At 37.7% G+C, this 72,089-nt stretch overlaps 1 protein-coding gene and 1 long non-coding RNA gene across 2 annotated transcripts; both read right to left on the reverse strand.

Moving 5' to 3' along the window:
* Nucleotides 1–689: 689 nt before the first annotated feature.
* Nucleotides 690–3,078, reverse strand: LOC104110477 (GDSL esterase/lipase At5g08460-like). Its single transcript, XM_070184300.1, has 6 exons — nt 3,042–3,078; nt 2,844–2,959; nt 2,310–2,492; nt 1,941–2,180; nt 1,161–1,416; nt 690–1,066 (listed from the first exon to the last, which is right to left on the reverse strand). The coding sequence occupies exons 1-6, from the start codon at nt 3,076–3,078 to the stop codon at nt 834–836; spliced, it is 1,065 nt and encodes a 354-aa protein (XP_070040401.1). The 3' UTR covers nt 690–833.
* Nucleotides 3,079–41,652: 38,574 nt separating this feature from the next.
* On the reverse strand, nt 41,653–58,871 carry LOC104099843 (uncharacterized). The gene is made up of 3 exons (XR_011410675.1): nt 58,614–58,871; nt 50,052–50,112; nt 41,653–42,342 (listed from the first exon to the last, which is right to left on the reverse strand). It is a non-coding gene; the product is annotated as an uncharacterized lncRNA (long non-coding RNA).
* Between the last annotated feature and the right edge of the window lie 13,218 nt (nt 58,872–72,089).

The following is a 72,089-nucleotide window of genomic DNA, read 5'->3' on the forward strand; positions in this document are numbered from 1 at the left end:
GGATGCACGAAGTTTAAAAGATGAATATGGCTATGGTTTTTACAACATGGCAAGAGTATCAAGAAATGGGCAAAGAAAACTCTAATTTTGCTAAACGAAGTACTCAATTACCCTGTCCCTAAATATGTGAGGGTACAACAGTTTTGGTCATATAGGTGCCTTGCATTCTGTGCTAGATAGGGAGAGATTGTTTAACTTAGAATGTATAGCTTCAAAATTCAATAAATACATAATACATATCTTCAAAAATAGGGTTATCATTAAATCATAGTCAATTAATACATATTCTCATCTTAATCGATCCTTTAACCATTATAATTAGTATAATTTGGAGTAAACACTCAATACCGATAACTGTTTACCGTGCAAAGAATAAAATGGGAAATATACGTAAGAAACCAAACAAATATACGTAAGAAACCAAACATTTAAAAAGTTTTTAGACCAAATATTAGTTTTTGTGTGTGTATTTCAGTACTTCTATGAAGATAGTAAAAATTTGTAGATATGTTCTCCTATTGATGCAAAATTCAAATGAAGCACTTGTACTACTACTACTACTATTACAGAGTTTCTTTTAGTTTTGTTATCATAAATTCTAAACTAATAGTTCAAAGATTCAAGATGTTATCCTATTAGCAATCTGCCAGAACGAGTTTTGTCATTGCAGACATATCGCAGCTGCATTTCCTAGTTTTTGTGCTGTAACTGGACATGAATACTGAAATTTACAAGGCTCTCCGAGTTATAATCGCAAAAATGCAACACACAAAGAATGCTATATCAACTGTACAGTGCTAATAGGCACAGAACGAGAATGTGTATAGGTCCAATTATCTGATGCTTGGAGCCAACATGTCCTGCAAGTTCATTGGGTAGCACATAGGTGTGTGCAAGCCGGACCATACATTGTCAGCAAGGATAGCGTTCACAGCATCAGTCGGGTGAAATTGATCCCACCAGATATGATTTGAGGCGTTACTGAACGCTATTTCAGGGGAAATGCACAAGATCCAGCCTTTGTATTTGCCTAAACCACAGCAAGCCTCATCTGTCACACTGAAACCTATAGTGAAAAATGCAAAAAAAATTAGATTGCATACATCTAACTGCGACGCGTCCTGTCAAATGACTCAATACAGATTATAGAGACCGCTCACCATAACGGTCATGATTCTGAATGATGTCCATTGACCCTTCAAATGCATCACAGAATATGACAGTGGCACCAACAAGTTCCTCATTAAGTTCAGCGACGATATATCTAACAGCAAAGTTGAACTCCAGTATCATGTCGTTTATGGTTTCCACACACTGCCCATTCTTGCTATGGTATAGCCGTAAGTTGTAAGGAGCACAGCCTATTGGAGCCAGTTCCATTACAACCACTTTTCTGACATTTGCATTGTACAAGTTCTGTGCCACCAGTATATATATACATCAGATAAATTTATGAAGAAAAACTTCGAAAAGTATTGCGGACATATGATAGAAGAATCATATATCAATAAACCTTTTTTTGCATGTTGAACTAAATAGTCTTGGAAATAATGTAAAGCCATAGGGGAGACTGAAGCATGTAATGTATGAGAGGGAGAAGAGCAACGAGAGCAAATAGAGAAATTTGTTGCTGTTTCTTCTAAAATGTGAATGGCTTAAGTGACATTAAAAGCAGACAAAACCATACTCTTCTTTCAATATTACTAAATCGAGTACTGAATTTCCCCGTCCCTATATATGTCAATGTGTAGCTTTCTTGGTTATATTGGTGTGTTACAATCTGTGCTACATAGGGAGACATTGTTTGACTTAGAACTCTAACAACAAACTATTGTGTTATAGCTGCAAAATTCAATACACCTAAAAGAAAAAAGTCGACGATATTATAGTATGATCACAAAAGACGATAAAAGGTGTTAAGATCATATATAACACTGCACCTTAATTTCCTGCTTCATTGTCTGTGCCAAAAACTGGTTAAAGCTCCAGGGTAAGTAAACAGATTGAACATCAGATACATTCCGGAGATAGTAAAGAATGTAGTCGTTGGCCCCGATTGAAATGTAGAACACAGAAGTTGACATCAGATCAGCTGTTGCTTCCTCACCAATAGTCATTATAAACTGCTGAATAGTGTTAGTGGCCTGCTCTATTTGCTGTGCAAGTGAGATATGCTGACCCTGCACAAATATTACTCATCTAGTTTAAATACTAATCTAAGCATTAAAATCAACAACTCACCATAAAATTAATCATAGTTACAGTGTATATGATTATTAAAACAAAAAGTATATATAATGAAAATGTACCAATTCAGAGCCGCTTGAGAAAATAATGCCAGCACCAGCAGAAGCATAATTAACACCAAGAATCATGTCTTCAATTGAACCAGCCTGCCCTAGGTAACTTGGCACAAATGGTAATCCAAGACGCAATGCTGATATAATCAAATCAACAAAAAATGGAAAATTAGCAGTCTTAACCCAAAATTTCTTCAAAAAGATCAAGAATGTATCACTGAGATACCTTAGAAAAATTACAAACCAAGACTTTCCATAAACCATTTAATCAGGCAAAAAATTAACAGAAAAAGAACCATATACCATTTAATTGAAAGTCCAATCATTTCCCTCACTTACAGTTAATCAAACACACATCAATCTCAAATCTCACTAACCCAATTGAAAAATTCTCAACCTTTTCACAAAATCTTACTAACCCAATAGAAACATTCTCAACTTTTCAAGAAATCCCACTAACCCAATTGAAAAGAATCTCAACAAGTTTTATACAAAGAATAAAGTACCAAGAAATTGAAAAATAAAATTACTAAGATAATCGACAGGAATTCTTCCACTGCAGAAGCGTCCAGTAGGTTGATGTGTATTAGAATCACGTCCATAATGAAGCCTATCAGCACGAGCAAAAGTTCCAAGAAAATTGTTGGTACCACAATCAACTGACGAATCACCAATTACGAATAAAGCAGGAACAAGAAATTCCTTAGTAGGAGAAAAAGAGTTGTGGTATTGTACGTATACCTCCACCTTCATACATCGGGTGAGGCGACGGGGCCATTTTGTGTGAATATGATTATATAAGATCTCATCTTAAATCCTATAAATGTTGTTGATAGATTTTAATAAGTTTGCTATGGTTGAGACAATTATCTATATTATTCTATTGCCGCACTGGTTCATCATAATTATCTTGTATTTCTAAATTCTTTATTGATGTTTAGTTTTAATACTAGTACTAATCGACAGTACTAACGTCCCTTTTGCCGGGGGTGCTGCATCTTTAAATGGATGCAGGTGGTTCAACAGCAGGAGACATTGATCAGTGATAGCAGTGCCCCTTCTTCCCAGCTGACTTGGTGAGCCTCAATTCATCCCGGGGTCATGTATCTTTTGTACCTTGTGTATTCCGTTTGAGGTATAGCCGGGGCCTTATTCCCGGCATTATCATTGTACTCTTCTTTATCCATAGAGGCTCCGTAGACATAGTGTAGGTTGTGTATTGGTGCTGGGAAATACTAAATATGTTATGTTGTGGTTATATTACTTGTCCATTTAAGACATTAAAAGTGATGAAGCTATTGAAAATGAATTGGTATTGTAGACAGGAACACGTTTTCGTCTAATTAATGAAAATATGTATTATTTCCATTCGTGGATGAGATTGGATAGAATGAAATCTAACAGGCTTACTCGGTCGGGTTCACTCGGTTGAGCGCCGGTCGCGTTCCTCGTTTTTGGGGCGTGACAAACTTGGTATCAGAGCCTAAGGTTTTAAAGTGTCCTAGGATGTCTCGGAGCCGTGTCTAGTTGAGTCCTTCTTATCGGTGTGTTGTCGACCTCATCTATAAGTTGGAGGCTACTTGGACATTTAGGAATAATATCCTTCTTTGATATTCTGAATCGTGCGATAAAACTGGTTGTGAAACTGTTCTTCCTCCAACTTGTGCGTTGAGGTTCAAATTAAGTTTAAGTGCTTTTTTGGTTTATTCCAAGTGATGTTGTCATGTGACATGACGAATGGGTAAAGACCTGAATATTAAACAGATGGCACATGTATCATATTGAATGAATGGTATGACCATATGAGACAAGTATATAGTACCATGAGCATACTTTATACGAGGAGAGTGCTAGAAGTGATTACCCACCTCCAAAGATGCATTGACGTGATAAAATGAGACCTAGCTTAACTAGTACATGTGGATAGTGTGGGAACCATGTATATGATTCTAAGATGAAAACATGTTACATAGGTACGTGATATATGAAAGGCATGGCCTGGAGAGTAATGATAAATGTGTAGGTCTCTCACGGGAGACAAGAAGTTATGAAAGGGGAGTTGATTGAACCCACAATGAGAAGACCCTAGCACTATGAATGTAATAAAAAAATTCCCAGGAATGTGCGAAGTGGTGTTACACTCCAAAAAGTATATTGACACGAGGGATTTGGATCCCAAGCCTATGTGGATGAATAAGAGTAGAGAACGCATGAGTTTAATACCATGGTGACTTAAATCTCCCCAATAGCCAATCATATATAGGAGGACTAGAGATGTGAAACATGTCTCCCTCAAATCCGCCAAACAAAGGGATAGAGATAAGATAACCTGTGCCGAACCAGAGAAAAGCCTCCAAGCAGAGTGACCCGAATGATAAAGGAAAGATGAAAATTACTGCAGAATCTGAGTCCGAGTCTGATTCAGATAATAAGCCTCCACATGTCGACACGAGTGACGAAGATGAGGGTGAACCAATAGACCGAGCTGCTTGGGAGAAGAACTTTATTAGTGAAAAGGCATTCCGAGCTTATAATAAGATACTCGGTTTAAAGAAGTACATTCCAGAAAAGCCAATCAACATCGGAGCACTTAAGAAAAAGTACCCAGAGTTTCTGAAATCAATTCGAGAGGTGCAACAATGGGGACCTATCTTGAAGGTCCACGGCAAGGCCAACCTCACTATCGTCAGAGAGCTTTACGCCAATTGGCGTCACTCCAGGGGAAGCATTGTAAGAGTAGGAGGGGTGGATATTAATGTCTCAGCTGAAGCTCTGAATAATTTCTTAGGGGTGCCACACACACTAACAGATAGGTTTGACTCCATATGCAAAGCACCAGAGTATGCACACATTAGGTCGGTCCTATGCCCTACCAGGAAGGATGAAAATTGGAAGCATGGGAGTATGGAGTACCATTCTCTGGCCAAGGAATTCATGAGTGTGTTAGCACGTGTGGCTCTAAATTTCATATGCAACCGCCTGATGCCATGCCAATACAAAACTGATGTCCCTCGACACCGAGCACTAGTATTGTATGCTTTATTAGAGGGGATACCGCTCAACTTGGGAGCCATCATGCATGACCAAATGCAGCGCACCAGGATGAACTACAAGTGGAGGTTGTTCTTTACAAATACCCTATCGACTTTCTTGACAGAGATGGGAGTACTATGGGACAAGGAGAATGACGACATTGAGGCTAAAGCTCCAGGACCATATGATGTTACTCATGTACTAGAGACGAACAAGGGAAGGTCTTCTAAGCTTACCATTCAATAGTTGTTTGAGCAGATGCAAGCTGATATGCAAGAGAACATGGCTGAGTTGATAGCGACTCGTGTAGAGTTGAGTGCCACCAGAGATGAGTTGAGTCAGACTCGTGCGGATCTAAGCCGAGTCCAGACTGAGCAGGCCACGATAATGAGGGAGGTATCATTACTCCTCCGTGCTCTGGTTCAACGTGTAGATATAGACATTTCACAGCTGCTTGCATCGTCCACTGCTGGATCATCCACTTCTGCTCCTCCTATAGTCCCTAAGACTCCACACACCATGCCTACTGAGGCCGCCGTACCACCTGCTACAGACTCAACTCCAGTTGGTGATGATATGACTGTGACAACTCTCCCTATTCGTGAGGATGCTATTGCAAGGCCGGAGGGGGTCTTGATGAATGCCATGGATGCTGATGCTCTTCCACATACTGCAGATGAGCTTTCCACCTTGCCTTGAGGGAGTTTCTTCTCACCCTACTTTACTTTATTTATGTGCATTGGGGACAAAGCACAGTTTTAAGTGTGGGGTTGTTCATATTTTTGTGGATGAATGTACTTAACTGTTACAAATTTTGTTGATTTTGATATTGTTGAGGGATGTGATATTCACTGGATTAATGGCCTGTAATAGTTAGTAAATTCATCTATATGGAGTAACTCTCAGTCCATTGTTATGTGTAGTCATAGTAAGTAGCTTTATCAAAGACAAAAAAAAAAAAAACAAGTGGTGTAGTATTTTACAAAATAAATGCATATTTCTTCCTTTCATTGGTTCCACTCAAAAGTCACCCCACACTTAGTCCCTTCTTACTTCTTTTAGCGCTCATCTAACAATTAAAGTGCTTTAAGAGGTAAAAGGATCAAAACAATGTCAATTAAGAATAAAAAAGGTATAGGCTTGTAATGTGGGTACCAAATAAAAGTCAATAGTGATGCTTAATGCTTAATATCTCGTTGCTCTGTGAATACTTACATTGTTTGAGAGTCGGAATGTGATCGTCCTTAGTGAGTCATGTGCCATGTGTGGTGAGGTTTTTGTGTAGTTCATGTATTGTACTTGTGTCTAAAACTTGCCCGGTATGTGAGTTGAAGCGAAATTTGAGGTGATGCTTGGTTTGAAAAATGATTTTAGGCTTTCTTTGATCTTTTTGAGATTATTGCTTATCATAAATAAAATATATCCCTAGTTAACCATTTTGAGCCTATTGACTTTTATTTGGTACCCACATTACAAGCCTATACCCCTTTTTATTCTTAATTGACATTCTTTTGATTCTTTTACCTCTTAAAGCGCTTTAATTGTTAGATGAGCGCTAAAAGAAGTAAGAAGGGACTAAGTGTGGGGTGACTTTTGAGTGGAACCAATGAAAGGAAGAAAGATGCACTTGTTTTGTAAAATACTACACCACTAGCGGAAATTGAAAAAAAAAAGAAGTAAAAATAAAATAAAAAATTGTCTTGTTCTTGTTAGTGGGTATGAGCTAAAGTAGTGCTTAAAGAAAAAAGGACTGTTTTGGGGGTGATATTGTTTGTGAAATTGAAGTGGTGTTGAAGAAAATACGCTTAAAGTAATTTTGTGATGTATTAAAGAGCTTAGGAGGGTGAGTCACTGTTCCTTAAATATATCCTACCCGTCACTTAGCCCACATTACAACCATGAAAACGTCCTAATTGATTTTAGATAGAGCGAGCTTACATTAGTAGAGATTTACATTAAGGGCAAGCCTATGGTACCAATTGCATGCATGTGACTTCTTTGTGAGAGTGAGCGATTTTCTTTGATATATGTGAATCATTAAAATATATTTAATCATGAGATTCGAATGTGTGGATTGAACTTGCTCTCTTGTTCTTGTTGTGAGGGCACATGGTTTTCACGAGGGATAGGTAACGTTATTAGACTTCTCTATGATGTTGGGTGTTCAAGCCATGAGTACATTGTGACATTGAGTCGGTTTTTGAGGTTAGGATTGTTGTGAGCATGTTGTCTTTGTTTGAATATTTTTTAAAGAATGACATAAGTAAAGGGAAGTGTATGTGATGCATATTCTAGAGCTTAATTGTTGCAAATAACCATGGTCATAGGTGTAGTGTGCTTTGAATGATAAGAGCTTAATTTTGTTTCGTCTACTATAGTGATGGTTTATTCGAGGACGAACAAAGGTTTAAGTGTGGGGTGGTGATGTTGGGCATATTTCGATATGTGTTGATGTTACTTTACCCATGTTTTAACTGCTTTTTGATGCTATTTAATCTTTAAAATGCCCAACATAGTTTAATTATTGGCTTTATGACTAATTGAGTTGTGTGTGATGATTTAGGGTGTTTGGAGTGCAAAAATATGAAGAAAAGGTACTCTAGGTAGAGAAAGAGGGGTTGGATGCGTCGCATCCAATTTAGAAAAAAATCAGATTTCGTGCACCCTTAGCAGTGAAGTCGGCCCATAGCATCCGCCCTACCATGCGAAGCTGAGAAGTGGAGAACAAGGTGGATGCGACGCATCCACCCTAGCATCAATCCCTGAGGCTGATTTGGATTAGAAATAGGAGTACTTTGGCCACGACTTTTGTACGCAATATATAAGCCAAAAATGCCTCTTTTAGGTAATCTAACATATTGGAAAAGGGAAAAAAGCCACGACAAAGCTGGGGAACCACAGAATTCATCTTGACTTCTTATTTTTCCTTCTTTTATTGATTTTTATGCACTCTTGTGAAATTTTTGATGATTGCATGAACATGAATGGCTAGGAACCCTATTATTCTAGGGTCATGGGCAATACATGAATGCTGATGTTTGAAGTTTAATTTGACAAAGTTGATTTTATCATATTGGGTTGTTTATTTAATTCTATTTTTAATTAATTTGCTGAGTAGTTAAAAGTGAATTACTATCTACCAATCTAGAGTTGAACTCGAAAGTGGGAATTCTATATTACATATAGAACTAAATAGAGATAGTTCTTGAACCCGGACATCGGGGAACAGATTCACAATTAGGATAGAAATATACCTAATTGTTTTTCTCGGTTGAAATACAGGAAGTGTAAATGCATTCTTGTTAATCTTAATTCCATAGACATATAGGCATTAAGTTAGCTTGAATAGGCGAGTAAGAACTCGACAGATTCTTATGAATAATATCAACCCCGTCAATTAACAATCCAGATAAATCAATTAGTTATTTTAAGCTAAGAATGCAACATGATTGTTAGATAACCCGTGACCCTGGAATATTATCTTCTATTGATTATTATTCGAAATCATTTAAGTGTTGTGGTTGATCTCTAGTATTTCATTACTTGATAGTTTATAGGTGGTAAATTAGAAAATTATCTATTTTGTGAGAGATCGCTTGAATCGATAAGTTATTTGAGTTTGAGTTAGTCAAAAGTTAATCATAAGTCTTCGTGGGAACGATACTCTACTCACTACTATATTACTTGACGACCACGTATACTTGCGTGAGTGTGTTTGGTCGCAACAGGGCTTTTCACTTAGCAGGGTAAACGACATGATGTATTTGAATCAAAGTTTTACAAGGGGATATTTACACGAATAGCCGTCAATATTCATTGTTTAATTTTTCTAGTCATATACATAGTTTATATATTGATTATACATAATTATACACATATAATACATAAATTATGCATATATTATATCTCCACCAGCTATTTTTAGTTGAAGCGGTTGGGTGGACGGCTATTTGGGTTAATTCTTCTTTTACAAGTCTGAAAATATTTTTTCAAGCTTAAACATAAATAAATAAAAAATTAATATGAGTTTCCCTTTAAGAGGCATGCATTGTTTTTCTTGCATTAGTTTTCCCTTGTGTTTAAAGAAAAAATGACTATATGGTATATACAATGACATGATATTTACTTGTCTGTCTTAGCCTTGTGTCTACTACAAAATGCGAAATGCGACCCCTTTGGACTCTATAAACAACAACTCATTTTACCATCATTAACTATAAGGTATACAATGACATGATATTTACACAAGTAACTAGCCAGAATTACTGTTTAGTTTTTTATTTAAATGATTTGGTGAACGATTACGCTAGCAAAAACTACCACATGGGTGCAGGGGCGAAGATTGACCACCCTTCATCAAAAAATTATAATGCATATATAGGTAAAATATTAGGTTTTAAGGTATATAACATATATTGAACACCCTTCGTCAGGGATTTTGTTTTTACTTTTTTTAAGTTTGGACACCCTTGAAAACATTCTGGCTTCGTCACTACATGGCCGAAAGAACAAAGGAAACTGAGATGTATTTGTTTGTTGAGTAGGGCCCTTCTCTTATCATCACGTCATTATCGCTGATAATCCATTCTAGAAGAATTAACCCAAATAGTTACCCACCCAAATGTTTAAACTAAAAATAGTCGATTGAGGTATAATATATGCATAATTCATATACTATATGTGTATAATTATGTATAATCAATATATAAACTATGTATATAGCTAGAAAAAGTAAACAATGAATATGACCGGCTATTTGTGTAAAGATCCCATAATTCTATTTTCTCATCATGGATTTGTCAAAATAAGAAACTTTCCAAAGCTTTAGTAGTAGTCGAACTTGTAACATTACAGTTTTAAAGTGTGCCCTCTTAGCTATTGAATGGACTAGGTTAATACTCAACATCACTTGTAAATTGCATGTTATGTCAATCTCTGTAAATTGTATAGCCGCTATAAAAATAATAGCGAAAATACTATAAAATTTATATATTTTTTGAATATATATATATATATATATATATATATATATATATATATACATACTGTAAGGCCCCGAAAAAGTTTTCTAATGATTTAATATTTTAAAGTATGCCAACGGTATTTGTGAATAACGTGTTAGAGTATTAAAGGAGACCCATGGGATAGAACCACATTCTTTCGAAATGAAAAGTATATGTTTAACGTGTGTTGAAACATACTAAGGAGTTTTGTGAATAGAAAGAATTCGTGTGGAACAAGTAGGATGCATTAAGTGGAAAGGATATCTCAATTCGCACAAGATCCTACTTCAAACGTATTCTTCTGCCACACTATAACAACTTATGAGGTGATCTACCTATCAAATTAAATCTCCTTTAGTCTAGTTTCTAACGCTTCAAACCATTCGTCATTCGGACATTCCTACAAGAAGTTATGATCAAATACCCAAAGGCTGGACTGTAGCTCGCGGGGCTGGTGTAAGACTAGGCTTTAGCCTGGCGAGGCCAGGCCTGTCGCGCGTTAAGACCAGGCTTTAGCCTGGCGAAGCCAGGTCTGTAGCCCGGTCCAGAATTTTGAAGTATCCATTTTCATATATTTTAAACCCGACCCTATTTCTTTAGAATACCTACCTTGGACCATTTGAAACATATTTTCTGATATTTTGAGAGATAGAGAGAGAGTCCTAGAGGGAGAAGTGAATATTCATCAAAATTTCTCTCCAACTCTCACTTAAAACCTTGAAGATTATCAAGAGGGGCACCTAGGTCTTCTTCCTAAGAGGTAAGATTATACATCATAACCCTTAATTTCGAATTTTGTCATGTATTGAGTAATTAGCAAGATAAAGTTTGGGCATGAGAGTTGTTTATTTTACATGCATGTGTTATCAAAGGGTGTAGGAAGATTGATGAGCTAAGAATGGTAAATATTGTGTTGGGGGATGATGGAATCCTCCATAAAAGGACCTTGAAACCTTGATGCACACCTAGTGTTTGGTAATATGTTCAAATGAGCTAAAACCATGTTCATCTTCCTAATTATGGTTTACTTTTGTTATGTATCTAAATAGATTGAAGTTGCTAGAATTTTTGGAACGTCGTAGTAATTTAAGGAAAATCTCAGAACAAAGTATGTTGGCTAAACTCTTCTCTTAGAATTGAATCCCACGGTATTCATGTAAAGTATGTAAGTCCTGAGTGATTCATTATGAAACTGGCTATTCCGAGTAAGATTGGGTTGAAAGATATATAGTCAACAAGCATCCCAAATGCTTTATTCATGTTATGTTACCAATTGAGGATGTGCTAAAATATGGGTTGTGCATTAGTAATGTTTTGACTTTAAGTCAAGTTAAGATGAAGGCTAATATGCCAAATTTTGTGAAATATCTCTAGGTGCCTTAGATTCTAAATTGCTCACATGTGTACTATACTTCTTGATTTGAATTGTATTTGTTGTAGATGATGATAATGATATTTGAAATTGATAAGGTAAGCATGAAATACTTAATATGGCCACCGTGACTTGAATAAAGAATCTTGTGAATGGCCAAAAGAGCCAAGAAAATATTGTTGTTATTATTGGTTGAAAATACTAGTGGAGATTTATACAATGTGGAAGATGATGAGGTAAATACATCTGTACCTATGTTATTTTTGTGAATTATTCCCCTTATTTGGAATGATATTGATGTGATAAAATTATTCCTCTTAATTGGGATAAGATTGACTGATATAAAAGGGTTGATGTCTTGAATAAGACAGCCTAGCCGATCGGGTCGTGATCGGACACCATGTCACACCCATGGTGGTGATTGTGCTGGAAATTGTTATTGAAATTGAGATTTTGGTTGCTGTCTTCGAATAAGATAACTATCATATTACATTATAAATTGAGGATGTATTCCAAACTATGGATTGTATATCGACATGTTATAATTTCAAGTCGTGATTTATGTAAAAATTATTATGCCAAGTTGTGTAGAACTTGTGATTGTGATACACCTCCACCCTCATATATTGGGGTGATGCGGCATGCCCGCTTTGTGTGGGGATTATGGTATAGAGATTGTGATTGTGATATACCTTCACCCGCATATATTGGGGTAAGGCGGCATGACCGCTTTGTGTGGGGATTATAGTATAGAGATTGTGATCGTGATACACCTCCACCCGCATATATTGGGGTAAGGCGGCATGACCGCTTTGTGTGGGGATTATGGTATAGAGATTGTGATTGTGATACACCTCCACCCGCATATATATTGGGGTGAGGTGGCATGACCGCTTTGTGTAGGTATTTTGATTTTATGGGACTGCGCCTCCACCCGCATATATATTGGGGTGAGGTGACACGACCGCTTTGTGTATGGTTATGGTATTTTATGGCACCACCACCCGCATACATTGGGGTGAGGAGGCATAACCGCTTTGTGTAGGCTCTTAGTACTGTGGTTATACATCCACCCACATACATTGAGGTGAGGCGGCAGGGCCTCTTGATTAGAGTTGTGGTATTGTACGTGTACCTCCACCTGCATACATCGGGTAAGGCGGCGTGGCCATTTTGTGTGAATATGGTTATATAAGATCTCATCTTAAATCCTATAAATGTTGTTGATAACTTTTAATAAGTTTGCTATGGTTGAGACAATTATCTATATTATTCTATTGCCGCACTGGTTCATCTTAATTATCTTGTATTTCTAAATTCTTAATTGATGTTTAGTTTTAATACTAGTACTATTCGACAGTACTAACGTCCCTTTTGCTGGGGGCGCTGCATCTTTAAATGGATACAGGTGGTTCCACAGCAGGAGACATTGATCAGTGATAGCAGTGCACCTTCTTCCCAGCTGACTTGGTGAGCCCCAATTCATCCCGGGGTCATGTATCTTTTGTACCTTGTGTATTCCATTTGAGGTATAGCCGGGACCTTATTCTCGGCATTATCATTGTACTCTTCTTTATCCATAAAGGCTCCGTAGACATAGTGTGGGTTGTGTATTGGTGCTGGGAAATACAAAATATGTTATGTTGTGGTTATATTACTTGTCCATTTAAGACATTAAAAATGATGAAGCTATTGGAAATGAATTGGTATTGGAGACAGAAACACGTTTTCATCTAATTAATGAAAATATGTATTATTTCCATTCGTGGATGAGATTGGGTAGAATGAAATCTAACAGGCTTACTCGGTCGGGTTCACTCGGTTGAGCGCCGGTTGCGTTCCTCGGTTTTGGGGCATGACAAACTTGGTATCAGAGCCTAAGGTTTTAAAGTGTCCTAGGATGCCTCGGAGCCGTGTCTAGTTGAGTCCTTCTTATCGGTGTGTTGTCGATATCATCTATAAGTTGGAGGCTACTTGAACATTTAGGAATAATACCCTTCTTTGATATTCTGAATCGTGCGATAAAACTGGTTGTGAAACTGTTCTTCCTCCAACTTGTGTGTTGAGGTTCAAGGTAAGTTTAAATGCTTTTTTGGTTTATTCCAAGTAATGTTGTCATGTGACATGACAAATGGGTAAAGGCCTGAATATTAAACAGATGGCACATGTATCATATTGAATGAATGGTATGACCATATGAGACAAGCATATAGTACCATGAGCATACTTTATATGAGGAGAGTGCTAGAAGTGATTACCCACCTCCAAAGATGCATTGACGTGATAAATGAGACCTAGATTAACTAGTACATGTGGATAGTGTGGGAACCATGTATATGATTCTAAGATGTAAACATGTTACATAGGCACGTGATATTTGAAAGGCATGGCCTGAAGAGTAATGATAAATGTGTAGGTCTCTCACGGGAGACAAGAAGTTATGAAAGGGGAGTTGATTGAACCCATAATGAGAAGACCCTAGCACAATGAATGTAATAAAAAAAAATCCCAGGAATGTGCGAAGTGGTGTTACACTCCAAAAAGGATATTGACACGAGGGATTTGGATCCCAAGCCTATGTGGCTGAATAAGAGTAGAGAACGCATGAGGTTAATACCATGGTGACTTAAATCTCCCCAATAGCCAATCATATATAGGAGGACTAGAGATGTGAAACATGTCTCCCTCAAATTGCTAAATTCAAGACTTGTGTCAAAATGTGAATCATTCACCCCAAGTGGGGGAGGAAGGGCCATAGAGAGGCCACTTAAATACAATGAAACAAGAGTAAGACCGTCAAGTTATGATGTTTGAATATTTTGTAGATGACATGCATAGTATATTAAAGTGGTAAGGGGTAACGTGATTCTCTGAGAGGGTATGCAAATGATAAACCACTAGTACGAAAATAATGTAGAAGGTTAGGAAATGTAAATTCTTTATACGTGGAAATATACATGACAAGGTCAACGATACTAGAAACTAAGAGTAGGGTTTGCAAAAGGGTTTTATAATTTTAGAGAGTCATAGACAATGGAACCTAAGGAAGTACTACAAATCAAATGTGAAAGGCTTGCGAGTTCTTAGAATGAGTTAATCACGGATTTGCGACTTAGATTAAGTTCCAAGTCTTTGAGAAAGACAGAACGAGTGGGAGAGATAAATGTGATGTTATAATAACCCAAGATTGCATCGGGAGTTTATGGAGAGCCTCTTAAGAATCTTACAAGAAAGGAAGTGTTAAGTTATATACGGATGAACATAATTTCCCACGAATATCCCAACAAGTGTCGAGAGGCGAGCATGATGAATTCCCAACTAAGGGAAAAGACTATGTAACATATGGAAGAATGCATGGTTATTCACTAACTAGGAAGAATGAGGCGAGAAGAATTGGAAAAGAATGAACAAGATGGTTATCGAAAAATAGTTCGTATCAGAATGATGGACTCGCCTAGAGCACAAGTGTTAATAGAAGATATACAAGATCAACTGTAATGCAGTCAACTTGAGTAACACTGAATATCAACTAAAAAATATAGAGGGAGTTCATGTCTACGTATTACATTGGAAAGTGAGACTACTTGTGATGAACTGGTAGTGTGATAAACTCAACAAACCAGGCACAATGATACTACGAGTTCATGGGAGGCAAACATGTGTGTGGCACAATAAGGTTGTCAACTATGAATTAAGGGCAAAATAGGATGGGAGTGAATTCTCTAGTCACAAAGGAAATATAGTACCAACATATTGTCTAGACCAAAGAGGAAATGTTCGAAACAGAATAAGAGAGGATGAACACTTGTTACGAACCAAACATTTTTAACACGATAGCTCTTACGCTACAATACCAGGAAACACTATTGGTGACTACAATACTGGGAATAATGTGAGTTACTCATCGAGGATGGAATCAGGTGGACTAAGTCCTACACTTATAAGGAAAACAAGAAGGCGTCGTTGAAGAATTTAGGAGGATCTCAAGTTTTAGAAAAGGCCATGTTCGGGCCAATGATTTTGTTGAAGTAAATATATATATATATATATATATATATATATATATGAAGGGTGTTGATATGTGTTTTGGGAAGTATTTCGCAGTAAAGAGGGATCGTGAGAATGTTCATGAGGGAAGTAAAGTGATTTCTTAAAATCCTATAAGACTTATAAGGAGAAAAGAGGGTGGTTAAGAAAGGTATGAGAATGATGTTACTTCACATATTGAGGCAATGCCATGCAGGTCGATGTTATCAAGGTGTGCGCGCAAGCTGGAAGATGTTATTCATTTGAAACAGATGGTACCATAAGAAAACTGACCTAGTAATGTCTTTTGTTGGGAAATTTGAAAAAAAAGACAAGTTGCAAGTACTAATAAGATTGTAACTGTATCAGGGAAAATTTTGTAGAACTCAATTCCTATGAGGTCATATGAAAGAGAAATCTATTATAAATGTTCCACTAATGATGAAATATGGCAAGATGATCATTTATGCCTCTAGGCAACTCTATGCCTTTTGTGTCGAATCAATGATGTCATGATTAACAATGTCAGCACTATTGGTAGTAACCTTCATGTCTCTTAGGATATAACCTCCTGAAATGCTGTGCTCAGTACCTTGATGGATTTTGAATTATTTTAGCCAATCGTGAACCTCGTTGTTCATAATTATAGAAACCAGTGGGGGTTGAAGGCTCAAACATGTCAAAGAAGCATCATCATCCAATGATCAAATATAATGGATATTAAGTTTTATGATCATATTCAAGCTAGCACATCTTAGAGTGATTATTGGAGGTATCCAAAGGTTTAGTTTGGGTGTTTGGCATAGGTATTTAGAGTTGAAGAAAGTAAACGGGCTATTCTAAAGATTTTCTCTATGAATATATTGGGTGAATTGTTAAGGAAGGTAAAGTATGTGTAGTCACATTAGGCCTTATGAAATTTTGAAGGAAATAGGCCAAACTAAGAGTATGATGTATGTAATATTGAGATTAATGTTGTTAATGTATATTGCTATGCTTTGTCGAGTTATGGAAGTGATGTTAGGGTGGTTTTTGTGTTACTATGGCAGGTGGTTAGGCCCAAATACAGGGGAGACACTGCCGAAATTTCTGGAAAAAAAAAACAATTGGGGAGTTACTCAATTCGAGGACTTGAGGTATGTGAGAAAAGAGATAAATTATGTTAAATGTTTGGGACAGACACTACTTCTCATTCGAGGACGAATGATCCTAAGCGGGGGAGAATATAAGGCCCCGAAATTTTTTTCTAACGATTTAATATTTTAAAGTACGCCAACGGTATTTGGGAATAACGTGTTAGAGTATTAAAGAATATCCATGGGATAGAACCACATTCTTTCGAAATGAAAAGTATATGTTTAAGGTGTGTTGAAACATACTAGGAGTTTTGTAAATAGAAAGAATTCATGTGAAACAAGTAGGATACATTAAGTGGAAAGGATGTCTTAATTCGCACAAGATCCTACTTCAAACGTATTCTTCTGCCAAACTATAACGACTTATAAGGTTATATACCTATAAAATTAAATCTCTTTGAGTCTAGTTTCTAAAGCTTCAAACTGTTCGTCATTCGGACATTCCTACAAGAAGTTATGATCAAATACCCAAAGGCTGGACTGTATCTCGCGGGGCTGGTGTAAGACCAGGCTTTAGCCTGGCGAGGCCAGCCAAAGGCCAGGCTTAACCACGCTTTAGCCTGGTGAGTCCAGGGGTAATACTAGGCTTTATCCTGGCGAGGCCAGGCCTGTCGCGTGCTAAGAACAGGCTTTAGCTTGGCGAGGCCAGGTCTGTAGCCCGGTCCAGAATTTCGAAGTATCCATTTTCATATGTTTTAAACTCGACCCTATTCCGTTAAAACACCTACCTTGGACCATTTGAAACATATTTTCTGATATTTTGAGAGTGATAGAGAGAGAGTCCTAGAGGGAGAAGTGAATATTCATCAAAATTTCTCTTCAACTCTCACTTAAAACCTTGAAGATTATCAAGAGGGGCACCTAGGTCTTCTTCTTAAGAGGTAAGATTATACATCCTAACCCTTAATTTCGAATTTTGTCTAGAATTGGGTAATTAGCAAGATAAAGTTTGGGCATGAGAGTTGTTTATTTTATATGCATGTGTTATCAAAGGGTGTAAGAAGATTGATGAGCTAAGAATGGTAAAGATTGGGTTGGGGGATGATGGAATCCTCCATAAAAGGACCTTGAAACCTTGATGCACACCTAGTGTTTGACAATATGCTCAAATGAGCTAAAACCATGTTCATCTTCCTAATTGTGATTTACTTTTGTTATGTTTCTAAATAGATTGAAGTTGCTAGAATTTTTAGAACGTCGTAGTCCTTTAAGGAAAATCTCAGAACAAGATATGTTGGCTAAACTCTTCTCTTAGAATTGAATCACACGATATTCATGTAAAGTATGTAAGTCCTGAGTGATTCATTATGAAACTGGCGATTCCGAGTAAGATTGGGTTGAAAGTTATATATTCAACAAGCATCCCAAATGCTTTATTCATGTTATATTACCAATTGAGGATGTGTTAAAATATGGGTTGCGCATTAGTAATGTTTCGACTTTAAGTCAAGTTCAAATGAAGGCTATTATGCCAAATTTTGTAAAATATTTCTAGGTGCCTTAGACTGTAAATTGCTCACATGTGTACTACACATCTTGATTTGAATTGTATTTGTTGTTGATGATGATAATGATATTTGAAATTGATAAGGTAAGCATGAAATACTTAATATGGCCACCGTGCCTTGAATAAAGAATCTTGTGAATGGACAAAAGAGCCAAGGAAATATTGTTGTTATTATTGGTTGAAAATACTAGTGGAGATTAATACAATGTGGAAGATGATGAGGTAAATACATATGTACCTATGTTATTTTTGTGAATTATTCCCCTTATTTGGGATGAGATTGATGTGATAAAATTATTCCTCTTAATTGGGATAAGATTGACTGATATAAAAGGGTTGATGTCTCGAATAAGACAACCTAGCCGATCGGGTCGTGATCGGACACCATGTCACACATATGGTGGTGATTGTGCTGGAAATTGTAATTGAAATTGAGATTTTGGTTGATGTCTTCAAATAAGACAGCTATCATATTGCATTATAAATTGAGGATGTGTTCCAAACTATGGATTGTGTATCCATATGTTATAATTTCAAGTCGTGATTTATGTGAAAGTTATTATGCCAAGTTGTATAGAAATTATGATTGTGATACACCTCCACCCTTATATATTGGGGTGAGGCGGCATAACCGCTTTGTGTGGGGATTATGGTATAGAGATTGTGATTGTGATACACCTCCACCCACATATATTGGGGTGAGGTGGCATGACCGCTTTGTGTGGGGATTATGGTATAGAGATTGTGATTGTGATACACCTCCACCCGTATATATTGGGGTGAGACGGCATGAACGCTTTGTGTGGGGATTATGGTATAGAGATTGTGATTGTGATACACCTCCACTCGCATATATTGGGGTGAGGCAGCATGACCGCTTTGTGTGGGGATTATGGTGTAGAGATTGTGATTGTCATACACTTCCAACCGCATATATATTGGGGTGAGGCGGCATGGCCGCTTTGTGTAAGGATTATGATATTGTGGGACTGCACCTCCACCTGCATACATTGGGGCGAGGTGGCACGACTGCTTTGTGTATGGTTTTGGTATTGTTGTGGCACCACCACCCGCATACATTGGGGTGAGGTGGCATAACCGCTTTGTGTAGGCTCTTGGTACTGTGGTTATACATCCACCCGCATACATTGAGGTGAGGCGGCAAGGCCGCTTGATAAGAGTTGTGGTATTGTACGTACACCTCCACCTGCATACATCGGGTGAGGCGCCGGGGCCGTTTTGTGTGAATATGGTTATATAAGATCTCATCTTAAAGCATAATTATCTTGTATTTCTAAATTCTTAATTGATGTTTAGTTTTCATACTAGTACTATTCGACAGTACTAACGTCCCTTTTGTCGGGGGCGCTGCATCTTTAAATGGATGCAGGTGGTTCCACAGAAGGATACATTGATCAGTGATAGCAGTGCACCTTCTTCCCAGCTGACTTGGTGATCCCCAATTCATCCCAGGGTCATGTATCTTTTGTACCTTGTGTATTCCGTTTGAGGTATAGTCGGGGCCTTGTTGCCGGTATTATCATTGTACTCTTATTTATCCATAGAGGCTCCGTAGACATAGTGTGGGTTGTATATTGGTGCTGGGAAATACAAAATATGTTATGTTGTGATTATATTACTTGTCCATTTAAGACATTAAAAATGATGAAGCTATTGGAAATGAATTGGTATTGTAGACAGGAACACGTTTTCGTCTAATTAATGAAAATATGTATTATCTCCATTCGTGGATGAGAGTGGGTAGAATGAAATCTAACAGGCTTGCTCGGTCGGGTTCACTCGATTGAGCGCCGGTCGCGCTCCTCAATTTTGGAGCGTGACACATACATAGACATCCTGTATATGTATACAGTCAAATCCGAGTTTGCCCTCCGTGTAAATTGGTCAAGATTGGAACATGATAAACCGAGGGTCGTCATTGTAACATCGGGATAAGAAGCAAAGTCAGGTTATCGATCTCAAGGTTCAGGGACCCATCAATATCGATCTCAAGGTTCAGGGACCCATGAATATCGAGCTCGAGTCAATATCAAGATCGAATCAATATTGAGTTGTTATATGAAGCAGTGTTATCGAGCTCAAAAGCCAAGACTCAAGAGCCAGAGACAGATCAGTACTGATCCCAGTCAGTATCGATCTCGAATCAATATCGAGCTCGAGATCGACCGATACCAAGACCGACCAAGATCGAGCTTAGAGACAAAGAGCCGTTGCAGCCACACTTAGGGAGAGAATCTCGGCGGGAATTAAGGAAAAACTAATTAATTAATCTATCATGGGATCTCCAATATGTATTTTTAATAATATCCAAAGTAGGTTTTTCCACTATATAAAGAGGTGGCTATTATTTCTGTAAGCATGAAACATTAACACCCAGAGAATAAGCATTGATACATTCACAAGAATATTACATTGATATAGTTGAGATTATCCTTTTTTGAGCTGGGACATTGATTCATCTTACTTGTTTATAAATCATTCTATATTCAATTTGGTTTGTATTTCATTCCTTTATACAGTAAATATTCGATATATTTCTACTTACCTTTTCAATTTGTACCAAGTTATACCACGTATCCTTAGAACTACGTATAAATTCAACTTTATCCATTTTCGGGTAAATAGTTTGGCCCCCACCATGGGGCTAAGGATAATAGTGGTTATTTGGTACGAATCTCTGTGAAACGCACTATTTTACACTTTCTCTTGGAAGTATCTTTGATTTCAGGTTGAAAACGACGAATTCACAATTAATGGCCTTACCTATCAACAACGAAGTTGGCCTTCAAGATGAGAACAACAACTTAACTCCAGGGGGTGAAAGGACACTTGTCGATCCCGTTGGATCTCGGGTCGAAGAGCCACTAGATATTAATTCACATGTGTCCATCGAGGCAAACCAACGTTCTAAACCTGAAAATAGCATTCATGGTGAAACTCGATCTGCAGCTCGAAATACCCAAAACTCTGAGGAAAACGGAATCAGCTTGCGTATGATTTTTGAAATGTTGCAAGATCAACAAGTAACAATAGCCTAGTTGCAGAGCCAAACCCAGGCACCTACCAGGATCAAGCCCAGTCCACCCCAAGAAGTCACCCACAGAACGAGGCCAGCTGTAGTGAGGTCAAATGAACAAGAATCGGGGAATAATCCCGAAATTGTTAAATGCTCGACGAACTGGCAAAACGAATAGAGTCAGGAGAAATGAGGATTGAATAAAATGACAAAAAAGTGGAAACGTATAACTCCAGGATTGATCAGATCCCGGGGGCACCACCGATATTGAAAGGCTTGGATTCCATAAAAATCGTACAAAAGCCTTTCCCCCCGAGCGCAGGTCCAAAACTGATCCCCAGGAAGTTTCGTATGCCCCAAATTCCTAAATATAATAGAATGACTGACCCCAACGAACACGTCACCTCTTACACATGTGCCATTAAGGGGAAAGACCTAGAGGACGACGAGATCGATTCTATATTATTGAAACAATTTGGTGAAACCCTGTCAAAGGGAGCTATGATATGTATCATAATAATTTACCATCTAACTCTATCGATTCTTTTGCTATGCTTGGAGATTCTTTCGTAAAAGCACACGCTGGAGCCATAAAGGTTGAAACCAGGAAGTCAGACCTTTTCAAGGTAAGACAAAAGGATAACGAGATGCTAAGAGAATTCGTATCTATTTTCCAAATGGAACAAATGGACCTACCACCAGTCATAGACGATTAGGAAGTTCAAGCTTTCACTCAAAGTCTGAACGAACGAAGATCAATAGCTTCACAACGGTTGAAGCAGAACCCGATCGAGTACCAACTGTTACCTGGACGGATGTTCACAATTGATATCAATCGAAGATTAGAGTCGAAGACGACCAGTTGGGTTCTGGGTCCGTTATTAAAAGGGACATCAACAGAGAGCAAATGCCGATCAGGGCCCGATACCGACAGTATAGTAGAGATTATAGGGGTAACAAACCAAGACGTAACCTCGTACAAAGCAATAAAAGAAGTGATCAAGGCTAAGGGTCTCGGGAGCTGATGAACAAGAATGGGTTCGACATGCATACTGGACCTAAGGAAGCACCGCGGTTATTGGAATATAACTTCAACATCGATGCATCTGACACCGTGTTGGCTATCAGATACATCAAAGATACTAAATGGCCCCGACCTTTGCTGACCGATCCAACCTAGAAGAATCCCAATGAAATGTGCGAATATCATGGCACTCATGGCCACATAACGGAAGATTACAGGCAATTGAGAGAGGAGGTAACCTGGTTATTCAATAAAGGGCACCTTCGAGAATTTTTAAGTGACCGGGCCAAAAACCATTTCAAAAACAGAGATTTCAGAAGACAAAATGAACAAGAAGAGCCACAACATATCATCCGCATGATCATCAGTGGAATCGACATCCCCCAGGGATCGGTGCTTAAACGCACTAAGATGTCGATTGAAAGAGAGAAGCGATCCCGGTATCAGGATTAAACACCTAAATAAACCTTGTCCTTTAGTGATGAAGACGCAAAAGGAATCATGCAACCCCATAACGACGCACTAGTAATATCTGTACTTATGAATACAACTCAAGTTAAGCATGTGTTAATTGATCCAGGTAGTTCGACCAACATTATTAGAGCGAAGGTCGTAGAGCAGCTCGGTCTACAAGACCGGGTCATACCCGCAACCCTGGTTCTCAACGGATTCAATATGGCATGTAAAACTACTAATGGCGAGATAATCCTTCCAATAAACATGGCCAGGACCGTCCAGGAAACAAAGTTCCACGTGATTGAAGGCGACATGAGGTATAACACTCTTTTTGGAAGGCCGTGGATCCATAATATGAGAGATGTACCCTCGACCCTCCACTAGGTTCTGAAATTCCCAATATCGGAGGGAGTCAAAATGATTAACGGGGAACAACCAGCCGTAAAAGAAATGTTTGCCATTGATGAGGTAATTCTGATATCTTCACTATCATCGACAAATGGATCAGATTCTGTAACGACCCGACCGGTTATTTTGAGAATTTAAGTCCTGTTTAGTGGTATAAGGCCCTGAGCAGCTTCGTATTATGTGTATTGACTTGCGTGCGTGATTGAATTTAGTTACCGGATGATTCAAAGTGATTTGGGATACTTAGTCCCTAAAACGGAAGCTTAAGTCTTAGGATTTTGACCGTAGTTGAAACAATGTGAAGACGACTCCGGAATGGAGTTTTGTCGGTCTCATTAGCTCCGTTGGGTGATTTTGGACTTAGGCGCATGTCCGGACAATGAATTTGAGATCCCTACCTTATTTAGGTTTGAAATGGCAAAAGTCGAACTTTTGGAGATTTGGACCGGTAGTGAAAATTTTGATATCGGGGTCGGATTCTGATTTCGGAAGTTGGACTAGGTCGGTAATATTGAATATGACTTGTGTGAAAATTTGAGTTCATTCGGACGTGGTTTGATAGGTTTCGGCATCGGTTGTAGAAATTTGAAGTTTCAAGTTCTTTAAGTTTGAATTGGAGGGTGATTCGTGATTTTAGCATTATTTGATGTGATTTGAGGGATCAACTAAGTTTGTATGGTGTTTTAGGATTGGTTGGTATATTTGGTTGAGGTCCCGGGGGCCTCAGGTGAGTTTCGGGTGCTTAACGGATCAAAAGTTGGAGTTGTGTTACTGCTGAAGTCTTTAGGCATATGGTATTTTCGCACCTACGGTGAAGAGACCGCAAGTGCGGGATAGTGCGTGCGGAGAGCAAAGCGCAGAAGCGAAAAAGTGGAGGAGTGCGATGGGTCGCAGGTGCGAGGTAAATTCCGCATATGCGATGCCCGCAGATGCGATGGAGCAATCGCAGGAGCGGTGAAGGACCGCAGAAGCGGACATGGGGTCCGCAAGTGCGCACACTCAGGTGCGACACTTAGATCGTAGAAGCGGACGCTGAGTTTTGAGGGGAATACACACCTGCGATGGAAATTCCGCAGGTGCGGTGACGCATGTGCGAAAGCAGGTCCGCAGATGCGGTTTAACTGGCAGAAAAGGGGCCAAATCGAGGGTTTGATTCATTTCTTCATTTTTGGACTTGGGTGCTCGGGAATTGGCGATTGTTTGAGGGATTTTCAGAGAGCTTTGGGTTAACGATTTCGAACTTATTTTTGGTTATATTTCATTAATCTATAGTTGTTTTTTTCATTAAATTTCGGGTTTGGATTGAAAATTTAGGAAAAATGGGAAGAGCTTCAACTAAGATTTCTGAATTTTGATTGGGATTTAGACATCAGATTTGGATAATTTTGGTACGAGTGAACTCGTGCGTAAATGGGTATTCGTATTTTGTGACTTTTACCCGATTCCAAGATGTGGGCCCGAGTCGACTTTTTGGGACGAATTTCGGAATTTTTATTAAAATCTTGATTTCATTAATTAGATTAGCTTATTATACTTGTATTCATGATATGTAATTGTTTTGGCTAGATTTGAGTCATTCAGAGTCGGATATTCGTGGGAAAGGCATTATGATCGATTGATTGAGCTTGGTGCGAGGTAAGTATCTTGCCTAACCTTGTGTGGGAGATTTTTCTCTTAGGATTTGAGTCTTCTATGTTGATTGTAGTCCATGTACGCGAGGTGACGAGTGGGTGCTCAGACTTATTTGTGAAAAGTTGGCCTTTTAGGATTCTTAGGTCCTTATATTCACCGAGTATGAAGTTGTTCTTGACATGATTTAAGTTCCTATTTACTAGTTTCACCTCTACATGCTTTAATTAGAATTAATTGCTTCAGGATTCACTCTTATTGCCTATTTGACTTAACTGAAGATTTTACCCCATCTATTGTCATGCTATTGTTTCATAACTACTTATCTCTATTTGGAATTATTATTATTATCTCATCCTATAATTGTTCAATTTTAATTGAGGTTATGATTATTTTTCCGCTGCTTATCTTTAATTGAATTGTTGAATATCCTTCGAAATTTCCTCAACCTTAAAAGAAGTTTAGATATCCTATATCTTAGTCGACTTGTATTATTTGGAATTATTTGACTCATGTTAGCTTCCCTGTTGTTGAAACATATATTGTGGGATAGTTGCTACACATTAGTTTTCCCTTATTGAGCTGTTCTCTTTACACCTAGCATTCTTTTACTGTGGCTATTCCTTGTGAATTGGTTCCACCGTTTCTTGTGATTTAAAAGTTCTTGAGTTGATTTACTTGTCGTACTTTGTATTATTACCATTGTTGTTGTTTTACTTGTTATGGAGATGCACGAGGTTTCTGCCGTGCGGTTCTTATTATTGTGATGCCCGAGGTTTGTGCCGTGCGGTTGTTGTTATGGGGTTGCATGAGGTTTCTGTCGTGCTATTATTACTATTGATATTTGCACATGCGGCATGACAAGGCAGGATATATATATGTGGGTTACGCATGTGGCGAGACAAGGTGGGAACATTGTTATGCACGTGTGGTGAGACAAGGCAGGCACTTACTTTATTATTGCACACGTGGCGAGACAAGGTAGGTTGTGCCAAGGATTGATTTTGATGAATTGTGATGGCCTGGGGGCATTCTTGTTGTTGATGTCAGTGCAGTTATGAAGTGTAATGAGGGCACATGATGCCAAGTGCTAGGGTTTAGGTATTGAGACCCGTGAGTTGTGATTTGTCCGAGGTTCGGTACCTCGTGGAGTTTGATGACTAAAACCTGATGTAAAAGCGGTTATAGTTGCTGAGTTAATACTTGTCCTTACTGTATTTGTGGTTACGAATGTAGGTTGTGTTCCATTTACTTTTCTGAGTCATTATTTTATGGTATTCCGCTGATATTTGTTGTTTCCTTTCTTATTGCCATTACTGATTTGCGAGCCATATTGCATAGTCTTTATGTAGATATCATATTTTTGTTGTTCATATACTTATACGTGTTTAGTTTATTAGACCAGTGGGTGTCTTGACTGTTCCTCGTCACTATTCCATCGAGGTTAGTCTTGATACTTACTAAGCATCGATGTGGTGTGCTCAAGGTAAACATGTGGGTCGTTACTGTGGAGATCAAGGTAAACCAGTTTCTGCATTCGCAGGCATCAGAGTCACCTTCAAGTTTTTGTTTGGCACTGTTTATTCTTAATTCTGAATAGTTGTATTTAGAAGTTTTCTAGCAAACACTATGTAGAGCTTATGGCTTGTACTACTGGTTTTAGAAATTTTAAATTTATTTTGGAGGTTTCCATGTCAAAGATTGTTAGATGTTATTTAATTATTGTTGTTATTTAGCTAGTTCCTAAGACTAGGTTCTATCACGATACCCAACATAGGAAAAATTGGGTCATGACAGATTTGAAAGAGGAACATTATACCAAATAGCAATCACAAACGTCAACCTCGACCCAACTAAAGAATCAGAAGACTAACGAAGATGATGACTATGGGATCCCTCGATCCTTTATGGTCCCCGATGATAATGACGCTACCCAGTCAACGGTTGAAGAACTGGATCAAATAATGATGGTCGTACATCTGCCCGATAGAAAGGTATACCTGGGCATGGGGTTAGATCTCGAGATCAGGAAAAAGCTTATTCAATTTATTATAGCTAACATGAACTGTTTCGCTTTGTCCCATCTCGACATAACAGGGATCCCACCGGAGATGGCCACTCATAGACTGAGCTTGGATCCAAAATTCCGTTTGATAAAGCAAAAAAGAAGGCCCCGGTCCTAGGCCAAACATGCCTTCATCAAGGACGAGGTAACCAAACTTTTTAAAATTTGATCCATTCGAGAAGCTAAATACCCTGAATGGCTAGAAAATGTGGTGGTGGTCTAAGAAAGGAAACAAACTTAGGATGTGTATAGATTATAAAGATTTGAACATAGCATGCCCCAAGGATTCTTTTCCTTTGCCTAGCATCGATCGTGTGATCGATGCTACGGCCGGCCACGAGACTCTCAGTTTTCTTGATGCCTACTCTGAGTACAACCAGATACAAATGAACCCGGAGGATCAAGAAAAGACCTCGTTTGTCACTAAGTACGGTACCTATTGTTATAACATAATGCCATTCGGTCTAAAAAATACTGGTGCAACTTATCAACGCCTAGTAAATCAAATGTTCGAAAAACAAATAGGAAAATCAATGGAAGTGTATATTGATGACATGTTAGTTAAGTCTCTGTGAGCAGAGGACCATTTAAAGCATTTGTAGGAAACTTTCGAGTTCAAGAAATCATTCTCACTCGACTGAAAAGCCTAAGGGCTACTTTAATTCGAGTTCGAGCAAACACTCACTCGACCATAAAAGCCTAAGGGCTACCCTAACTCGAGTTCGAGCAACCATTCTCACTCAGAGACTATCTATCGAACTCAAGGGCTGCCATTAATTCGAGTTCGAGAAATCATTCTCACTCGACTAAGGGCTACACAAATTCAAGTTCGAACAAATCATTTCACTTAAACCCTATTTAAAAAAGGCTATCTTAATTCAAATTCGAACACCCACGGGGACCACCTATAAGGAATGATTGAGTTCGAACACTCACTCGGACTTTCAAATAATTATCTCATGCTGAGGCACCTTTTGGCCTTTGTATAAATTAGGCAAAAGATTCGGAAGCCATAAAAAGAAAGACTAAGCTTTTATATACCAAAATTATTTACAAGGGCACCATGGCCGATCAAGATTTTCTACAAAAGACCAAAACGGTCTTAAAAGGAAGAAGAAAAATACTAAAAGGGCTTAGTCCTCTCCATGAGCAGCATCGTTCACCCTAGAGGCCTCCGCTATCAGAACCACTCAGACTCCCGGTATCATCATCATCGGGAAAGGCCAACACTCTGGCTTCGGCTTCAGGCTCTATTGCATTCTCGATCTCGACTGAAAGATCGAAGCCACGAGCATGGATCTCCTCTAGAGTCTTCCTCCGAGATTGGCATTTAGCATGCTCGGCAACCCAATTTGATCGAGCTTGAGTAGCCTCGGTAACCTCCTTTTCTCGAAATTGAGCAGCTTCATCATCGGATTGATAAACAGCCACCATTGCATCAGCATTAGCCATGGCTATTTCGGCCCCCGATTTGGCCGCGGCCAGTTTCGAGGCCAATCTTTCTCGATCAGAAGTCACTGAGTCCAACCGAGACTGAAACTCCTCGATATTCTTGGCTTGCACCAAGGCTCGCTCTTTTGATCTCCGAAGTTGTTCCTCGACCGAGGCTAGTTGAGCCCGGGCGGTCTCCTTTTCAGCGGCAAAGAGATCCATGCTCTTTTTCCATTTTTCGGCCCCACTTTCACTGCTTCTACCTCAGCACGAAGTTGCCCAATCACATCAAGATTTTGCTAAACCTGTTAGTATACAAAAGAGAAAGATACAACAACAACAATAACAACAACGACCCAGTAAAATTCCACTAGTGGGGTCTAGGGAGGGTAGTATGTATGCAAACCTTACCTCTACCCCGAGGGAGTAGAGAGGCTGTTTCCGAAATACCCTCGACTTAAGAAGACGAAAAGAGATAATATCAGTATCACCAATAGAAACCATAAGAAATATAACATCATATAAATGAGAAAGTAGATGCAAAGCAAACGTGATGGAGAGTATATAGACGCGACACTATTGAAAACAAAAGAGTAGTAAGACACAACATTTCCACTAGCTAACATTGGCAAAACCCCTACCATACTAGTCTCACAAAGGTACGAAGTAAGGTAGACTCAACTATCTCCTAACCTACAACCCTAATACTCGACCTCCACACTTTCCTATCAAGAGTCATGTCCTCGGAAATCTGAAGCCTCGCCATGTCCTGCCTGATCACCTCTCCCCAATACTTCTTAGGTCGTCCTCTACCTCTTCTCGTGCCCTCCAAATCCAGTCGCTCACACCTCCTTACAGGAGCATCTGGGCTTCTCCTTTGTACGTGTCCGAACCATCTGAGCCTCGCTTCCCGCATCTTGTCATCAATGGGAGCCACGCCCACCTTCTCCCGAATATCTTCATTCATAATCTTATCCATCCTAGTGTGCCCGCACATCCCCCTCAACATCCTTATTTCTGCTACTTTCATCTTCTGAATATGTGAGTTCTTAACAGTCCAACACTCAACCCTATATATCATGGCCGGTCTAACCACCGCTTTGTAAAACTTACCTTTGAGTATCAGTGGCACTCTCTTATCACACACGACTCCAGATGCTAACCTCCACTCCATCCACCCTACACCAATACGGTGTGTGACATACTCGTCGATCTCTCCTCCCCTATGAATAACCGACCCAAGGTACTTGAAATTACCACTACTTGGTATGGCCTGTGATTCAAGCCTCACTTCCACGCCCACTTCCCTCGGCTCAGTGCTGAACTTCACTCCAGATATTCCGTCTTCGTCCTGCTCAGCTTGAAACCCTTAGACTCAAGGGCTTGTCTCCACACCTCTAACCTCTCGTTAACACTGGTTCGTGACTCATCAATCAGAACTATGCCATCACCGAATAACATACACCATGGCTCCTCCCCTTGAATATTGTGTGTTAACACGTCCATCACCAGGGAAAATAAGAACGGGCTGAGCGTAGAACCTTGGTGTAACCCCATAACAACTGGAAACTGCTCAGAGTTACCTCCTACAGTCCTAACTTGAGTCTTATCCCCATTATACATGTCCTTAATTGCCCAAATGTAGGCGGTCGACACGTCTTTTGCCTCTAAGCAGATCCAGAGAACTTCTCTAGGAACCTTGTCGTACGCTTTCTCTAAGTCAATAAACACCATGTGCAGATCCTTTTTCCTCTCCCTGTACCATTCCACTAACCTCCTAATAAGGTGTATAGCTTCGGTAGTAGAACGACCCGACATGAACCCAAACTGGTTTTCGGATATAGACACCGTCCTCCTCACTCTCGCTTCAACCACCCTCTCCCATAGTTTCATGGTATGACTCAGTAATTTGATACCCCTATAATTGTTACAACTATGGATATCACCTTTTTTCTTATACAACGGAACCACCGTACTCCACCTCCACTCTTCTGGCATTCTCTTCGTCCTAAAAATAACATTAAACAGCCAGCCAGCCAGCCACTCCAAGCCAGCTCAGCCCACACACTTCCGAAAATCATTAAGAATTTCGTCTGGCCCGGTCGCTCTGACCCTATTCATCTTACACATAACTCCCACGACCTCCTCAACCTCGATGCGCCTACAGTCCCCAAAGTAACGTTGTTATTGACTCTCGGGATGCTCCAGTTCACCTAACACAATATCCCGATCCCTTTTTTCATTCAAAAGTTCATGAAAGTAAGTCTTCCATCTTCTCTTAATCTATGCATATTCCATCAATACTCTACCATTGTCATCCTTGATGCATCTCACTTGGTCCAAATCCCGGGCCTTCCTCTCTCTCGTCTTTGCCAGCCGGAATAACTTCTTCTCTCCACTTTCCCCCCCAGTTCCTTGTACATACAGTCATAGGCTGCAGTCTTAGCCTCTGTGACCGCCAGCTTAGCTTCCTTCCTAACTACCTTATACCACTCCATGGACGCTCTCCTCTCCTCCTGACTTGTGCTCCTTACTAATTTTAGGTATGCTGCCTTCTTCGCTTCCACTTTATCTTGGACCACTTCATTCCACCACCAGTCTCCTTTGTGCCTACTAGAAGTATGGAAATTGATAAAGGGAAAGAAAGCTTACCTGATTCAGGGCCTGCTGAGCTTTATCGAAAATACGAGGAATCCCCGCTTTTCCCTAGCTCTTCTTCAAAGCCTCTGAATCGCTCGGACCGACAACATCTTCTATCCCAACAAAATGACCATGCAAAAGATCTTCCTCTCCATGGACCCCCTCCCCATGATAAACCTCCATGGCTTGAGCGTCATGTATCATAGACTGGGAAAATGAAGGAAAAGAAGGGGAATCACCGATTTCTATTGCCCCGATCATGTCTTTCGAGGCACCGCCTCCATCTCGGGTAACCTCAAGCTCGGTCCCCGTATCTTTGTTAATCGTCTCTTCGACGAGTTCTTTGCCCCGAAGTATAACGTCCTCGGTTCCTCTTTGCTTTGGAACTTGGGTTAAAGTATTCTCTTCGACCTTGTCGGAACTAGGAGAAACAGAATCGGTCCCCACCGATCACGAAGTTTTACCAATATCGGTGCCAGCCCATGCACGTGCTACCAGCCTAGAGTTGCCATCTTCTTCTTCTTCTTCTTCTTCTTCTTCTTCATCATCCCTCAGACGCAGGACCAACTCCATAGTCAGTGGGATTTTAGTTCCCTTAGGCTTACTGACTGCTCTCTTCTTAGGTTTTTTACCATCGGGGTCCAAAGTCCTTTTTCTCTTATTTTCCTTCAATGGCTTCGAGACAGGTGGTAAAACGTCTTCACCAGCGGTTGGGGGCCTCATGACTGCATCTTTTCCAAGACTTGCGAAGGAAGAAGAAGATAAGTAAAACTCATGCTTCGAGTAAATATGTCACCTCGAATGACAAATGAATCAGTAAACCAAGATTAAACTTACCATGAGTACGAGCTTTCCATCGACCCTTCGAAAAATCGCGCCATGAGCGCTCGTCAAATGTTGATGTCGAGACCAGGTTTTTGACCCAATTCTCGAGGTGAGGAGCCACACCCGGCATCCAAGCAATGTCTACATCGAGAAAGACACTAATAAGAAAGGGTGAAGAAGTAAGACAAACAAAAATTTAAAACGGGATCGTACTTACGTTTCATATTCTATTTCTCAAGAAATGGCATGCTCTCTACCAGGATCAGGTCCAAAGTCCCCATTCGAACAAACCAGCACATCCAGTCCCGATCATTATCTTCATCTATGCTCGACGTGAACACCTTGGTGGCATGAAGTTGAAGATTTATCAGTCCGCCTCGGTAAAGTCGAGGACTATGCAATCTTATAAGGTGATCGAGGGTGAAGGGGAGCCCATCGATTTTACTCACAAAGAAACGAATTAAGATCACGATCCTCCAGAAAGAAGGATGTATTTGGCCGAGAGTCACCTGATATTTCTTGCAAAACTCAATGATGACTGGATCGAGGGGACCCATCATGAAAGGATAAGTATAAACACTCAGGTACCGTTTCACGTGAGTAGTGAATGATTTCTCCGGTGTCGGTATCACGACCTCTTTGTTTACCCAATTACTATCTTTCTTCACCACATCAAGAAAACTTGCTGGTATCGAGCATATGTATCTCGATACCAGCTCGCATCGACCAACAACCAAAGAGGATTTATCAACTTTAAAATCAGAATCAATAACATACCCCGGGAACGAGTTCTTCAAGGCATGGTTCGACCACCAGTTTCTCACCGGCCGACCGAGATGGGGATGCAGCCTCTTTTTGAGGAACGTTTTTAGATATCTTGGTCATCTAAATTTTTAAAGAGAAAAGAAGACGGAAAATTGAAATATTTTGGTGGTTGGTGAAGAACAAGCAAAGAAATTTTCAGAACTTGAAAATAGGTAATTTTGCAGAAGGCGATGAGCTGTAAAAGTTTAGAATGAGAAGAGTAGAAAGTAAAAGTTTGAGATGATGAAAGAAGGAAGCTATTTATAGGTTGCACAGTGACGGTTCAAAACAGGCAATGGCCGACATCGACTAACACACATTTAATGCCTTGGTAACTGAACCGACGGGATATTTATCACGTATATCATGGTCGGCCCCGATGCGGACGTCAGTGTATATCTAGTCATATCATTGGAATGTCATATCGTTTCTCGCCATATTATTTCCGATAAACGAGGGGACTATCTGTATACGGTCAAATTCGAGTTTGCCCTCTGTGTAAATTGGTCGAGATTGGAACATGATAAACCGATGGTCGTCATTGTAACATCGGGATAAGAAGCAAAGCCAGGTTATCGAGCTCAAGGTTCAGGGACCCATCAATATCGAGCTCGAATCAATATCGAGTTGTGATATGAATAAGTGTTATCGAGCTCAAAATCTAGGGCTCAAGAGCCAGAGACAGATCAGTACCGAGCCCAGTCAATATCGAGCTCGAATCAATATCGATCCTGAGATCCAGAGATCGACCGATACCAGGACCGACCAAGATCGAGCTTAGAGACAAAGAGCCATTGCATCCGCACTTAGGGAGAGAATCTCAGCGGGAATTAAGAAAAAACTAATTAATTAATCTATCATGGGATCTCCAATATGTAGTTTTAATAATATCCAAAGTAGGTTCTTCCACTATATAAAGAAGTGACTATTATTTGTGTAAGCATGAAACATTAACACACAAAGAAGAAACATTGATACATTCGCAAGATTATTACATTGATATAGTTGAGATTATCCTTTTTTGAGCTGGGACATTGATTCATCTTGCTTGTTTATAAATCATTCTTTATTCAATTTGGTTTGTATTTCATTCCTTTATACGGTAAATATTCGATATATTTCTACTTACTTTACCGATTTGTACCAAGTTATACCACGTATCCTTAGAACTACGTATAAATTCAACTCTATTTGTTTTTTGGGTAAGCAACATATTATATACTTTTTTGGCTACCAGATATAAATAGTTTCTGGTGCGGGCTAAAAGTGATAATACTCCGATATACCTGTTGGACTCTGTGCGAACTGACCCAAGTGCCGCATGCTGCCCAAAAATTCAGAAATAGCCACTTTTCAGCTCTAGCTCATGTAATTGAAAGGTACCAACTACAATGGATTTTAAATTCCATATGTGAAACTCCAAGACATTATTATGGAGGACATTATTATGGAGTTTCACCTTTAAAAATTGAAATTTTATAATAGTGGATGTATTTTAATTACAGGACTAAAAAGTAGCTAACCTACAATATTATTACCTCCAACTTGTGTTCCTTTTCAAGTGCTTATTGGTGCAATTCTAACCAGGTACTTGTAGGTTAAAGGAATATCAAAATTTTAAAATAAGAACTTATTTACTTTCATTAGAGCGGATTTAACTTAATTATAATTTGATACACGTTTTGCAATTATATATAAATTAATATTAAATGAGTATCCATATATTGTAACCTTTTAATGAGGTGACTGAATTCATACACTTCGACCAATTGCCCATTAACCTCTCTCTTCTCTCTCTATCACTCACTCTCTCTCTCTTCGTGCGCGCGCATTCTTTCCTCTGCCTCTTTTTTCTTTATTCGATCTTCTTTATCTCTTCTCTTTTTCTCATCTCTTTTCTCTCTCTTTTTCAAGGGAATTCAACAATGGATTCCGCATCGCTGCTTATTACCAACAAACCAGCTACTATCAGCGAGCCATTAACATACATTAAAAAGCTTCAGAAGTTTTGAATTTAAATCCGGGAGTTTTTTTAAAATTATTATTTGTTTGGATCGAATTTTTTTAAAATTACTATTTGTTTGGATCGGGTGTTGTTGCAAATGATTGATAATATCCTTTGGAATTTATATCTCAATTTTAAGAGTGTTTGGTGAAGGTTAGAGTTGATTTTGGCTCGACTTTCAGATTGAAACTCGAAGAGGAAGAAGAGCACATGGCATACAAAATACATACAAGCGGCATACAAAATACATTTGAAGATTGTATTTCCAAGATTGTATTAAAATTGTATGAAATTTGTATAAAATTTATATTTAAGTTGTATTCTGTTGTGGTTGTATTTTTTGTATGAATGTTGCATGAAAGTTGTAAATAAGTCGCATACTATATCAATCGTTGTATGAAATCAATATTTAAGTTATAAATACTTTCTTATATATATATATCAAAATTATATTAATGTTGTATTATATTGTATGACAGTTGTATTTCAGTTGTATTATGTTGTAGTTGTATTTCAGACACAAGATAGATCTTTCAAAGAATAAGGCATTTTTTGAATAAGCAAATTCATTTGGGATCCTTCAGATCCACTCTTCCTATTCAAAGATCAGCCCATTGGCTTTGGGTTTTCACATCGACAATTATTTGGGGGTTCTGAGCCGATCCAGGAAAGTTATGTCAATGGTGCTCATGGCATTAGAACGCTTTGGATGTTATGATTGCTTGCACCCAATTCATGTTTTTCATTTAACTTCATTATGCGGAGACCTTAAACTGCCTTTGTGAATTATAGTTGTGCTATAATTTGTTTAGATTTGGAGGTCTAAAGCCCAAATTTTGTTGAATCTTTCTCCAGACCAGCACATTTATGCTATACTACTAGAGATTCTGCTGTTGATTAACAGAGTAATATCGTGTGGCAAAATATTCTCTTTTTCTAGTGGCACTTGTATGTAAGTATTAGTTTTTTGTGATTATGCTAGGTTGCTTAGTGTATTTTTGATCGGTACCTAATCAAATAATAAATCAAGGTGGAATGAGGTATTGTTGCTTTTGGTTGGTAAGTTCCAATCGAAGTTACTCCCTCCGTTTTAAATTAGATGAGGTACTTTCCTTTTTAGTCTGTTCCAACATAAATGACATATTTCTAAATTTATACATAATTAAACCTTAAACACTTTATTTTACTCAATTTATCCTTAATGAAAAATATTTATAACCACACAAATGTCATGGCCCCACAAAGTTTTTACCCTTAAGTTTTTTAGATCACAAGTTTAAAAAATCTTCTTTATTTTCTTAAACTCCGCGCCGAGCTAAACTACCTCATCTAAATACTGAGGGAGTAGTTATTAGGCAAAATATAATGTATAGGAGGGAGGTGGCAGAAGATTAGGGAGAGAAAAGAGAAAAAAAGGAAAAGAGTCTTCACTGAATTATGGTTTGAGAGCCTTTAAGGGGGAATATATATACAAATTCTTAAAGAAAAATCAGTTAGCTCTGGTAAATAGAAAACTTTAATTAAAGCGGATAAATAAGTTTGTATTATAGTATTTATTACAGGGAAAAATCTCTTAAGGGGTTGTTACACAAATAGCCCGTCAGATTTAATATTTTATTTTTCTAACCGATATACATAGTTATGCATATATTATACATAAATTGTATATACATTATACATCCGCGGACTATTTATAGTTTAAGAAATTAGGTGAGCGGCTATTTGAGTTAATTATTCATCTCTTAAACCAAGCCTATCGACAAAACCTTTAATGGACTTATGCACGCAACGAATCTTAATCCTTGGGTCAGGACTTTGTTACTGGACCATCCATCGTACTGGGCCTAGAAATCTGTTATATAATTAGGGAAAAATTCAAACCATGTTTACCCTTATAGCACTAAACTTCCCTCGTAGTTTGGGATGTTACGTTTGTATTCCTTTTTTAGAATTTTTTTGTAACAAAACATTGTTATATTCCCAAAATGTCATTTTCTATTGCAATTATTGAAACTATTTTTTTTCCTAGAGAATACCACTAGGATCAGGATATGCTACATGTGCAGTATGAACCTTTGCAATTTAAAGATAATACAAAATTTATCTAACATGTATTGATTAGGGCACATTTTAAATTTAGCATCCATTATACAACTATAACAGCCGCAATCTCAACACTAATGAAAAACTATTAATATGTAAATTGAACATACCGTCAGAAAGATAAATTCAACTTTAAAATTGTTGATAAGTGAGGCTTGCTCAGTTGGTAAAAACACTTTCACCCATGACCGTTAGGTCCTGGGTTCGAGTCACGCTGGAAAGAAGTAAAAGAGAAGTCGAGAAGCAGTAGAAATAAAAGAGAAGTAAACAGAGAGTGCTAGTATACAAATTTAGATAGCAAAAGACCCTATTATTATTATTATTATTATTATTATAAAATAAAGACTATAAAAGAAATAAACAAATGCTTCTGTCATTTGACTTGAATTATCTTCTAAGCGAGGATCATATTAATGATAATTCGATTCATATAGCATACTTTCCAGCTGTTTTATTCCATCCTCCAAATGTTAGAAAAACTAACTCATATCCCCAATCTTCTTAGGAAAATATATCTTTGTGCATTGTGGTAGATAAATTAATCATATACCACACATCAAACAGGAAAGAAGTAAAAGAGAAGTCGAGAAGCAGTAGAAATAAAAGAGAAGAAGTAAACAGAGAGTGCTAGTATACAAATTTAGATAGCAAAAGACCCTATTATTATTATTATTATTATTATTATTATAAAATAAAGACTATAAAATAAATAAACAAATGCTTCTGTCATTTGACTTGAATTATCTTCTAAGCGAGGATCATATTAATGATAATTCGATTCATATAGCATACTTTTCAGCTGTTTTATTCCATCCTCCAAATGTTAGAAAAACTAACTCATATCCCCAATCTTTTTAGGAAAATATATCTTTGTGCATTGTGGTAGATAAATTAATCATATACCACACATCAAAAGTTATTAAATAGTAAAAATATTTGGTTTTTGATCCTAAACCAATTGTGAGGGGAGGACTTATCATATTTTGTTGGTCTGAAACCTACAAGTGCAGCTGTATGCAATTTAGAAATCTTAGACCAACACATGAGGCTTTATTCTCATAAGTAATAGTTTAGCCATTAATATGAGGTATTCAATGCTAAACTAGCTTGGATATAAACCAACATCATCAAGATAAACTATCTTGATTTCATAATCTGAAAATTATACTCTAAATTGATAAAGACAATTTCAAATGCCAAACTGCAGGTTGACAATAAACATACATGTAACCATCTTATATATGCATCTATAAGTTGTTCACATGATAGGTGAATGGGCCCATATTCACCTTTTATATATTCCAGAATTCGGAGATTTTAGTCCCAACTTTAGCTGGTATAATCAAGTTATTATGAGAACAAGCAACACAAGAGAATTCTTGAAGAATCTTCTAGTTCTTTAGTATATGCTTATTTGAATTCTCAAATAGCTCATTTAAAAATAGAAAATGAAAACTTTAAGTTTATCATGGCATGTGCTATTTTTAAGTAAATTTCTGGTTTATTATGGTATAAACTTTTGCATCAGTAAACTTCTGATTTACTGTGGCTACTTTTGTAACAGTAAATTTCTGATTTACTGTGACTGCTTTTGCATTAGTAAACTTATGGTATATTGTGATACATGATGTAGTACAAATTTGAAGAATAAGGCAGGTATCTTCTCACATACATATTTACCCCATATGATTGTTGAAACATGAAGATTTTCAATCTTTCAATCATTTGTAGTCTCAGTATGATAGTCATGTGTATTAGTAAACTTCGGTTTATCATAGCATATGTTTTGACCACAATAATGACAAATAAGCTCTTCGGGAGCCTTCCATTTATTGTCCACAATAAAATATTATTCAGACACTGCTTGTGTCATGTGTCTTCTAGACAAACAGTTAGCTTTCAGGAGCTTTGTTGTACTACCAAATATTGCTCAGACACTTCTGGTATCATGAGAGAAAATCATAATCAAATGAACAATATAAAGTTAATTCTAAATTTATAAATGACGAAAATTAAGAATTTTAATATTTTTACCACTAACTTTGTGACAAATATCTCCTTCAAGGAGAAATATCATTAACATCTGAATATTTTTTATCAATACGGCAACCACATAGTCATTGCATCTTTTAAGGAAAGATACACGAGTTGTTATTTCCTTCGGGGAACTCAATAATTAACCATAATATATTAATGTAGTTATAGTAAAAAGCATTCTACAAGAATGCTTTCGCCCTAGAATGATACTTAATAAAATTATCCAAGATATTTTTTTTGTACAACAAGTACGTGTGACAATGATCTTTATGCTACAAAAATAATATTTATATCCTCTATTAAACTAGCTCTTCCGGAGGTGAGTTGTGGTATTTCTTCATTCACTCCAGGGAATGAAAATGTGCTTCGAAAATAACTTTGAATAGCTCATTATTTTATTTACGCATAGAAAGACACAATTTCATAATATTTTCCTGCTTCGGGAGAAAATTTCAATTGTGTTACTTCTTCATGAGCAAATTAAAATACAGAAAATTGAGTATATATTCTCTCAATCATATTACCTCTTCTGGAGGTGAATCGTAATATATTTACATCAATAGCGTGCTCATATTTACGGCTTTATTAATATTGTCACATTCACTTTAAGGAATAGATTAATATTTATCAAAAAATCTCATCCTTTAGGAAATCGAGCATAATTATCTGAACGCGCATTAATCACATCAAATTGTGATGTTTCAACCTCTTTTAAAATATTTACTACTTCAGGAGCAAATCGAGGCGTGCATGTAATATAAAGAATATTTCTCTAGTTTATCTTTAATTGCAACCATAGAAAGCCTAAATTATCACTTTTGGTGGTTAACAAAATTTAGTTACAATGAGATATACGAAATATAACAACTTCTGGTGGTTGTATATTTCTTGCAAACTCTGCTGGAGTTTAAGTAGATCTAACAATGTTATCCACTTTGTAATCCTTTATTAAGATAATAAGGATCAAAACAAATACCAAAATAGGTACTATATATGTAACATATAACCAAGCAAGCGATGATAAAGATATTAAAATATAAGCAAAAGGCTCAAATTAAATTACGCAAATTTGGCCACTCCATATGTAAGTGATATCTACATCACTACTGCCAAGAAGAAAAACTCACCACCTCAAGGATATAATCTGCCTTATGATGCTTAGAATGAACAAGATCTGACCACGGACATAAGAGTGTCGTCTTACATCGGAGATGAACACTCAAGGATATAATATGCCTTATGATGCTCAGAATGAACAAGATCTGACCACGGACATAAGAGTGTCGCCTTACATCGGAGATGAACACTGAAATAAAAATTAAATTCGAAGTAAATGCTCAAAATGGCGGAGTCTCGTGCTGATAACGTGTTATAAAATAAAGACTATAAAAGAAATAAACTGAAGACAAGTATAAAGGGAGATTGATATTTTATTCAACTTTCAAATTTATGTTCATAATGAACTGAAAACTCATCTATTTATAGAAGAAAGGAAGCAGTTGCGAGGCTTTTCAGGAAGCATCTGCAAGGCTTTTCTTTAGCTGCTTGTAAGCTATCTGCATGAGCTACTTGCAACCTGCCTGTTTAATAAGAAGCTGCTGCAAATCATTTCATTGAGTTGCTTGCAACCTGCCTGCATTAGCTGCTTATAGATAAACTTCAACAGAGTACTAAATGGATAATCTTCTTCAGAAAGATTATCTATAGCGGAGTAATGAATGGGCATCCACAATATAATATCTTCATAACAATTATCTCTTTGTCTCCCTTTTCTTTTTCATTTTTTTAACGTTAGATTCAAAGAATCAGCTGTTTCTTGTTTGGAGTCCTTTGCACCTCACTTCCAAAGCATGCTGTGATTACCTTTAACAACTACAAGCACAAGTATACCATTCCAAATGTAACAGACCATCTTAGGTTCCATTTTGAGTCTTGCTATGTGGCACTAAAAAGCACGGGCATCTGCTTCTTGACGTTGCAAAGGAACAAAGAATGCTATAAATAAGTACTAGTGTATCGAACATTTGAGCAAATTTCCCTCTAAAACTCTTTTAAGGAAGCCCTTTAACAGTCTCAATGGCTTCAAAGTTCAGTTCATTACTCAAATTTGTGTGTGAATAGCCATTATGCAGCAAAACTACTAATGCCATGTTTTTCTTCTCAAAATACATTAGCCAATAGGTCTAGCGAGGAAACTCTAAAAGATGCAAGGATATTGACTCACCCATTAAATCTGTGAAGAAAGAACTCACAAATCACTATAAGATTAGACCAAATGGAAATAGCGTTAGCTTTCTCACCTCTCGCACATACATAAGCGTAGAAAAATTAGCTAAGGCTCCCGCTTATACATTTATCATAAATACACCTCAAAGCCAATCCAGTTATCTGTATCATTCTGCTCTATTTTCAATATTTAGAGAACTCATCATAATTAGAACAATCTTACACTGGCCGTCAATCTGACCAAAACCCTCCAACTTTATCCGAGTTTGAAACCAACAATGCCAACCTATACATTATATTAATAATTATATTTGCTCTAGTATCTATCTCAAATTTTTCATATAAAGTGCGCTGAAATATCCATTTATCTAATTCTCCACATTTCAAGTTTACTACTAAACGATATATGCATGCAGTTGGAAGAAAATTAACCTAAATTGCATGTTCAAACCATAAATTTCATTAGTAGGACATATGGATCTAATATCTCAAAATGTCACGACCCAATTCTCCCTCCGTAACACGTCGTGACGGCACCTAGTCTCTACGACTAGATAAGCCTAACAAAATGTGGAAATAATAAAATGGAAGTAAAACTTAACAACTAACTGCAACAGATAACTAAATAACTGGTAACAATGCTGCTTGGCATGTACAATAACCATCACTCCAGTAATACACAGTATTCCCAAAATCCGGAACATCATAAGTCACAAGCTACAGAAGGAAACTAGTATCTCTATATACTAGAGTCTAATAAAAGAAGTACGGAAGGTAAATGATACAAGAGAGAATAGAAGGGGACTCCGAGGTCTGCGGATGCGACAGGTGTACCTTGAAGTCTCCGTACAACAAGCACTCTCAGCTAATTGCGGGGCTAATAAGAAGTACCTCGATCTGCACATAAAACATGCGCAGAAGAGTAGCGTACACCACAACGGTACCCAGTAAGTGGCAAGCCTAATCTCGGTCGAGTAGTGATGAGGTCAGGTCAGGCCTACTGGTAAATAATACATAAGGCAGGAGAATATATAGTATAATAAGAGACTAGAATTTAGCAAAAGGAAACACAACAAAGCAACAATACAACACATGGGTAAACAATAGGAGATCTCCAGAGATACCGTCTCGTAGTCCCAAAGTAAATAAGCAAGGAAATCTCCCAAGGTACCGCCTCGTAGTCTCAAAAGTAAATGTGCAGGGAGTCCCGAGGTACCGCCTCGTAATCTCAAAAGTAAATATGCAGGAAGAGCTCCCGAGGTACCGCCTCGTAATCTTAAAGGTAAACACACAACTCAAACTGATAAATACAACAGTAACAACAAAATTTCTACAGTTATACTGATAAGGAACAAGGAAAAGTAGGAAATCAACTAGGCATACTTCACAGAGTTCAAATAAGCAGTTAAAGCACGTAGACATGCGATAGTAGACTAAACATGATAACTACACATATTGGAATAACTCAATTAAGAATGAAAACGGACTAATACTCATTTAAACGGTATAACTCAAATTAAACGAAAAACAGGTTGCTACTCAGTATTAGGTTTTATAACAAATAGCTTGTGTACGTACTCGTCACCTCACGTACACGACACTCACATATCACAACAGTACCAAATCCTAAGGGGATTCCGTTCCCCCCACACAAGGTTAGGCAAGCCATTTACCTCGAACCAAGCTCAATCAATCGGTAACAATGCCTTTTCCACGAATATCCGACTCTAAATGGCCCAAATCTAGCCAAAATCAATTACGTACCATAAACACAACTAAAAGAAATTAATCTAATTAATTAAATCAAAGCTAAAAGCAAAAAATTAGAAAATTGCCCCAAAAAGTCGATTTGGGCCCATGTATCGGAATCGAGTAAAAGTCACATAATATGAACACATATTCACTCACGAGCCTGGTTATGTAATTTGTTTTGGAATCCGACTTCAATTTGAGGCCTGAATCCAAATTTCACAAAAATTCCTAATTCTACCCAAAACCCCCCAATTTCCAACATGAAAACACAAGATTTTTGGTTGAAATCTTAGAAAATGTAGTGAAAGATTGAAAGAAACTAGTTTAGAATCACTTACCAATTATTTGGGGGAAGAAAAGTTCTTTGAAAAATCGCCTCTAGGGTTTCTTGTTTTGAAAATTTGAGAGAATGAACCAAAATCCCGTCTAAGTCCCATTTTGATCAATTGGAGATGTCGCATTTGCGACCTGGGGTTCGCAATTGCGAACCCCCGCAAATGCAAAGACCTTCACATCTCTACTTTTATCGCAATTGCGATGACTTGTTCTCAATTGAGAACATTGATCTTCCGCATTTGCAACCAAATTGATCGCAAATGCGACCAAGCCTGCCCCAGCCCCACTTCGCAAATGCGAACTCAGGCCTCCCCGCAATTGCGACCTCTTGATTGCAAATGCGAACTTATGCTGACCCAGGTACTCTTCGCAAATACGAGCCTGTCAAGATTGGGGAATGTTCGCAAATGCGAACACTGATCTTGCAATTGCGAGATCAGACACCAGTCACCAGAAATTGCAGAACCAGTTGAGCTTTCTAAGTCCAAAACACTCCGTAGCCTATCCGAAACTCACCCGAGCCCTCGGAGCTCCAAACCAAACATGCACACAAGTCTAAAATCATCATACGAACTTGTCCACACGATCAAATCGCCAAAATAACACCTAGAACTACGAATTGAACACCAAATCAAATAAAATTTTCAAGAAAACTTTGAAACTTCTATTTTCACAACCGAACGTCCAAATAACGTCAAACCAACTCCGTTTCTCACCAAATTTGACAGACAAGTCATAAATATAATAGTGGATCTATACCGGGTTCCGAAACCAAAATACAAACCCGATATACAAAATTCAAACATTTCAAAGTCATTTAGCTTTTAACTTTCAAATTCCAACAAAGTGCGATAACTCGGGCAAAGGACTTCCGAATTCGATCCAGGCATACGCCCAAGTCCCAAATTACGATACGGGCCCACCAGGACCGTCAAAACACGAATCCAGATCCGTGTGCTCAAAACGTTATCCGAAGTCAACTCGAATGGATTTTAAGGCAAAGTTTCATATTTTCTCAGTTTTTAACATAAAATCTTTACGGAAAAACACTCGGACTGCACACGCAAATCGAAAAAGCTAAAAATGAGGTCTTTAAGGCTTTAAAGCGCATAATTAGGTTCTAAAACATAAGATGACCTATCAGATCATCACACAAAAAGTACGAAAGCATTTGACCGTCAAAAAGTATATACAATATATTTATCAACTCTATTTCCCGTGCAAAAGAAGCTCTCGAGCTAGCACTCAAAGAGGTCAATTCCGAAACATCATGCTTGTCATGAGCCCAAATCAGGAAAACACTTTCAGCTGTAAAATGAGACTAGCAGATCTGTAAGGTGTGGAGCTAGTTAGAAGTTAGGTTTTTGTAACTAAACAATTCCCTCCTTAGCTTCTTACGCAATTCCATTCTTCTCCCTGTAAATTCAGTTGATCACATCAATGCTAATACTATGTGCTCTACTCAAACCACTGATTGAATTAATCTGAGCTCAAATTTCACTAATTATAAATGGTTTGGGGGGGAGGGGGGCTAGCACTAGAGGTTATAGGTCTCTAACCAGAACTCATTTTTGATAACTGGGAAGTCCCCGAGGCAGGTGGCATATGTTTGTAAACTGTGTCCATTTTAGAGAAACGACGAAACATTAGTTCATTAAAAAAATAGAAAAATAATTTCGAGACCACAAGTTCTTTGTGTGTCCTTAAGGAATTTAATCCCCTCACAGTTGCGCAAGGTTTTGGATTAATTCCTCCCAGAAAAGAACGGGATAACTATTCTGTGATAGCGACACTACAAATCACAGAACTTCAACGAACTCAACTAACAGAGAAAATCACACTTGACATTTATGCTTATTTGAAAAAATAATGCAACAATGTAGAAATTAGGGGAGAAGTTTTTTAGATTTTGCATATATTAAAAATGAGGCCAAGCCATTAAATTTATAGACAATGAAAGAGTGGGATGAAAAGGTGAAATCCAAGAGTTGCCTCTTCCATTTTTCATTTGCACCCCTTACAGAAAAATCCAACAATCCCCCACATGAATGGGGAATGGTCATATGTGAAGAAAACATGCACAAAACATTGTGTGATTCGCAAGTAAGGATTAATCTCATCTGAATAAGTAGGTTTCCCTTTGAACTTTTCGTAGTGAACTTATGTCGGATATACTCGGTCAATTGGTAGATTTGATATCTTTGAACCGTCAAACTTTGGTGTATACCTAGACAACCATAAGTCACACAATTAACCCTTAACCGTCTTTGGTTCTCACTGTTGTGTTCGTTTCAGCCATAAACACCGCATGGTTTCATAAGTGCATAGAGAATTGGCCTTACAGAACACTCTTTGAAGCAGTTAACACTTCACACTTACATAGGTGATTCCTAAACGTATTATTCCGTGGATACACTATTTGATATACCCTGTATCAAACTTAGAAACCATTAAAAAGCCTTAATGTTTTATCCTTGGTACTGAACATTGTCTCATCCCGAGAATGGACCAAAAATAAATTTTATTTGACAATGTTGAACCGTCTTTAATGACTTTGTTTGAGCTCCTTAAACCTAGATCTTGGGATCTCTAGTCTTCTAGGTAGAGTTACCGCCACAATGACTTGTCCTCTGCCATAGTCTCATTCCTCTCGATGATCTTTCAACTACTTCTTTAGTTAGGCCTTTTATAAATGGATCCGACACATTATCGATTGGTTTCACGTAGTCAATTATGATTACTCCCCTAAAGAGTAGTTGTCTAACTGTTATATGTCTTCGTCGTATACGACAAGATTTTCTGGTATACATAATGCTCCCAACCCTTCCTATTGCCGCTTGACCATTGCAATGTATGTATATAGGTGCCAATATTTGGGCTAAGATAGAATTTCTTGAAAGAATTCGGGAGCCATTCAGTTTCTTAACCAGCCTTGTCTAAGGCTATAAATTCAGCCTTCATTGTAGAGCGGGCAATGTATGTTTATTTGGACGATTTTCAAGACACTGCTCCTCAACTGATTTAAAAGTATATCCACTTGTGAATTTAATTTAGGTTGATCCGGTGATCCAATTTGCATTACTATACCTCTTAATAACCGTACAATACTTATTATAGTACAATGTATAGTCATGGATATATTTAAAATATCCCAAAACTCATTTTATTGTCATGACAGTTCAATGCGAACTTCCTTATGTCGTAGAGTAATACGTCTCGACTTTCTATTGCATATCAGATTATTGACTACACTTAATCTACCAATAGTATATTATAACAACAGCTGGAATGATTAGCATCAGTTGTGGCCACAACCTTTTAATATATAACACATTTAGCAATCACTCCGCAATTTTTAACCATTTGAATGCTATTTATTCATACGTCTATATGATATGCAAATTATAGCACTTTCATTCATGAAACTAATCCAACTTGCAATGGATTTTTGTCATGTGCATCGGTTGGTTCACCTCATTATAGACCAACGTATTAATACATTCATTCATGAACGATCATGTTTATACAAAACATACTAACGCACCTTTCATGAAAAGTCACAGCCTTCCAGGTGACACCCTTTATAAGAGAGCTAAACATTATAAATGTTCAATAAAAAACAAATCATTTCTGGAAAGGTACGTAAACAACTTCGAATTTATAATTTCATCACTAGTCATCACTAAGACTGAACAAGTAATGAATTCATCGACTATCATATCAATATCTACTAAGGATTGGTGGGGTTCAAAAGTTATATCATTTGGATATTACGTCTAACATTGGCTTTTGTCATGCATAAGCTAAAAGCCCCCACATTTTAAATATTTCATCAACATATCATCCACATATAATGAAATAATGATTATATGATTTGAAGTATTCTTAACGTAAACACATTTATTTACACTCATTAATTTTGAAATGATTTGACAATATTATTTGGTCAAATCTCGCATGTCTTTGTTTGGATGTTCATTTTAGTCCGTAAAGTGACTTAACAAGTCGGCACACTTTTTTTTCCCTTCACGAACCACGAACCCTTCAGGTTATTCCATGTAAATTTCTTCCTCTAAATCTCAATTTAAGAAGGTTGTCTTCACATCCATTTGATGGATTTCAAGACCATACACCGTAGCCAATGCTACTAACATCCATATGTATGTCGGCATTTTCTGATTTATGAACCAGAAAATGATATGCCTTACTATTTGTTGCATATCCTATGAAAACGTAATCCTTCTAGCCTGATCTTTACCCTTTTGGGTTTAGGTACTTTGCACTTTAGCTAAGCACCCCCACACTATAAAATATTTAAGTTGGGCTTCCTTGCATTCCATTTTCATGTGGAATGGATTGCATCTTGCTATGGGGAACTCGACTAAGTATTCGGTTATCTGTAAGAATAACTTTCCCCACAAGTTCTGGGGTAAACCAGAACTTATCAACAAGGCATTCATCATCTCCTTTAACGTTTTGATTCTTTCTTTCTGCAATTCCATTGCAGTGACAAAGGGATTGTCGTTTGATGAATAATATCATATTCCAAACGTATTTCTTCAATCTGACACAACCATAATATTTTATACGGTGAAGTATTTAATTTTCACACCGAATAATATATTGGAGTAGAAATCACTAAGATTTTAATCTCCAAAACGAGTAGAAAGTCACGAAGACTTTAATCTCAATGAACGAGTAAAAAAATCATGCAGATTTTAATCTCGAAGCATGAGTAGAAAATCACGAAGATTAGTCTCCATAATAAGTAGAAAATCACAAGGATTTTAGTATCCAAAACAGGGGTAGACAATCATAAATTCAAATGGCTTTCCAACTAAACCACTGTAACTCCTAGGCAATTCAATAGTTTGATATATTGTTCTCTTCTTTGATACATATAAATTTTCATCTTCATGATCTCAAAATTATTTTTTTCAAGTATTCATGTAAGCTTAACTCATAATTACAACGTTAAATACTTCATTTATATGGTTTCATGCATGCAGGCTAACAAACTACATTCGACAAACCAATTTTATATGGTAAACATAATAAAAAACTTTTCCTTAACAATATATTATCCTTGTCATAACCACATGCAAATATATAGTTTGAGATCACTATATAATAAACTTCTATCCTAAACCAAGATTTTATAAATCGCCAAAGGATAGAAAACCCGATTTTTATTCCTATAGGGCCATTTTGAATCATCGCCTTCACAACGTTGGTCTCACCGTCACCAATTCTAACTTTCCTTCCATGAGTATTATTTACTTTTGAAAATCAATTAAGTAGAATTTGGCAGGATTGTTGTCGCAAATCCTTTTTGCTTATGAAACTCTTCTCTTGATAACAACAAAAGGATTTGAATGGGCTTCAACTAAATTTTGATTAGTCACGCTAATTAGTGCCCTTCCAATGTGTCTCCTTACCGCCCCAATCTACTAGAACATTCGCAGTTTTATATATAACGATAGGGACATAGTGTTTGGTGATTTTGACAACAACGTGATCAACCCACATGTTGTTTTCGTTCTTTGCCGTTTTCCAAACCCATGGATTATGGAAAAAATGGAAGAAACAATGCATTCTCCAAATCCATAAATTTCCACAAATCATACATGTTGCCTTGGAGTAAATTTGATACCAAAATAGTTTCTTCCATTGAGTAGTCTTGAGAGTGAACCCTCAAAAAGTAAATACGCTATAACAAGATAATAAATTGTCGATTCCAAAACCTTATTGGAGAGAGGAAGCACCGATTGGAAATTAGCAAGCAAACTTGAATTGTAGCCTAGACATAGCGAGCGGCAAACGTCCATGTAGCAGTCCATACGATTGCACCGTTTCACCGAGAAAGCCATCACCATATAACAGTAACGCTTTCAATTCCCTTACGAACATATAGTTAACTTTATCAGATTACATTAAATTCCTTAAGATTGTTTGTAAATTGTGTCCAATTTAGAAAAGCGACGAAACATTAGTTCACTAAAACAAAATAGAAAAATAATTTTGAGCCCACAAGCTCTTTGTGTGTCCTTAAAGAATTTAATCCTTTCACCGTTGTCCAAGGTTTTGGATTAATTCCTCCCAGGATAGAACGTAATAACTATTCTGTGATAGCGGCACTACAAATCACAGAATTTCGGCGAACTCGACAAACGAAGCAAATCACACATTACATTTATGTTTATTGGGAAAAATAATGCAACATTTTTAGATTTTCCATATCTTAAAAATGAGGCCAAGTCTCTAAATTTATAGACAATGAAAGGGTGAGGTGAAAAGGTGCAATCAAAGAGGTGTCTCTCCCATTTCTCATTCACACCCCTTAAGGAAAAACCCAACAGCATATGGTTTGAAACTTGGTGAATAATGGGCATCCCGCTCTATCCTTCTCCACTTAAATACAGGACTTTTGCATGCGGAGGAGTTCTAACTTATGATATGCGCCTAACCCATATATCACAAGTTGCGCTCTATCCACTAGACAAAGCTTTGGTCCCTATGTATCTTCTTCAACTTAAAAACAAAATCTCTAAACCCAAATCCCAAAGAAACTCCATTGTCCGCTTTAAAAGTCAATATCCAAAACTTATTATATTTCATGTACTTCTGAAAATCCAAAAATCTCATCTACAGCAAATCCTCAATGTTCTTAGCAAATCGTCTTTTCAGATAAATCACCTACTCAAAAGCTTATTGCGTATGTATCTTGTTTTTTTAAAAGTCACTCTTGTGTATCTATCTTTAGATCTCATTTAGAATTGCCTCCTCAAAATATCTTTATAGCCCAGAGATAAATTAGGGTTAAGTATGACAGTTAACTAACTTAAACTATAGAATTACCATATTGTTGTCTAGTAAGCTTAATTGAATGAGAGTACCTTGTTGATCAGAAAGCAATGAGTCTAGCTCGGATACTGGAGCCACAATCATCTCCTTCACCTGAAATCAAAAGGAAAAGAAGCAAGGTTTATTTAGCTATCATTAGATGTCATAATATTTTACTTCTCATTCAGTGGAGCCCGTTCCCATATGTCATGTAGTTTAATTGCAAATAAAGCATCAAAAAGAAAATGTTCGATGAAGTACTTCCCAAGGAAAGGTAACAACAACAACAACCCAGTATAATCCCATTAGTGGGGTCTGGGGAGGGTAGTTTGTACGCAGACCTTACCCCTACCCTGGGGTAGAGAGGCTGTTTCCGATAGACCCTCGGCTCCCTCCCTCCAAGAACTCCCACCTTGCTCTTGGGGTGACTCGAACTCACAACCTCTTGGTTGGACCTGGAGGGTGCTCATCATTAGAGCAACCCCCTCTTGTCTTCCAAAGGAAAGGTAAATGCGTCATAAATATAGCACCAAGGAGGTGCTATCAAAAGTATTTACATATCAACCGAGAAACGAGATTACACATCAACTCAAAATATAAGAACTATTGCTAGTATGGTTGAATTGAATACAAAGGATAGAGAAGGAGGGATGAGAAGCTTAGACCAGAAAAGGGGGATGAGAAGCTTAGACCAGAAAAGGGGATGAGAAGAAGGGGGATGAGAGGACACAGAATTCTTCTTCACACTATGCATGTAGTTCCTTGCTAACTCCTAGCCCCTTTTAACCAGTTCCCAATTTGCACCATTGATTTCCTTTCCAAGCCCACTAGCCTGGGTCCTAGATTAACCTATGAAGACCTCCTAGCCCTTGTTGCTTCTTCACAGGCCAATAGCTATTTGTGTTACATCCTTGTTGGTAGCCCATATTGGACTAGGGCCGATTCACAAAAGATTCTATGAGATCTATAGCTGCTTCAGCATCATTGACAAGTTTTATTTATATCAACTAAAAATAAAGTAAGCAATTCATTTGATCTTCTAAAAAGGAATTTTCTGTCTTCAAAGCATCTATAATTTCTCTCCCTTCTTTACCATGTACCATATACATGCAAGAACAGTTTGCTCCACTTTTTTTGTCGTCCTCCCTCTAATGTTCCAGCATTTCAGCAGCTCACACATATGCTTTGGGATAATCCATTTAAGTCCATTCATATTAAGAAACCATTGTCATAGCTGAGCGGTAATATGGCAATGCAAAAATATGTGATTAACACCGTCTGGCTTGCCTCTACATAAACAGCGTTTCAAACATAATTGAAAGTTGTGTTAAACACGCCTTCGAGTTACCAACCAACAGAAACATGCCACCTTATAAGGGACATTTGATTCCATCAAGCACTTGTTCTCTGAATTCTTTGCACAATACCAATGCAAATAAACACGCCTATATAGAGCAGAGATTAGCTCACCCTACCTGCAAATTAGGCTACTTGCTAACAATCCAAGCTGGAAACTCTTACTGCCCAAAGCCTAATACTTTGTTAGCTTAGACTGCCTTTGAATACATTCCTTGTTTTACTCAATGAGAGAACCAAAACTTCCCACCAATTGCTTGTTGGGCAGATGAACATTGTGGCCTCTCTTAAAGGTCTGACATTTTCTTTGAAGAATCTCACTCGTCTAATATGCAATATCATTTTTTTAGATGCTGGTGTCTGGGCCAGCTTGTTCGCATCTCGACTATTCCATCGGGTACCTGCTACTGCCCACTAGCACGGTACCTAGTAACTCTTCCCACCAAGGCTTGGAAAGATGGAACGAAATCTCTTAGTGATTTTGCCTCAGCTAATATTTGAAACTGATGTTATGGTTCTACTCTCACTTCAATGAACACTAGGTCACACCCTTGGGTGCGTCTAATACGCAATATCATTTGATAAACTGAAAAGAGATGTCGAAGTTAGGAGAGGAAAAGATGGAGGTGTTTTTAAGATAATTTAAGAAGTGGCTTTTTATAATATAGCACATACATGAGAAATAAGTAAAAGAAACAGAAGCTAGAATCTGAGAAACTAAGGATAATCATATACAAGAAACCTTAATATATTTTTTCTTTAATAACATACTAGACATTGATAAGAAAATGTGTGCTTTTCTTTTTCTTTAAATAGCTTTTGTGAAATTCACAAGTAGTTGAATTACCACCTTTTTTCTAGTTATATGCATGAATACTTCTGCTTAAATTCATTAAGGGGTTGTTTCGTTCAATTGTGGGATAGACAAGAATATTCATCCCATGGGATTAGCTATCCCACCTTCTACATGGGATAGCTAATCCCACCATTTTGGTATAAAATTTATCCGGGACTAACAGATACCTATAACAAACATGGGATAAATACAATCCCAAATTTTATCCCAACATTAGTATCCTTATCTGGCAATCCAATGACCCCTAAAGGTATACGCTGCATGTGGTGCCAGTTTTTCACCAAGTCAAATTACCTATTCAGGTTTGTGATTACATTTGATATATCCGGTGAAGATGAGACACCCTTATCTCTACCAGATATATCATTGCCAAGGAGCAACTTTGCTAAATTTTCCTTCATCAACTGCAAATCTAAACGGGAAAAGAAGAACAATATGTTATAGATAGAGAAGAACTAGAAAATGTTGTGTGTGTTTTATGTAAGATATAATGTGGAATCTCCTTCACGTATAAATAACTTAATTAATCTACATGAATTTACTTTGGAATACAAATAGGTACCAGAAGTTGTAAAGTATGACTTTTAGGCTTTTCAAATGAAATAATGAGAGAAAAAATAACAAAAAAGAAGAAAAAAGATAAATAGGATTCTTAGTTGATAGATGTGCTGCATCACCTTACTTGAGACCAAAATTATATAATATACTAGTAAATTTAAAGGGTTCATTGAACATGAGTCGATTTTCCCGCAAGTTATACTTGCAAATGATATAAATTCTGTACTGGAGTTCATTGATCCAGTGTGTAATTGAGGTACAAAAACCAGCCAATAACATCGCAAGACAATTCCTCCGTGGTGTTGTTAAAAAGATTAGTTATCAAAAAGTTTCAGTTGGTTGTACCTCAATATAAAAAAATCAAAGCAACCAAGTCAATCAAATAAATGCGATAATGCAACAAAAGGCTAAACTGATAAAAAGCAAATATTAACATATACGTAATTCTTATTGATCAGCTTTGCCAATGTAACAAATGCACGTATAACGTCTTCTGATCTCGAGCACCATAACATCAGTATATGAAATTATCAAGCAAAATATTCTCCAGGTATATTGGTAGACAATGGTCCTTCTTAAGTGGGATATATGTGTGTCCACAATAGCTGAAATTTACTAACTTATTTCCTATTGAACCTGGGATCAAACCTGCTTCAGCCTCCAGCCTTTAGATAAGACACGGACAACTAAAATGACATGTTCGAAGGAGATAAATGTAGGGGGAATCAAATGAGAGAGTTAAAATTTACAAACTAAATATTCCTTTTTTATTGTTACTTTGCAAACTAAATATCATAAGCCTCGATCATCTATTAAACACAACAACAATCCACCAGCCAAGATTACAATGAAGGAGAATAAATAGATTAACTTAGCTTTAAACTGACAATACAATAAAAATAACAATTCAAAACAAACAATAAGTTGCAATCACGTTATTAGTGAAGGCATAACCCAAGTTGGTGGGCAAATAAGACTTACTGATAATCCAGGATAAAATGATTCAATTTTTTCATCTTCTATATTGTAAGCCCCCATATCTCTTCCAGCCCCTCCTTCCTCATTTCTACCATATTCCAACCAATCATCAGTAAAATATATGTGATTAGGTTTGATTCCTGAAAACTTAGAAGAGTTCAACGCAACTTGCTCCATTGCGGCCCAAAAATATTGATGAATCTCCCAAGGTTTTAAGATCCTCCTCCTTGAATTTACCTTTGGTTATATCTAGTTCAGAGATCTTAAATTTAAAGCTCTTAAATGTACCATTTGGATCCTCACCTATGCTCTTGATTGCATATCAAGTAACAAGTAATAGTGCACCAGATAACTCAACTAGGTAGAACTGAACTGAAGGCAGTTTAAACATATCATCTTCCAGCTCAGCAAGCAAGCGTGTCTGTACACTTGGTTGAGTAATGCTAGGCCCTGCAATATCATAAGCCCATACTTCGCCACAGTAACTCACGGAATAAAATTGGCCCTTACAAAAAATCATATTGCAGACTCCACCATCAGTAACAACATCAATCTCCGTCCAATTAAGATCTCCGGGTCGCCAAAAAGCCAAACAAGAACCTCCTCCATAATAGTGCACCAACAACGTATAATCTGATGTAAGAGATGGATTTGCAGATAAGATACCTTTGTCTATGCAGTGCCAACGCTTTCCTTCACGTGCTCTTTCGAGATAATCGAGACCATGAAAAGACAGTAAATCTTTTCGGGAGGGAAGCTGTATTTTTATTCGAGAGAAAGGATGCAACAAGTTCATCTCCCCCGTATTATTTGCCACGGTGCAAAGCCATCCCTCGGATGGTAAACACTCTCGTCCTCCGGCTTCCGGGAGAAATATGCGTGAAACTTTCTTCTTGGAAAGAGAGTAAAATTCTCGATAATCGTCATCTTTGGCACCCAACATAAGCAATGGAACTTGGGGCGAAAGCACATCAAAATTTTGCTTTGAAGCAGCAGTTCGCCATGAGGTACAAACGGCACCAAAAATAATGAAATCTTCAATCCCTTTAACACGCTTTGCAATCTCAGTAATCAGATCGATGGGCAACTCTGCCCAGTTCGCCATAGTTTGAGGATGTGAGGCTTCTCTATTTCTAGGGCAAGGAAAAAGAACCACTTCCATAGCAAGACAACAAGAACCTAAGGACATATATATAGGCGTGCAAGCAAATTCCTATATTGACATGGATTTTGAATACTAATGACAAGCCCAGATTTTTTCTAATTTAGGAACTAGGAATTGGACTGGGCGTGCAAGTAAATTCCTATATTGACAAGGATTTTGTGGATGACAAGTCCAAAAAATTCGGAACTTGTTGGATTTGGACTCGAATTGTACAACTAGTATGATAAAGTTCACGATTAGCCATTTTTAGAGTATGTATTGAAAAAATAGCCGCAGGTTCAAAAGTGTTGCAAATTAACTATTTTTAAAGCAAAAATAAAATTTGAAAAAAATACAGTAAAAATCACAGAGAACTACTTTTTCTGCATTTTCTCAGAATCGCGTCAATAATCCTCCACTCTTTACATCAAGGGTTATATCCCTGGGAAAGAAGAGATGAAACAAATATATATTATAAAGTAAGACCTACCAACCCAGATTCGTATCATCTCCCGTTCGTCGCCGTCGATTATCCCTATTTGAAGCTTCCCAATCTTCGGCAACTAGAACCGCCGATGATAACAAACAACAGCTTCAATTTTTATACTTAGGTTTGTCGATTATTTTGATTCAGATATGTTAATACATGTTTGTTGAGGATTTGGTATTTGAAGGTAAGAATATTTGGGGGCTTTCAAAGCGAGATTCTGATTCAAGGAAAAATTAGAATTATCACATTGTGCGAATTTTCTAAATCAAAGAAGCATTGTCTGTCTGAGTTTCTAGATCATCACCAGTTACAAAGATGGATGCTCATTGTGGAGTTTAAATTTGACAGGTTTTAAATTCTGGAGTTTAATTTGGAGGAGCTTGAACTCCATAATATCATGTTGGGAGTTTAACTTATATATAAGTTTGAATTCCAGCAAATTGTATATTGTGCTGCAAGTTATCCATATTTTAGCTAAGACTACTAAAGACCCGTTTTGCCATAGATTTTGCCAAAATAAACTTGGGTTTTATTTGTCAAACATATGTTTGGCCATAGATTTTGCCTACATTTTAGGCAAATCCCAAATCTCAAATACCAAATCCCAAAACCAGCTCAATAGTTGGTTTTTGGGCCAAAATATCACTATTATATTTTTTAAAAATTGTCCCAAACTTTTGTATTTTATAAAAGAGCTCACCATTTATTATTTTGTAACGATGTTGCTTCGTCTTCTCGGTCATCTGATAGTGTATCATTTAGTTCATTATAAAAATGATAATTTTGTATCAAATTTATTTATGTTCAGGACTATGGTTTGCGATATTATAATTAATGTTATTGATAATGGTACTCTTGGGTATTTGTGATAGTTTTTAGAACTTGTGGGTATAAGTCATGTTTAATGTTTTTCCAAATCAAACTTCACCCAAAATAGATGTCCAAACACATTTCATCTTCAAACCAAACTTCACTCAAATCAGATTTTTCAGAATAAATTTGGGAATCTATGGCCAAACGCTAGCTTAGTTTGTGTTTGGCTAATCAATTTGAAAAGCACTTTTGAGCAACAATTAATGTTTGGCAAAATTTTAAGAAACTGATTCCAAATGTATTTTTCTTAAAAGCGTTTTTCAAAAAGTGCTTTTAGGGAGAAGCTAAATATTGTTGCTTCTACTCAAAAGTATTTTTTTCCCACAACTTTGAAAAAAAAGTACTTTTGGCCTAGAGAAACTTGATCAAATAGATTATAGCAGTGACTATTGTTAATTACATTTGAATTTGCGGTTATCTTTCAATTACCGATCCGAAAAATGGCTAACTTGTGCAATTTTTACTTGAGACTCTGAATCGTGGCGCAAAGGTCTAACATGTGTTGAGACAGGTCACATAATTATCATTCGAATTGAGAAATATATATTGTTAATTGCCTCCAAAACTAATAGCCGACAATGTATATTTTTTGTATATATGCGTATTATATACGGAAAATATACATACTTTATATAATTTTCGGATAGCAAATACATTAATTTCGACTGACCAACCAATTTTGTATTTTGCTTTACTTCACACAACCCAAACATGGTATATCTACTTGCATTCTAGCTCAGCCAGGATAAAATGATTCAATTTTTCCATCTTCTAGATTGTAATCCCCCATATCTCTTCCAACCCCTCGTTCCACATTTCTAACATATTCTAACCAATCATCAGTAAAATATATGTGATTAGGTTTGATTCCTAAAAACTTAGAACAGTCAATGCAACTTGCTCCATTGCGGCCCAAAATAATTGATGAATCTCCCAAGGTTTTAATATCCTCTTCCTTGAATTTACCTTTGGTTATATCTAGTACAGATATTTTAAATTGAAAGCTCTTAAAAGTACCGTTTGGATCCTCATCTATGCTCTCGATTGCATATCGAGTAACAAGTAATAGTGCACCGGATAACTCAACTAGGTAGAACTGAACTGAAGGCAGTTTAAACATATCATCTTCAAGCTTAGCAAGCAAGTGTGTCTATACACTTGGTTGAGTAATGCTAGGCCCTGCAATATCATAAGCCCATACTTCGCCACAGTAACTCACGGAATAAAATTGGCCCTTACAAAAAATCATATTGCAGACTCCACCATCAGTTACAACATCAATCTCCATCCAATTAAGATCTCCGGGTCGCCAAAAAGCCAAACAAGAACCTCTTCCGTAATAGTGCACCAACAGCGCATAATCTGATGTAAGAGATGGATTTGCAGATAAGATAGCTTTGTCTATGCAGTGCCAACGCTTTCCTTCACGTGGTCTTTCGAGATAATCGAGACCATGAAAAGACAGTAAGTCTTTTCGGGAGGGAAGCTGTATATTGATTCGAGATAAAGGATGCAACAAGTTCATCCCCCCCGTATTATTTGCCACGGTGCAAAGCCATCCCTCGGATTATAAACACTCTCGTCCTCTAGCTTCCGGGAGAAATATTCTTGAAACTTTCTTCTTGGAAAGAGAGTAAAATTCTCGATAATCGTCATCTTTGGCATTCAACATAAGCAATGGAACTTGGGGCGAAAGCACATCAAAATTTTGCTTTGAAGCAGCAGTTCGCCATGAGGTACAAACGACACCAAAAGCAATGAAATCTTCAATCACTTTAACACGCTTTGCAATCTCAGTAATCAGATCGATGGGCAACTCTGCCCAGTTCGCCATAGTTTGAGGATGTGAGGCTTCTCTATTTCTAGGGAAAGGAAAAAGAACCACTTCCATAGCAAGACAAAAAGAACCTAAGGACATATATATAGGCGTGCAAGTAAGTTGCTATATTGACATGGATTTTGAATATCAATGACAAGCCCAAATTTTTTCTCATTTAGGAACTAAGAATTGGACTCGGCATGCAAGTAAATTCCTATATTGACAAGGATTTTGCTTATGACAAGACCAAAAAATTCGGAACTAGTTGGATTTGGACTCGTACAACTAGTAGGATAAAGTTCACGATTAGCCATTTTTAGAGTATGTATTGAAACAATAGCCCCAAGTTCAACAGTGTTGCAAATTAACTATTTTTAACACGAAAATAAATTTTAAACAAATATACCCGTAAAAATAACACATACCAACTTTTTTTGCATTTTCTAAAAATCGCATCAATAATCCTCCACTCTTTACATAGGCGGGTTATATCCCTTGGAAAGAAGAGATAAAACAAATATACAAAGTAAAACGTACCAACCTAGATTTGTATCACCGCCCGTTCGTCGCCGTTGATTATTCCGGTGAAGCTTCCCAATCGTCGGCAACTAGAACCGCCGATGATAACCAACAACTGCTTCAATTTTTATACCTAAGTTTGTTGATTATTTTGATTCAGATATGTTAATACATGTTTGTTGAGGATTTGGTATTTGAAGGTAAGAATATTTGGGGGCTTTAGAATTATCACATGACTTATTAATTATTTAACCTCAAAACATTTTCCAAAACTCCTTATCAGTTTTCAGCACCCTTGCTCACCCACCCCACCTAATCCCACCCCACCCCCCTCTCAAAAAGGCTTCTTCTTTCAAATTTTATATTTTTTTCAGTCACCACCCACCCTACACCCCCGAAAAATAAATTTACTTTTTTTAAAATTTTAAATTTCTATTTTTTTGTTTTTCAGCACCACCCACCCCACTGTCCCACCCCGTACAAAAAGAGGTTTTTCATTTACTTTTTTTTTGTAATTTTTAATTTTCTAGTGTTTGGTTTTTCTGCACCTCCCCCCGGGATTTTTTTTATATATATATTTTCAGTTTTAGTTTTTTCATCTTTCGATTTACACGTTCAAAATTTTACAAGTTTCAAAGTTATGAGTTCGGAGGCTTATGTGTTTGAAAGTTTACGAGTTTAGAAATTATAAAGTTTATGGGTTCGAAATTTCGCGGTTTCGAAAGTTTAGATGTTCGAAAGTTTATGACTTCATGTTTATTGTATCTAAATTATTTATGAATACTCTTGAGAAGTTATTTTCCTTAATTTGTGTACCAAACACCGGAAAATGAATAAGATTACTACTTGTTTTCTAAGAAAATATTTTCTTGGAAAACGTTTTCCATAATTTTCCATTATACCAAACACACCCTAAATTTAAGCTTATAGCTTGTTTGGCCAAGCTTCTCAGCATGCCAAAAGTATTTTTTTTTCTTTAAAAAAGTGCTTTTCCCCCTCAATTTGAGGTGTTTTGCCAAACGTTTTTTGAAAAACAAAATTGCTTTTAGCTAGAAGTAGAAACAGTTTTGAAGAACTAGAAAAAAATAGCTTCTCCCCAGAAGCAGAAACAGTTTTAACTTTTCTTCCTACCAAAAATATCCTTTGTAAAATACTATATATACCAAAGTAACCTTACTTAATTTAAACTATTAAGTAATTATGATGACCCAAAATGTCATCTTATGTTTTGGAACTCGATTCTGCGCTCTTAAGCCTTAAAATCTCATTTTCACCCACCTCGATTTACGTGCGCTATCCGAGCATGTTCCGGAAGTCTTTTATGTTGAAAACTAACAAAAATAAGAATTTTTTGCCTTAAAAGTTGATTTTAGTTGATTTCGGTCAATATTTTCGGTAAACGGGCTCGGATCCGTATTTTGACGGTCCCGCTGGGTACGTATCGAATTATGGGACCTGGCGTATGTGATGACCCAAAATATAATCTTTAAATTTAATGATTAATTATGTGATCTAAGACCTCTAAAAGCACTATTTTTTATAACTCGACTTGCGTGCGCAGTTCGTTAAATTTTCTGAAAAGTTATTATGTGAAAATGGATTAAAATATGAATTAGAGTTTTAAAACTCAACTGAGTTGACTTTGGTCAATATTTTGAGCAAATGGATTCAAATCAGTGTTTTGACAGTTCCGGTAGGTCTGTTTCGTGAATTGGGACATAGGCGTATGCCCAGAATTAAATTCCGAGGTCCCTAGCCCGAGATATAGAATTTTGATGAAAATTTTAAATGTTTAAGTTCAAATAGTGACTGGATGTCGAATTATGTACAAACGGCCCCGTAATAGAATTTTGATGATTCCAACAATTTCGTATGGTGATTTTGGAATTAGGAGCGTGATCGGAATTTTACTTGAAAGTCCGTAGTGGAATTAGATTTGAAATGTCGAAAGTTGAATTATTGGGAAGTTTGACTGAGGGGTTGACTTTTTGTTATCGGGGTGAAAATCCGATTCTGAAAATTTTTATAGCTCTGTTATGTCATTTATGACTTGCGTACAAAATTTGAGGTCAATCAGACTTGATTTGATAGGTTCCGGTGTTGTTTGTAGAAATTAAAAGTTTCAAAGTTCATTAGGCTTGAATTTATGTGTGATTCGTGTTTTTAGTGTTGTTGGATATGATTTGAAGATTCAACTAAGTTCGTATGGTGTTTTAGGACTTATTGGTATGTTTGGTTGAGGTCCCGGGGACCTCGGGTGTGTTTCGGATGCTCAACGGGTCATATTTGGACTTAGAGAAGTAGCAGATTTTCTGGTTTTTGTTGCAGAAGTTTGTTCTTCGCGTTCGCGAAGGTGTGGTCAGTGGAAGCATCGCGAACGCGAGGAGTATGACGCGTTCGCGAAGAGTATTTTCTGAGTGTGAGGTTTTGTTCTTCGTACCCTTGCTCACCCACCCCATACCTTCATACCCACCCACCTAATCCCACCCCATACCTATCCACCCCACCCTCTCTCAAAAAGGCTTTTTCTTTCAAATTTTATATTTTTTTTCCGTCACCACCCACCCTACACTCCGAAAAATAAATTTACTTTTTTTTTTATAATTTCAAATTTTTATTTTTTCTGCACCACCCACCCCACTGCCCCACCCCGTACAAAAAAAGGTTTTTCTTTTACTTTTTTTTGTAATTTTCAAAATTTTGTTTTTTTTTTCTCGCATCCCCCACCCCCTCCCCCCTCCCCTCACTAACACCAATTAGCCCTTCCCCCGTTTTTTTTATATATATATATTTTTTCAGTTTTAGTTTTTTCATCTTTCGATTTACACGTTCAAAATTTTACAAGTTACATCTTTCGATTTACTTTTAGCTAGAAGTAGAAACAGTTTTGAAGAAGTAGAAAAAAATAGCTTCTCCCCAGAAGCAGAAGCAGTTTTAACTTTTCTTCATACTAAAAATACCCTTTGCAAAATACTATATATACCAAAGTAACCTTACTTAATTTAAACTATTAAGTAATTGTGATGACCCAAAAGGTCATCTTATGTCTTGGAACTCGATTATGCGCTCTTAAGCCTTGAAATTTCATTTTTACCCTCCTCAATTTACGTGCGCTATCCGGACATATTTTCGGAAAGCGTTTATGTTAAAAACTAATAAAATAAGAATTTTTGCCTTAAAAGTTGATTTTAGTTGACTTCGGTCAATATTTTTGGTAAACGGGTCCTGATCTGTATTTTGACGGTCCCGTTGGATACGTATCGAATTATGGAACATGGCGTATGTGATGACCCAAAATGTCATCTTTAAATTTAATGATTAATTATGTGATCTAAGACCTCGAAAAGTACTATTTTTCATTACTCGACTTGCGTTCACAGTCCGTTAAATTTTCCGGAAGTTTTTATGTGAAAATGGATTAAAATATGAATTAGAGCTTTAAAACTCAATAGAGTTGACTTTGGTCAACATTTTGAGCAAACGGACTCGGATCAGTGTTTTAATAGTCCCGGTAGGTCCGTATCGTGAATTGGGACATGGGCGTATGCCCGAAATAAAATTCCGAAGGTCCCTAGCCCGAAATATAGAATTTTGATAAAAATTTTAAAAGTTTAAGTTCAAATAGTGTCTGGATGTCGAATTATGTACAAACGACCCCGGAATAGAATTTTGATAATTCCAACAGCTTCGTATTGTGATTTTCGACTTAGGAGCGTGATCGGAATTTTACTTGGAAGTTTGCAGTATAATTAGGCTTGAAATGCCGAAAGTTGGATTTTAGGAAGTTTGACCGAGGGGTTGACTTTTTGTTATCGGGGTCGAAATTCGATTCTGAAAATTTCCATAGCTCTGTTATGTCATTTATGACTTGCGTAGAAAATTTGAGGTCAATCGGACTTGATTTGATAGGTTCCGGTGTTGTTTGTAGAAATTGAAAGTTTCAAAGTTCATTAGGCTTGAATCTATGTGTGATTCCTATTTTTAGTGTTGTTGGATATGATTTGAAGATTCGACTAAGTTCGTACGGTATTTTAGGACTTATTGCTATGTTTGGTTGAGGTCCCGGGGGCCTTGGGTGTGTTTCAGATGCTCAACGGGTCATTTTTGGACTTAGAGAAGTAGCAGATTTTCTGGTTTTTGTTGCAGAAGTTTGTTCTTTGCGTTCGCGAAGGTGTGGTCAGTGGAAGCATCGCGAACACGAGGAGTATGATGCGTTCGCAAAGAGTATTTTCTGAGTGTGAGGTTTTGTTCTTCGCGTTCGCGAAGGAGAGGACGTGAATGCGAAGGTATGGTCTGTGTGTGCATCGCTAATGCGTGAGTGGCGTCGCGTTCGCGAAAGAGAGCGAGGCAGCTGGGAACCCCAGTCTTTTGTTCTACGCGTTCGTGAGATAAGGGACGCATTCGCGAAGGTTTGAGTTTGCAAAGCTTCGTGTTCGCGAAGCATTGGTCGCGTTCGCGAAGAGAAAAGTTGGGCAACACATTTTTGTGCTTCGCGAATACGAGGCAAGGGTCGCGTTCGCGAAGAAGAAACCACTAGGCAGAATGTTTAAGTTCAGAAAATGGGACTTTGTCCCATTTTTCATTTTTAACGATTTGGAGCTCGGATTGTGGCGATTGTTTAGAGATTTTCAGAGAAAACGTTGAGGTAAGTGTTCTTAACTCAATCTTTGTTAGATTACCCGAATCTATCACTCTTTTTAACAATTAATTGGTGGTTTAAGTTGATAAAATTCGAAAACCCTCTTGGATAGATTTGAGGATTTGAGGGTCGGATTGTTATTGGAATTTAGTCATTTTGGTATGGTTAGGCTCGTGGTTCAATGGGCGTTCATATTTCGTAACTTTCGTCGGATTCCGAGCCATTTTTTAGTTAATTTCGGATTTTTATTGAAAAATATAGTATTTTCTTATAGAATTAATTCTATAATTTTTGTTGACTGTATTAATTTATTTATGGCTAGATACGAGTCGACCGGAATCGAAAAATCGAGAGAAAAATATATTACTTGGTTAAATTGGAGCAAATTGAAGTAAGTGACTTATCTAACCTTGTGGGGGGAAATTTCCCTAGGATTGGTATTAATTGTAATGTGATGAAAGTCGTGTACACGAGGTGACGAGTGTGTACACGGACTAAATACGGACTAAATATAAAGGATTATGTGTTCAAATTATGAAGATCACTGTTACATATTAATTAAATTATTAAATCTTATTATATTCTCCATTTTTGATTTGATTTGTATACCTTAAATTTGCTTGATCTTTTCCTGCTAATTGTTTTACCTGTTTAATTGAAACTTAGTTTCTTTTATACTGTGCATTATTTGAAGGTTGATTTTCTTTATATTAAGTATTATTAATATGAAGTATTTGACATTTCTAAATTTGATATTGAAGCAACGTATTAAAGATTTTGAAATATTATTTTCCTGAATTATTTATTCCTGAATATTTTCGTAAGATTTTTGGTACTCATTGTGATGGAGCCGTGAGCTCTTAATTGTGGAAAAATATTATTGTTGGATTATTTTGGCATGAGCCGTGAGCTCTTTATTATTGAAAAATATTGTTGTAGATTTATTTTTGGAAAATTGAAATATTGGGCACTTGAGGTGCAAATTGTAATATATTGTAATATTGATATGCATGCGGTGGTATATGGTCTGAGTATTGAAACGCATGCGGTGAGATAAGGGTGGTTTGATACACGTGACTAGTAGGGGTGACTACTAGAAGTCATACGGTGAGATAAGAGTGGCTAAAACGCGGGATGTTATTTCTGAAAAAAAAATATTTTCTTTAAATAAATTGTGAAGGCTCCCGTGGTGATATAAAGAAATGAGATATTGTGAATTTATTTATGATTTGGGACTATGAGGAGGTACCTCGGTAGTGCCCTTGTTGATATTGATTTATGGCCATAGTTGCCTTCGATTAATTGTTGTGATTTTCATAAAGCTGAAAGGAAATTCTGTTTTGATTCCACGAGATATTATTTGTATTTTTTTTGTGTCTTTAAATGTGACATACTATTTGATTCATTTCCATAGTCATTTCATCTTATTAAATTGTTTAGACATTTTTTCATGTCATTATCTATTCTCCAGTTGTGCCTGACCTGACCTCGTCACTACTCTACTGAGGTTAGGCTTGGCACTTACTGGGTACCACTGTGGTGTACTCATACTATGCTTCTGCACATCTTTTTGTGAAGATCCAGGTACATCTTACCAGTCTAGACGTCAATGAAGTTACCTGCGAACGGAGACTTCGAGGTATATCTGCCAGCGTCCACAGACTCTAGAGCCCCCGTCTATCATTTTATGCTGCTTCATTATTTTTCTTTAGACCTTGATAAATAGAAATATTGAGAATAAATTTTAGAAGCTTGTGATTTATTTCTACCGGGTTTTGGGAGTTGTAATTAATTGAATTGTAGTTTATTTATTTCAGATATTTATGATTATTCCGCATTGATAGGCTTACCTAGTCTTAGAGACTAGGTGCCATCGCGAACTCCTACGGAGGGAATTTGGGGTCGTGACAAGTTGATATCAAAGCACTAGGTTCATAGGTGCTATGAGTCACAAGCAGGTTTAGTAGAGTCTTGTTGATCGGTACGGAGACGTATGTACTTATCTTCGAGTGGCTATGGAACTGTTAGGAAATATTCATTTCTTTGATTCCTTATCGTGCACCTTTGTTGATTTCAAGGGTCTAAACAATTGTCTTTCTATTCTCTCACAGATGGTGAGGACACGCACAACTGGATCTGATGATCATACACCCGCGCCCCCTGTTGGAGCTGCAATAGGTCGGGGTCAGGGCAGAGGTCAAGACAGAGGCCGAGGAAGACCACATGGTACATCTAGAGCACCTGCACCAGAGCCACCAGTAGCTCCAGTTGGAGAGCACCTGAGACGCCTGTTACTATTCCTGCACTTCAGGAGGCTCTTGCCTAGATTTTGAGCATATTTGGCACTCTAGCTCATGCAAGGTTAATTCCACTTACTCCTGCCACATCTCAGGCCAGGGGAGGAGCACAGACTCCCGCCGCCCGTACTTTAGAACCATGTGCCCAAGTTGACCATGCCCTAGAGGTTATACAGGTGCAGCCAGTTGTCCCAGTTCGGCCTGAGATTAGGACAACAGTTTCAGAGGGAAGGCAGCTCAGGCTCGAGAGGTATAAGAAGTACCACCCTCCTACTTTCCGCGGTTTAGCTTCAGAGGATGCTCAGGGTTTTCTGGAGGAATGTCACCGTATCCTTCGTACTATGGGTATTGTGGATTCCAGTGGGGTTTCTTTCCCGGCATTCCAGTTTAGAGGAGCAGCCTACCAGTGGTGGCGGGCATATGAGTTTGATAGTCCGGCTAAGGCAGCTTCACTTACTTGGACTCAATTTTCAGATATGTTCTTGAGGGAGTATGTTCCTTAGAGTCTTAGAGATTCTTGGCGCGCAGAGTTTGAACAGCTGCGTCAGGGTTTTATGACCTTGTCAGAATATGCGGTCCGATTCAGTGATTTGGCTAGGCATGCACCAGCCTTAGTTGCCAATGTTCGAGAGCAGGTTCGCAGATTTATTGAGGGTCTTCACCCTAGTATCAGATACAGTATGGCCTGGGAGCTAGATATGGACATCACATATCAACAGTTGGTGTCAATTGCTAGGAGATTGGAAGGTATGAAGATTCGGGAGAGGGAAGAGAGGGAAGCTAAGAGACCCCGAGATTCTGGCACATATAATAATTCTCGTGTCCCAGTTGCAGCCCGTCATGGTAGAGGTTATGTGAGCCGTCCTATTCATTCAGCACTTCCAGCTTCCAGTGGTATTCCGACTACTCCTAGACCTCAGGTTCCATATTATGCACCACTAGTGTCTTCTATACCTCATGTACGAGGTGCTTTCAGCGGGCAGTCTAGCCCGAGCCAGTCCTAGCAGCCACGTCCTCTGAGGGCTTATTTTGAGTGTGGTGACACTCGTCATATTATGATAGATTGCCCCAGATTTAGGAGGGGCGCACCTCTACAGATTTCTCAAGCCCCACCTATTCCACAGGGTCCTCCGGCTTCTCAGGCCATGATTACTACACCAGTTGTCACTCCACCTGCACAACCAGCTATAGGTGGAGGTTGGGCAGGTAGAGATCGCCCTAGAGGGGGAAGCCAGGCCAGATATTATGCCCTTCCTCCTAGGACAAATGTCGTTGCATCCGATTATGTTATCACATGTATTTTTCCGGACTGTCATAAAGATGCTTCAGTCTTATTTGATCCAGGCTCCACTTATTCTTATGCGTCATCTTATTTTGCCCCATATTTGGGCGTATCACGTGATTCCTTGAGTTCTTCTGTTTATGTATCTACACCCGTGGGTAAAGCTATTATTGTGGATCGTGTGTATCGGTCGTGTTTAATTGTTATCAGTGGTTTTGAGACCAGAGCTGATTTATTATTGCTCAGCATGGTGGATTTCGATATTATTTTGGGCATGGACTGGTTGTCGCCCTATCACGCTATTCTTGATTGTTATGCCAAGACGGTGACATTGGCTATGCCAGGTCTACCGCGGCTAGAGTGGAGAGGTACCTCAGATCATTTTCCTAGCAGGGTTTTTTCATTTATTAAAGCTCAACGAATGGTTGAGAAGGGGTGTGATGCGTATCTGGCCTATGTGAAAGATATTAGTATTGATACTCCTATTGTATAGTCAGTTCCTGTAGTAAGGGATTTTCATGATGTATTTCCAGCAGATCTTCCGGGTATGCCACCCGACATGGATATTGATTTTGGTATTGATTTATTACCGGATACTCAGCCCATTTCTATTCCACCATACTGCATGACCCCAGCAGAGTTGAAAGAATTAAAAGAACAGTTACATGAATTTCTTTATAAGGGTTTCATTCGGCCTAGTGTATCACATTGGGGTGCTCCTGTCTTATTTGTAAAGAAGAAGGATAGTTCTATGCGGATGTGTATTGATTACCGCCAATTGAACAAGGTTACAGTGAAAAACAGGTATCCATTGCCACCTATTGATGACCTATTTGATTAGATTCAGGGTGCCAGAGTACTCTCAAAAATTGATTTGCGTTCAGGCTGTCATCAGTTGAAGATTCGAGATCTAGATATCCCAAAGACTCATTTCAGGACTCGGTACGGTCATTACGAGTTCCTTGTGATATCTTTTGGGCTGACCAACGCCCCAGCATCATTTATGCACTTAATGAATATTGTATTTCAGCCTTATCTTGATTCATTCGTCATTGTATTTATTGACGACATTCTGGTGTATTCCCGGAGTCGGGAGGATCATGAACAACACCTGAGGACTGTGCTTCAGATTTTGAGAGAAAAGAAGTTATATGCAAAAAATTTCAAAGTGTGAATTCTTGCTTGATTCGGTGGGATTTTTGGGTCATATAGTATTGTGTGAGTGGATCAAGGTAGATCCAAAGAAAATTGAAGCAGTGCAAAGTTGGTCCAGACCGTCCTCAGTTACGGAAATCCGGAGTTTCCTTGGTTTGACTGGGTATTATCGCCGATTTGTAAAGGGTTTCTCTTCTATTGCTGGATATATGACCAAATTGACCCAGAAGGGTGCTCCGTTCAGGTGGACCGAGGAATGTGAGGAGAGCTTCCAAAATCTTAAGACAAATTTGACTACAACCCCAGTATTGGTATTACCTACAGGTACATGATCTTATACTGTGTATTGTGACGCGTCGCGTATTGGTGCAAGACGGTAGGGTGATTGCCTATGCGTCCAGACAGTTAAAGGTGCATGAGAAGAATTATCATGTACATGACCTGGAGTTCGAAGCTATTGTTCATGCCTTAAAACTTTGGCGGCATTATTTGTATGGTGTCCGTGTGAGATCTACACCAATCACCGGAGTCTACATCATCTGTTTAAATAGAAGGATCTTAATTTGTGGCAGCGGAGATGGTTGGAGTTGCTTAAGGATTATGATATCACCATTCTCTATCATCCTGGGAAGGCTAATGTAGTGGCCGATGCCTTGAGTTGTAAGGTAGAGAGTTTTCGCAGCTTAGCATATTTACCGGTAGTAGAGAAGCCTTTAGCCTTAGATGTTCAGGCCTTAGCCAACCAGTTTGTTAGATTGGATGTTTCCGAGCCGAGTCGAGTTTTGGCTTGCGTGGTTTCTTAGTCTTCTCTTTATGATCGTATCAGGGAACGTCAGTATGATGACCTCCATTTGTTTGTCCTTAAGGATACAATTCAGCACGGTGATGCCAAGGAAGTCACTATTGGAGATGACAATGTATTATGGATGCATGGCATGCTATGTGTACCTAATGTGGACGGCTTGCGTGAGTTGATTCTCCAGGAGGCTCACAGTTCGCGGTACTCCATTCATCCAGGTGCTGCGAATATGTATCAGGACTTGAGACAACACTATTGGTGGAGGCGGATGAGGAAAGACATAGTGAGGTATGTATCTCGGTGTCTAAATTGTCAATAGGTAAAATATAAGCATCAACGACCAGGTGGATTACTTTAGAAGTTAGAGATTCCAGAATGTAAATGGGAGCGGATCCCTATGGATTTCGTTGTTGGGCTCCCACGGACTCAGCGAAAGTTTGACGTAGTTTGGGTGATTGTGGATAGGTTGACCAAATCAGCTCATTTGCTGGATCCACCTGGTCGTTGGATCCACCTGGACTCAGAATAGAGATTCCATCAAAATATAAGCATCAGCTCATAGTGACTGCATGTCGAATTATATACAAACGACCCCGGAATATAATTTTAATGATTCCAACAGCTCCGTATGGTGATTTTGGACTTAGGAGCGTGATCGGAATTTTACTTGGAAGTCCATAGTGGAATTAGGCTTGAAATGCCGAAAGTTGAATTTTTGAGAAGTTTGACCGAGGGGTTGACTTTTTGATATCTGGGTCGAAATCCGATTCTGAAAATTTGCATAGCTCCGTTATGTCATTTATTACTTGCGTAGAAAATTTGAGGTCAATCGGACTTGATTTGATAGGTTCCGGTGTTGTTTGTAGAAATTGAAAGTTTCAAAGTTCATTAGGCTTGAATCTATGTGTGATTCGTATTTTTAGTTTGTTGGATATGGTTTGAAGATTCGACTAAGTTCATATGGTGTTTTAGGACTTATTGGTGTGTTTGGTTGAGGTACCGGGTGCCTCGGGTGTGTTTCGGATGCTCAACGGGTCATGTTTGGACTTAGAGAAGTAGCAGATTTTCTGGTTTTTGTTGCAGAAGTTTGTTCTTTGCGTTCTCGAAGAAGATCTCGCGTTCGCGAAGAAGATCTCGCGTTCGCAAAGGTGTGATCAATGGAAGCATCGCGAACGCGAGGAGTATGACGCGTTCGCGAAGAGTGTTTTCTAAGTGTGAGGTTTTGTTCTTCGCGTTCGTGAAGGGGAGGACGCGAACGCGAAGGTATGGTCTGTGTGTGCATCGCAAACGCGTGAGTGGCGCCGCGTTCTCGAAGAAGAGCGAGGCAACTGGGAACCCCAGTCTTTTGTTCTACGCGTTCGCGAAGGTTTGAATTTGCAAAGCTTCGCGTTCGCGAAGCGTTGGTCGCTTTCGTGAAGAGGAAAGTTGGGCAGCACATTTTTGTGCTTCACGAATGCGAGGCAAGGGACGCATTCGCGAAGAAGAAACCACTGGACATAATGTTTAAATTCAGAAAATGGGTCCATTTTTAACGATTTGTAGCTCGGATTGTGGCGATATTTTAGAGATTTTCAGAGAAAACGTTGGGGTAAGTGTTCTTAACTCAATCTTTATTAGATTACCCGAATCTATCATTGTGTTTAACAATTAATTGGTGATTTAAGTTGAAAAAATTCGAAAACCCTCTTGGATAGATTTGAGGATTTGAGGGTCGAACTGTTATTGGAATTTAGTCATTTTGGTATGGTTAGGCTCGTGGTTGAATGGGCGTTCATATTTCGTAACTTTCGTCGGATTCCGAGATGTGGGCCCCGCGGGCCATTTCTGAGTTAATTTCGAATATTTATTGAAAAATATAGTATTTTCTTATAGAATTAATTCTATAATTTTTGTTGACTATATTGAATTATTTATGATTAGATACAAGTCGACTGGAATTGGAAAATCGAGGAAAAAATATATTACTTGGTTAAATTAGAGCAAGTCGAGGTAAGTGACTTATCTAACCTTGTGTGGGGGAAATTCCTCTAGGATTGGTATTAATTGTAATGTGATGAAAGTAGTACACACTGGGGGACGAGTGTGTACACAGACTAAATGTGAAAGATTATGTGTTCAAATTATGAAGATCATCGTTACATATTAATTAAATTATTAAATCTTGCTATATTCTCCATTTTTTATTTGATTTGTATACCTTAAATTTGCTTGATCTTTTTCTGCTAATTGTTTTACATGTTTAATTGAAACTTGGTTTCTTTTATACTGTGCATTATTTGAAGGTTGATTTTCTTTAAATTAAGTATTATTAATATGAAGTATTTGACATTTCTAAATTTGATATTGAAGCAACGTATTAAAGATTTTGAAATATTATTTTCCTGAATTATTTATTCCTGAATATTTTCGTAAGATTTTTGGTACTTATTGTGATGGAGCCGTGAGCTCTTAATTGTGGAAAAATATTATTGTTGGATTATTTTGGCATGAGCTGTGAGCTCTTTATTATTAAAAATATTGTTGTTGATTTATTTTTGGAAAATTAAAATATTGGGCACTTGAGGTGCAAATTGTGACATATTGATACGCATGTGGTGGTATAAGGTATGAGTATTGAAACGCATGCGGTGAGATAAGGGTGGCTTGATATGCGTGACTAGTAGGGGTGACTACTAGAAGTCATGCGGTGTGATAAGGGTGGCTAAAACGCGGGATGCTATTTCGGGGAAAAATATATTTTCTTTAAATAAATTATGAAGGCTCCTGAGGTGATATAAGGAAATGAGATATTGTGAATTTATTTATGATTTGGGACTATGAGGCGGTACCTCGGTAGTGCCCTTGTTGATATTGATTTATGGCCATAGTTGCCTTCGATTAATTGTTGTGATTTTCATAAAGCTGAAAGGAAATTCTGTTTTGATTCCACGAGATATTATTTGTAATTATTTGGTGTCATTAAATGTGACATACTATTTGATTCATTTCCATAGTCATTTTATCTTATTAAATTGTTTAAACATTTTCCCATGTCATTATCTATTCTCTAGTAGGGCTTGACCTGACCTCGTCACTACTTTACTGAGGTTAGGCTTGGCACTTACTGGGTACCATTGTGGTGTACTCATACTACGCTTTTGCACATCTTTTTGTGCAAATTCAGGTACATCTTACCAGTCTAGACGTCAGTGAAGTTACCTGCGCACGGAGACTTCGAGGTATATCTGCCGGCGTCCGTAGACTCCGGAGTCCCTTTCTATCATTTTATGTTGCTTCCTTATTTTATTTAGACCTTAATACATAGAAATATTGATAATAAATTTTAG

Source organism: Nicotiana tomentosiformis, chromosome 8 (genome assembly GCF_000390325.3).
Source record: "Nicotiana tomentosiformis chromosome 8, ASM39032v3, whole genome shotgun sequence".
NCBI classification, from domain to species: Eukaryota; Viridiplantae; Streptophyta; class Magnoliopsida; order Solanales; family Solanaceae; genus Nicotiana; species Nicotiana tomentosiformis.

Bases quoted from the DNA above. Each gene is read 5' to 3' on its own strand.
- LOC104110477 (XM_070184300.1), bottom strand. From the start codon at position 3,078: ATGGCCCCGTCGCCTCACCCGATGTATGAAGGTGGAG. The intron at 2,960-3,041 runs GTATACGTACAA...GTGATTCGTCAG, and splicing joins CCCGATGTATGAAGGTGGAG to TTGATTGTGGTACCAACAAT. The intron at 1,417-1,940 runs GTGCAGTGTTAT...CTGGTGGCACAG, and splicing joins CAATGAAGCAGGAAATTAAG to AACTTGTACAATGCAAATGT.